General features: G+C 38.2%; 1 protein-coding gene across 1 annotated transcript; it reads left to right on the top strand.

Annotated features, from left to right (window-relative positions):
• The first annotated feature begins 24151 nt into the window (after positions 1-24151).
• Positions 24152-47962, top strand: PI15 (peptidase inhibitor 15). Its single transcript, XM_066204964.1, has 6 exons — positions 24152-24276; positions 24825-25166; positions 40539-40657; positions 40876-41008; positions 41172-41287; positions 45044-47962. The coding sequence occupies exons 2-6, from the start codon at positions 24894-24896 to the stop codon at positions 45177-45179; spliced, it is 777 nt and encodes a 258-aa protein (XP_066061061.1). The 5' UTR covers positions 24152-24276; positions 24825-24893; the 3' UTR covers positions 45180-47962.
• The last annotated feature ends 24127 nt before the right edge of the window (positions 47963-72089 follow it).

Raw genomic sequence — 72089 nt, 5'->3', positions numbered from 1 at the left:
TTTTTACTGTCAAGAGCATAACTGAATCAAGTCTTGTACCAACAGCAAACTTTGGGAAAGTTTATACTCATTCTGAATCATCTATTACACATATTTTCAGTACTTTAAGATATTTTCACCATTTTCTATGCTTGATCTTCCTTTTAGTCAAAATTCTTTCCTTCTCTAGTTATTCAGCAAATTCATTTCGGCTCATGATCTCCCATAAGATAGTATATCATTTTTTCTGCAAGCATAGTTTTGCATGAACTACAGTTTCATTAAGAATACAATTTACACCAGCAAGGAAATTCCCACACTGCCCACTAATTATCTGAAAATTTTGAAATGTGTGATCATCCAATTATCTAATCACAACTACATTAAGAAGCCTGATTTCTAAGTCAAGTTCCATTCTGATATTTTTAACTTCATTTCTGTTATTCAGTTTGCCTCTGCCATTTCATACTGAAATAATTTGTCTTATTGAAAGCTGAGGAAAATTATTCATTTCATATGGGGGCCATATATAGATTATCTTAAATATCATCCTCAGCCTTCATGTTCCCTTTTTATTTATATAAAAGTGCCTTTCTTTCCTATTTATTTTAATATTCTTTAAAGGTCTAACTCAGGTTGACCTTTTGTTATTCTCATTTTATCCCAACACTTCTTGACCTCAAAAGATGATTTGTTGGCTGTTCAGTCCTTTTTTCCATTCCTTATAGCTCTCTGCTTACTCCTAATATCCTTTTTGTTTATTCATTTAACTAGATCTGATGCTCTTCCTTGCACGTTTTTCTTTTCAAATGGAAGCATGTTCTCGATAGTTTATGAAACTTTGCCTAAGGCTTTCCTCTATATACAAGTCTTGTGTTTAGGCCAGATGACTTAATTAACTAGAATTTCCCTTTTTATAATAGAGGAAGTGGGTTTTTTTTCTGTTTTAAACTGAACCTGTCAAAGAACACACTTTGGTAAGGTTATTTTCCCATTCCGCTATTTAATAAATGTCTTCAGGCCAGGTGTGTAGTATGATTCTTAGTTGTCTCAGTAATTCTGTGGAAACTTTCTCATTTTTAAGGCCTCTTTATGAGTAATAGCATTTGTTTTCCAATCTATAACTATGAAAGCAAAGTCTCCCTCACTGTTAGAGTTTATAGAGCCATTGGTGTGAAATAATACTGTAATGATTCCTCTTCATAGCCTCCCTCAGTGCTGGCTTCTAAAATTTTATGAGCTTGAGATCAGCAAAATTCCATTTGCTTTCCCTTTTCTTTTTTTCCTCTTATCAATCAGTAAATCTTAGTGAAGCTTCATCTCTTTTGTTTGTATTATCTTTTCTGAGCGACTTAGCTATATTCCATGTATGACTCTATGTTTCTGTGTCTTTCCAATCCCATTCCATAACTCTGCTCCCTTCATTTTGTTTCCCCAATTGCTTGAATGTGTATGTGAAATGTTCATTTCTTTTCATTGCTCCATACCACTAACCAGAACAAGTTTCCTACACAGACAATGCTCAGTCATTTCTTTGCAAATTAGACAATTTCAACTACTGTCAATGTGAATATTTTCTTTCGTTGGTTTCATAAATTTCTCAATACATATCTCTTCATCATAAAGATCTTTTGGTTTCACCAACTTAATTTTGAAAAAAGCTCTATCCATACAACCTCAGAAAAGTCCTTTTCCTGTCTGTTATATCCCTGCTTATTGGTTTTCTGACCCAAATTTTTTACCCTGCAAATCCTTCACTCCCTTTCTCAGACATATGGGAATGATTATGTTTTGCAGTAGACTCATTCCAAGTTTACCCACCTTAAACTCCCAAGCTTTCTTTACTGTCTCTCTGACTAAAACTCTGGTTCTTTGGCCCAAGTGTAGTAGCTAATGTCTTTTGGCAGCAACCCTGACTTTTATCATGCTAATGTCCCTGTTGTAGGTCCTGGCATTAGTAACACAGATCTGGGCTTAAGACATCCTCCAAGGTGTTTAAGCAGGCAGATGTAATATAAAATTCATAGACCAAATAATAGTACACTCAGCTACTCATTTGGCTTTCCAGGGTTAAAAGGCAGGATGAACAGCTTTTTCCTAATGACCTTTTCCTTCCAAGGCAATGACTGAATAATCAGAATAAGAGAGGAGAGCTAGGAGAGGTGTTCAGGTTCTCTGATCATCTTTGTGGCCTCCTCTGGACTTGCTCCAATAGCTCCGTGTCTTCCTTGTTCTGAGGATCCCAGAGCTGGACGCAGTACTCCAGGTGGGGTCTCATGAGACAATTCTGAGGGAGTCAAAATGTTCAAACCTCTTGAATAATCATGATCTGCCAGAAGACATATGCTGATGAGTCAGAAAGTACAAGGTCCCTGTGCTACCTCACTGCAACATTTCACCAAAAGATAAAAGTGATGAGGTAGGTAAAGTGTGCATATGTGGTGTTTACAGACACTGTCCACCTTCAGCTAAGCAGCAATTAAAAATTGCAGCACCTAGTAGCTGCACCAGCAGTCTGTGAAGTACCAGTAAAAACCCTCAAGTCACATTTTGTGCCTTTGGCCTGACTTTCCAGGTGTTTTTCTGAAGAGCCCATTTAACTCCATCACAAAAATTGGCACGTAAAATATGCCCTGAGTTGCAGGAACTGTCTCAAATAATCCTTGTTTGTTTAGGGAGGATTCCTTCTCAAAAAATATTTCTTCCACAAAGGGGGGTGATGTGTATTTTTCTAAACTTTAACCAAAAGATATGCTCTGAAAATACATTTTCAACAAAAATAGTTTATTTTGGACTGATTCAGCAGTCATGTTTCTTAGCACATTAACAAAATGATCTAGTATTTCTGAGTCCTTTAGCATCCATCTGTTGTTATGTTTTTTCCATTGCAGAGAACATACTCAGTCAGTAAAGACCACTAAAAAAGGCATTTAAGGGACCTGAATGTGAGAAGATTTCAGCTGCATACCCTTATTTTCACTCCCAACACCTATTTCCTTCTCCTGTCCAAAGGAGACAGGACTCGACTCTATGTGATGGACAATCCACTGGCCCTCTGAATCTTGTTTCCTTACTCACCCCCTGATGGTCCACTTCAGGTCCTAAGCCAAAAGTCTAAGTCTGGCAATGGCCATTTTCCTTCAGGACCTGGAGAAGAGTTAGTTCCATATACTGCACCAAGTATAGACTCATAGAATGGTTTGGGTCGGGACGAATCTTCAAAGATCATCTAGTGCAAACTCCCTGCAATGATCAGGGCATCTTCAATTAGATCAAGTTGCTCAGAATCCCTTCCATGGGATGAGGCACCTACCATCCCCCTTGGGAAACCTGTTTACCACCCTTACTTGAAAAATCTTTCTTGTATCTATCTGTTAACTGTCCTCCAATTACCCCTAGTCCTGTTGGAAAAGGTTCTGTTAAAAGGTTTGTCCCTATTTTTCTTATAGCCCCCTTCAAGTCCCTGAAAGGCTGCTGTAAAGTCCTCCCAGAGCCTTCTCTTCTCCAGACTGAATAACCCCAGCTTTCTGAGCCTTTCTCCATAAGAGAGGTGCTCCATCCCTCTAATCTCCATAGACCTGCTCTGGATCTGCTCAAACAGGTCTATGTCCTTCCTGGGCTGTATCAGCAATGGAGAACATTTGAGACCTTATCCAACAGAAAATTTTCTGCTGCTGCTCCAATGTACACCCAGGGACAGGAGATGTGTTCCTTTCTTCCCTTGAGGCAAGTGTACATAGCCAGAGAACCTCTGGTCTGGAACCTCAGCTACACCAAATGCTCTGGAACAGGAATACTAATTGCACTGTAAGGAAGTGATAATTTGATTGGAATAGCAAATAAATATATACAGAAAACATGATTATTTAGTGTTGTATTGTAATGGAATTTATTTTCTTCCAAAGCATTTCCTGAAAATAAAATTAGGCTCTGTTGCAACCAGCATATTTCTATAATCTATTTTTATCACTGTAGACCCTGGGGAAACAGTAAAATTCTTTAACATTCCCTGTTCTATTGATTTAGCCTGAGCCTTCGGGAATCATTTTATAGACTCATGCAATGGGTGATACTTGTTGCTGAACAACAGGTCAGGTTGTTTTCTCTGTAACTGAGGCATGAACAGTCTCTTATCTGGAGGACATTATATTTTTGGCATATAAGTATGAACTTACTTATAGTAAGACTTAGTTTATTAAGTTTATAGTAAGACTAAGTTATAGACTTAGTTTAGTCTCCCTTCCTGCAAGGTAAAAAGAGATTTAATAGATTAATTCTTGGGACTGCTGTATGGCTTAATAAAGCAAGCATTTCAAAATTGACACATAAGAAGATTCATGCATATGTTAATTTTTTTTATAGAGCAGCAATAATTAGCTACAGAATTGTACCAGTAACATTTCAGCACTGATTACTCCTACAATTTATCAGTTTCTTAACTGGGATTTAGCAGCAATAAAGAGAACATGGAAGCCAATGTTTGTTAACATATATTCTATGTAGTATTTTGGCACATACAACCAGCCTACTTCATCATATAAAAGTAGTTGAAAAGCATAAAAGTAGTTAATTAGAGTGTTTATTCGGCCACACTTTTTTTCCTGGACTTTTTAATTTTGAGAAATAGCATATTTGATTCTCTTTCATTTTCTTTGCTTTCAAAAAGCACATGAACAAAATGGCAGTGTGAGCTGATTCAGCCAGGCTTTGTTTCATCAAACTAAGTCATATATGTGAACTCAAAGAAAGAAGGTGGCTTCTCCCTTTCCCAGTATTGTTACATGCTTTCACAAGCAAAACTTTGGGAGATGTAACAAAATAAACAGATTGTTTTTAAACAGATGTTCTTGTGCTGGTCTGCATGGGAACATTTGATATATGAGGGAATAGTCTAAGACCCATTACAAAAATAATATTTAAATTGGAACAAGTGCTCTTGTGATTTACACCTAATGTTGTTCTCACTCTGACAGACAGCCAAATGTTACAGAGAAAACATCCAATGCCTGTTCTCATTTTGAAGCAGCACAGAAGATATGTAGAGAGAAATGTATGAAGGGTGCATGAAACCTTCCAGAGTTAGTTTTAAGATGCAGTTCAACGAGTTGTATGTAATGGGCTTGATTTCAGCTACTCTCACTTTTTAAAAACCATATATGTTTTTAGTAACTATCTTGGCTTTAAGACTAGGTATTTCATGGGTGTCTAGGACAGCTAAATATTAAATTTCTTTTGACTCCTGAGCTACTATTCAAAAAACCTGATCCCACAGGGCCCCTGGGAGCTTAGAGCACAGAGCACATTGCTGTATCAAATTTTATGTCAGCTTCAAAATGTCTTCCATACTATGTTAACTGCTAAAGCTGCATTCCAATGAGAGATCACCCATCTATTATTGAAAACACTCTCTGAGTGCTCAAAGAGGAGAATGAGAATATTCCAGATGGAAAATCAGTGTGGGGGATATCCCACAGAGTGGTGAATCTCTGATAGGGAACACCATGAGCATGAGAAAAGCTTGTCTCCCAGAGGACGGAAGTGCAGGTGAGTGCAGGATGTGTATGGAATTTTAGAGGGAAATTAGGATAGCTGTTCCTGTGGACCTTCTGCTAAACTGGAGGAATAAAACATGCCAGAGCCATGCTAAATGGAGGGACATATCAGTTCCCCACTGTCTCCAGTTTGTAAGGATGTGAGGCTGTCAGTCAGCATGAAAACTTTATTCTTGGCAGAAAGTGTGATGCTTAGATTTAGGATAGGTTATTTAGATTGGTCCACAGTTCAGGGGAGTAGTAGAGAAGAGCTAAATTCCCCTAAAAAGTGTTTCAGTAAGGGGTGATTTATAAAATCCCATCTCACAGTTCATTAGAGAACTAGTAAATACAGGTGTAAGCATATAAATATCTGCAATCTTTTATTTAATTTCAAAATCCCATGCCATGTGGTATACATGCTCTGATCATACATGCACTCATAGTTTGATGTCATGGGTAGTAGTATAAGAGCCTAGGGAAAAAAAAAGATGAAAAAAATCTAGAAATGGCTTGGCTTCAAAAAGAATTTCTCAGATATATTTTATGAACTAGACATTTCTTAGAGCTCTGCAAGGAGCTTTGGTAGAAGTTGACTTAGAAATCAGGTCTGGTGGCGGGTCCTAGCTGCTGCCAAATACCTCAGTGGGTCATATGGTACAGTGATGGCTTGATTGAAGATTTTTGATAATGTCTCTGGAGTGTCTAGTGCAAACCATGATGAAAAAGCCTGTGCCCATGCCAGTATGGAGCTAAACCAAATATACATAAGCCTGGGATAGCCTAGAGTTTGATCTTATGACCAAATTTCCAAATAAAACTCAAAACACAACAACTTTCTTTTCATTTTCTTAAAAACAAACAAACAAACAAACTCGACAGAACTTTTTAGAAAAGTGAGGAGAAAATTATAACTGGAGATAAAATGTTGCATGGTCCCTTAGCTAGATGTCTGGAATTCAGTCAGCCCCTGAGACAATCCTGGACATGAGATCTGATTCCTTTATTTTCTTTATCCACAAGTCTAGTTCATACTATAAATACAAATCAAAACTCAAACTCTATCTTTGAAGACACAGAAGTATATTCCAAATATTTTCAGTTGCCTTTCTCGTTTGGCAAGAGATGACAACCCTGGATGAAATTGTCTTTCCAGTCTGCTCTAATCTGAAGTTTGCAACAAAATGGATCTTTTCTGTTTCGTTTTTCTTTTTAAAGCAGGGATTTTTCAGGAACATTGGTGACTTAAATGGCAAAACATTTCAGCCCATTTTGTTTTCTGCTTTTCCGTCCTAAATATATAATTCCATAAGATTGCCACCAGATGGCACATGCAAGTGCTCTTCATACACATTTGTCGAAAGCCCCCTCAATAAAAAGAGAAGGTAGAATTTGCCATTTGATCTCGGTGTCATTGGCTTTCTCATAACCTAGGGGACAATACAGGAGGCTTTTCATACTTCTTGCACTTAGGATTTAAATAATTATTCCATCCATGAACAGTGAGGGTAAAAATATTAATGAAGAACTGTAAGTCTTTCATATGTACATAATTTTTCCACATTAACTAGTGGATAAAAAATGCTACCAAATTCTTATAATTGTTCACAATTTTTTTCTCTGGCTTAATTTTGTTGATTTTCATCTCATGTCCACTAATTTTATGTTATTTAATATGTTAAATGCCAAAGAGATATTAAATAACAGCAATACTTCAATGTGAAAATAGTTAAACCTACGTTCTCTAACAAAAGTGTAACATTCTTTAGCTATAGTCATGAAATACAAAAGAAAGACTGTTTGAAGCTAGATTTCTTTTTTGCTTATGCAAATTCCTCATCTTTTAGTGCTGGCAAAAATAGTAACAATGTAGTAAGAACCATTCTTGAAAAAGGCCCTTTTGGATTAATATTTAATAAAAAAATGTAGAAGAAGAAATGTACCAATGAAAGAAGTCTTGGCAGAAATCTCTAATATTTTGATTGTCTTCAGTTGGTGCTGTGACCAGAGCAAAGAGTGTAATTGTATGACACAATTCACCCCGCGGTCCAGCTCCTGAATCACCCCACTGGGGACTTGGACCTCCAAATCACTTGCCTGGTGGTCTTGTGGAAACAGAAAAGCAAAGGATGGGGCTGGGGAGGGCTGGTGGGCTTCTGAGTCTCATCCTCTTCAGGGGTCAGCAGAAGAACAGAAGAATATGACTGCTGGGTCACCTGTATTATCACTGGGTGAAAAGCCCATTAGGCGAAGTTTAAAAAATCCAGGTTTCTTTACTGAATATGCTGGGAGATTCAGGACACCAAGAAGAAGGCTAATTTTTCATAGGTTCCCTCTCGTTTCTCATAGGTTCCCTTTCCCTTTCTGAAAGGCTACAAAATCACTGTCCCTCCATTTACTAGGAAGGGGAGGAAAGACAAAGACCTCACCAGACTGACACCTTGCGTGAATCTTTTTCTAAGCCCCATTATAAAATAAGCACTGAAATTGGGTCATATAACCATTGCATGTGGACATACTGATATGTTGATATGTGATATCCTTTCTCATTCATCCCTCCCTCATGGTAAAATTGTATCTAGACCTCTATGTTTTTAAGGTCAAAGAGATGGGTCTTGCTCTCCAGACGGAATTTAGTGGGGCAAGAAAAAGACAGTGATGATAAGGTTAGTTAGTTAGTTAGTTAGTTAGTTATGTGTAGTTAGTTCTCAGGGGTTTTCACTCCCATTTTTTTTATTCCACGGGAAAATGTTGCATCCGGAGCAGATGAAAAATAGCAATAAAGTTTCAATTGTAATAATATCTTTCTTTGAATTTAAAAATGGTGCCTTAGTCATAGGTCTGATTCCTGTGTTTGCATTCTGAATCATTTCTGCTTGGTTTATTGACAACAATAACATTTTGCTACATTTTATTTTCTCAGAAAAATATGAAAGATAGAACTGCATACCCAGTTCTATCTTTTCTTTTCTAAATTTGAGATTGCGAGGAACCTATTTTGTGTCATTATAGTAAGCAGCAGTTCTGGCATTATTTAAGGAAAATATAAGACTTTTCTCTGCTTTATTAAAATAGCAGCAAAATTTACCTGAGATGCAGACTTTAACAGTAACAGTGTTATCCAGTATTTTCTTCCATATGGAACTAACATTATGTTAGGACGTGGAAAATTTGGGAAGGAATTCATGGTAGTAAATGAAAAACAAAAAAAGATGGACCAGTTAAATACACTCAGATATGGATAAGAAATGTTCTACTACAATTCCCCAGGGTTCAGTAGCTAATTTTAAATAAGGAACTTCAGACTTCTTTTGCCACTCAGTTTCTCTGTGGGGATGGAGTTTGAACATATCAAACCTCCTTCCAGTTTCACTTCGCAATGTAAGTGTGGTACCATCATTTCCAAATTATTTACTCTTCTTAATGCTGGTTTCATTTACATCTGAATATGGCCCTTGGTATTAGTTCAGGATAATTAGAGGTTTTTTCAGATTTTAACACACACATGTGCTAACTTCATTAGTGAGTTTAACTTGTCAAGTAATTTTCAGCTTTGGAAGCAGCAAAGTTGCAACCAAGTACAAAAACAAAAACAAAAAAAGACCTCTTTCTTACTAATCCTACACAGGCGTGTGAGCAACAGCACTTTCTTCAAAATGGTAAACTGATGAGTTTGCTGAAAGACTCAGGTTACCTTCAGTTCAAAGAGAGATGAAAACATGAAAGAACAGAAGAAATCATTTTGAATGTGAAATTTGCTGTGACATAAACTACACCTATTTCTTTTTTCAGGTTGATAATACTCTTTTATTATTTTGAATTACTTATTTAGAAACATTTTAGAATTAAATTACAGGGGTATTTCCAGTTAATCTTAGTAGGAGGCTGGTGTTTCTCCTTAAGACAATTCATGCATCACACTGCATTCATTTGTCCAACTGCTAATATAAATGATGATCTGTTGAAGTGATCTCTCTTGACAAGATATAAAACTGGAAAGGATTTATGGAGAGTTGAGTACATTTACTTTATTAACAAGTACACTGTTCTGTGTACCAGCACTCACTCCATTGCATTAAACAGTCCTGTGAACATAATACGACTTTCTGAGAGTTTTAACTAACAAATCTTCTGCTGAGAGGATATAAGACCTACAGTGACTAGGGCTTCTGTTTTGTAAGGGTTGATAAGTTTCTTTAAAAATTCTGAGAGAGTGAAATCCAGCTAATTTGACGATGAAGAAGGGAATGAATGTCCTTCATCTCATTTGCCCTGTACAATATCTAAACTTAGTGTAATCACCTGGAATGCAATTATGATGACATTTAAAGAACTGACGTGGTTTGACTTCTGTGTATCCCAGATGACATCAGTAACATATGGTCTTCTCTGTTGTTAGGGTAAAATTCTACCAGCACTGGTTATCAACTCACTGGTTAAGGTCATAACTACTTTCAGGTTAATGTCTTGAAAATATGGGTGGGTGACAACTGCAGCATTTTTTTGTGAAAAATCTTCTAGAATTGCTAATTTACTCTGATAATTAGCCCCACAAGGTGGAGGTGGATGCAAGATCAGATCCTGACTGACAAAGACTGAGGCCTGTATTAGGAAGAGATTATCTGTTTGTGGGTTGGTGTACCTTCTTTTACATTGTCCTTTTAATCTTTGTGTTGACTGAATACTATTCTAAGAAAATTGGACCTTTTTCAAGTCTTGGAAAGTAAAATGTTACAACACATAAGCAGAAAAAAAAAAAGCAAAAACTACCTTTTTCTGCATCTGTATTGAAGCATTTTTATTTTTTTAGCTCTAAAGAAACATGCTGAAAATATAGGAATGCTTTTCTGAATCTGTACATAACTTCAAATGATGTTTTGGAATGGAAAAGCTTGTAAGAAAAATACTCATAAAATTTGACTTTGTATATCATTATATTTATGACACCACCATTCACTGATGGCACAGTACAGCGATTATAAACAGAACAGTCAGAGTTTAATCATTCCCATCAGCAGTGATTTCCCTCATCCTCAGGTGTCCTTAAATGTACCATCTTTAAGCTGACACAGCACAATCTGCCAGTATTGTCCCTATTTGAGAAATGAGGTCCTTGACTCTAAATTAGGCTGCTCAGCAACCTGCAACTCTGAATTTAAAATAACTGTAAGAACCTGCATGGTCACCATATAACTCACAGTATAATGCTTTTCTCTGCTAGAGTAAGTGCACAGGCATGAAAAAAGGTTCAAAGTAAGATTAAATGGAACAGGAAACGGTTGTTTAATCAGTTACATTTGTTCTTGCAAGTCAGTAAGTATCACTGACCCAGCATCATTTTGGAGGATCAGATTTTACTATAAAATTTGAAACTGAGTACTTGACTAAGTATTGTCAGTAAAGATCACACTGAACTCTGCAGGGGAGTGGAGCTATTTTCCTGAATGTTTTAGCTGTATCCTAACTTGGATGGTTGTGTTGAGCCTTCTTACGTTTCCACTGATAATTGACAGGAAATGCTCTAGTTTTTAATCTATTGGTTTAGGATTTTTCTGTTTTGGCTTCGTTTAGTTTAGGGTTTTTTGTTGTGCTGCTTCATTTTTTTCTGCACTGTGATCTGCTAGAAGTAGTTTGTAGTGCTGGTACAGCCGGATTTGGCACATATTGATGAAAAATCAGTTCAAGATAATGGTGTTGGATTGTCAGGTTTATATTTGAGTTTAGTAGATATGAAAATTAGATGCTGATCTTCCTATTTGTATCTGGAGTTTGCACCTGCAAGTAACTGCTGGCCAGCAGCTGACTATCTGGCAGATCCGGTTGCTGTCACTTACTCCTGGTATCTGACTTAGGAATTTTAGTTTCCCTAATTTTTAGTGTGGCTCAGGTGATGTGAAAATCTGTGGTGTTCAGTCAACTGAAACTGCAAACAAAATTGCAGGTGAAATAATTTGTCTGAAGACTTAAAATATTTGGAACACATCCTTTGAGAAAACTCTTAAAAGACTGAACAAGATCTCAGTGCTGAGAGATACTATTTGTGTATATGGCTCATGGAACACTGGATAATCTTTCTAGTTCAGGGTCATTATGCAGTATAAAATGGTTATTAGCAAATTAATGAAAAGAATACACACAGCAACAATCCAAGCACAGAGTCCAGATGAAACCCCAGTGTAATCTGTGGACCTTAATTGATTTCATATGAGCTGTTTCTATCTCCACTTAGTAATTTGTGTGAGCGCTTAAAATAATTTTGTGAAATCACTCTGATGAGCACTATAACAAAATGTCTGATAAAACAATGACTTTGTTTCACTAAATTAAAAGGATTTTAACATCAGAATTTATTATATTTTGTGAACTTAGACTTTGATGAAAAAAGGAATGTGGTTTTCTTACCAAAACATCAGAATTGTGGTATACAGCTGTAGAAAACCCTTGTAAGGGTATCAAAGAATATTATTGTGCTCTGTCTTTTGTTAATACAGAATGTGGAATTCCAATTTGCATTTGCATCACTTGGCAAACCTGCTGTAAAAACAAACTCAACACCACCATTCCTCTTTTTTAAAATATTTTGTCTAGTTGTATTATCAGAGATCTTTGTCAGAGATCTTTGCTTGAGGTCAAAGAGGCCATTGTACTGCCTGTATTCATAAAAGCGTAAATAATCTAACAGAAGACACAGAAGACTGACATGAGTTGAAGGTGTCTCCTTTAGTCTTTGCTAGTTCTTTCCAAATTGAATGCAGATGTATTTAGGGGAAAACTACTGATGACAGGAATGATCTCAAAATGAAGACGTACAAGAGTAGCCCTTCCAGTGACAACAATTTTAATCCAGGTGATATAAATAATTGAAAGAATTTTCTCTTAAATTCTTTTAGCCTCAAGATATACGTCCACAAAATGAGTTGAAACAAATTAACAATAAAATATTTTTGCCCGAGTCCAAGGCTTTAACTAAAGATCAAGCTTTATAATACCATTACCACCATTCTGTTCAGCCCTAAGAAATGCCTTTTACCCATCCTATCTGCCTCCTAAGATAAGGTTTCCCCAGAATTCTTTCAGTCAGTGTTTCACTGACAAATAGTGCCATTTATCCTTCTTACCTGATGAATCTTCATACCAAGTCATTGCAAAGTTCTTAAAAGCCCGTGACTCCCTCACATTTTGCCTGAAATGGAGAGAGTTCATTGGAGTTTTTTAAGTAGGTCACAGGACTGAGCTACATTTCTTTTATCAATTTTAAAAATAACCCAAAGGAACATATATGGAAGTTCTTTAAAGTGGAAGAACTCTTACTTCAAGTGCAGCACTACGTGTTGTTTGCTCTCTATATGGTGCACTTTCCACCTCTGTGTTAAAAGTAAGGCTTTTATATATTGTTTAAGAAAATATTTTGTGAATCACATTTGGTCCAGGGGCTGCATTTTTCAATTTATAGAAAACACAAAACAAATGGAAAAAATTGATCTACCCAGGATCCAAAGTGAATGGCATATCTGCACCTAAACTGCCAACACTCAAGAACAAACTTATGTGAGGCAAAGATTCCAGAGGTAATCAATATAAAAAAATTGTCTGATGGCAGAGGCTTTCTCTTTGTCTCTATGTCATTAGGGTTAGACTAGCTTGAAATTCTCATAACAGCACTTCCTAACAGAAGACAATATCAAACCATGAGTAGCAAAAGGAAAATAGGAGTCTCATTTCTTCAGATGTAAATCTGACACCATGCTGAATATTGTTATATTTTTCACATCACAGTGGCTGTTGAACCATGGGAAGCAGATGAAATGAAGGGGGAAAAGTACCTGTAGGACAAGCTGCAGACAGCTATCCTTCACAGGGGAGTTTCTCATCTGAAAGGCCTATGATTGCCTATCTTATCCTCATGTGAGAATGACTAAAGCATGGACAATATCACTGCAGAACTGGACAAAAAAAAATCAAAAACTTTTTTTGATTCTTAATCTCTCTTTGGAATGAGGGACAGTGAAGAAAAAAATACCCAATTTACATGAATCTGCTCTTTATCAAAGGGCACAGAGTATCCTGTAAAAGTGTTCACATTTCTCACCATCTTTGTTTTAAGCACACCAGGTTAAATTAGAGTCACAGAAGTCAAACAAACATGCAGAGTTGCTTTTTCCTCTGTAAAAAGTCCCCTAGATGACAACTTCCCAGAATATAATTGTATCTGGATAAGTACTATCTATTTTCTCACTGACAACTAGCAAATGGGAGTGGTGTTTTAAATGTAGAGTAGTTCAAAACAATGTTTTTTAATGTCATTTGACTACTTTGCCTATAGAAAAAACTAAACTATAACACATTGTGAGCAAATAATTTTACCATCTGAAGCATAGCCCTGAAAACACAGCATAGCAGGCTCTTCAAAGGTTTTGGGAACCAAAACATGAAATCATGTCAGAAATCAGAGTAACTTGACCTAAGTATGGAGAGAGTTAAGGAGTTCTTCCTAAAATGGGAAGAAGTCTTCTGTAGATAGAGGGATCTTTCCCCTGGGTTCCACTGTCATAGGGTTGAGATGAAGTTCAAAGTCAGACAAAGTCAGTATTTTTGACCTTCTCTTAGCAAAACAAACACTAATGGTGAGTGTCAGTAACAGTTCAATAGCAATGAATGTTTTTCTTAAAGGACAGGGTAGAGTCAGGGACTTTGCTCTCCCTTTCCAAGGGTAAGCTTGTTCCACTGCTGGAAGACTGCACTCTAAGTCAGCTCAGAAACTGAATAATGCAAATGTATTAATGTGGCAGGAGAAGCTCCATGGACATGGAAAATGAAGAAGGAATGATTTGGATCTTCTCAGTCTTGTGGTTACTGAATACAAAAGTCAAGTTCTTCCCTTATGTCTGTATATCATGAAAGAGGAAAATCTTTTGAGAAGTTATCCTTCCATACTGATTCCCCATCTGCTTTTGTCTAAACAAGTATTTCTTCATGGTGATTTCTTCTGAGTACAAAGGTTGGTATAAAGGTTTGACATTGACATTTTTGTAGAATTTCTTCTACGCCATCTGACATTTTTGCTTTTCACTTGCTACCTTTAATTAATTTTACTTGCCTTTAATCATACTTTTTGTCCCTATCACCTTGATTTTTACTATAAACCTTTCACGCAGATCTTCTGAAACAATTATAAGCCTTGCCTCTCTAAGATTTTGATTTACCTTTACATTCAGTAAGTAGGAATCATCTTTCTCACTAAATTTTAACTGCATTCTGGAATTTCGGGATTTTTAAAGCTGCCTTTTTTTTTTTCCCCTGCAGTTAATCTATAGTGATAATCTGTGCCAGTGCATCTCACTTATAAAGGGTTCATCAAATGGTTGTTCCAATCTCAGGAAGCAACTATCTCTACAATAATTCTCAACAAATGCAGACCAAATGACAGCGGTTGCTGCTGCATTCAGTTCTGTCTGGTAGAGCAAATGCTGTCTTCAGGTTTAGAGTATTTCTAATCTTATTTCTTTACAATTGCAGTCTAGACTTTTTTTAAAAAAAAAAAAAAAAAAAAGCCTGTCCAACAGCAGGACACAGTTTAGGGCTGTACTTGCTTTCATACTACATGGAACCTTTGTTTTTTGAAAATAAGAGCTTTTTCCTACTTCATTTTTTTTTTGTCTTACAGTCTCTTTGAAACTGTCACTTTTTTGACTTCATGTTGCATATTCCTGTGAGGCTATGCTTTACAAGTTCACTGCTCTAGTGGTATTGTCTTGTTTTCCTTCCAAGAAATTGATCTGGCTTTGCACTGCTATCATAGAATAACTGAGGCTGGAAGTCTCAAAGCAGGGTCAGTTCTAAGCTCAGACGAGGCTGCTTGGGGATTTGGCCAGTTGGGTCTTAGAAGCTTCTAAGCACACAGATAATCCAAACTCTCTGGGCAACCTGTTTTGCTGCTGTTCTGCCCACATAAAGGAAAAGTTTATTATGGCTGAACTTCTTGTTTCAATTTATATCCATTTTCTTTTGTTCTGCTGAGCACTGCTGAAGATACTGGCTCCATCTGCTCAGTTATCTTCACACAGCTTCTGCCAGACTTGTCTCAGGTCTTCCTCAAATCCATCTCTCCGTTAGGCTAAATAAGGCCTATTCTTTTCCTCTTGTCAGGACAAACGCTCCACCCCCTGATCATCTTGACGGCCCTTCTGCTGAAGTCATTCCATCTTACTGGTGTCTTTCTTCTATTGGGTAGGGTGTGTCTGAGGAAACTGGATGCACTACAGTTTTCTAATGTGGCCTAAAAACTGTCAAGTAAAAGTGAATAATTGCTTCTGCTAATACATCCCAGGAACATGTCAGCCTTTGATGTGAGGACATGCTACTAGCTGATATTCATTTGGTCTACCAAGGCCTCAGGTCCTTTTCTAAAGAGCTGCCCCCTGCCAGTGTCCTAGTAGGCCCATCTTGTACCAAAGGTTTATTCCAGTTGAAGGATTTGGCATCACTCCTTGCTGAAATCCCACTGGCACATTTCTCCACCTGTCTGTAATTTTTTCCCCACTTTTCCCAGCTTCTTCACTTCCAATCAAACACCATAGGGCTCCCCCACCTTCTGTGCAGTTGGGGTTTCATCCTCTCTGCTGAGTCTCTGTCATCTTCCCAGACACAGGATTCCTGATCTTTGTTCCACATCTCCTTAAGGGGCCAACCTGGCTCCTCAACAAACGCACAGATGGTCCAAGCAAGGACATGGTCTCTCACAATGTCAGCCTTTAGGCTCTCTCCCCAGCCCTTCTGGGGACAACCCTCCTCTTTCCCAGATGCAGCTGCTTGACATTCCCAAATCAGAAGGCAGACAAGGTAAAAGATGCATACGCATTTTGGCATAAACAGCTGAATAAGCATTTAGCAGCTGACAGATTTGGTTGAAGAAAAATTGTGGAATAGTTACCCTTTTCCAGCAACAGTCACTCTAAAGTTACTAGAAGACTGTCTACAGGTCCCCGAAGACCTTAGAAGAAGGTCTCAGAAGATACAGAAGAGCCCGGAAACTACTCTGCAAACTATCGTGTCTCTTAGCTTCAGTTTTGCATATTTTAACAATTCTTGTTTACGTTAAAGTCACATTCTCCTAGCAATCTCATTCTCCATTTTGGGTCTCTGATTCTTACTACAATTCAGGCTTGAATTAGGGTTTCCATAAAACATCAAAATGACATATGTAACTTGAAAGTCTCAAATCTGTTGTAAATGCTTGAAAAGTTTGAAAGCTTGAAAAGAATGCTTTAAGTTTTCATAAGAAACTGATATCTTTTAAAAGACTCTTTCTCTCTAGGAGTTCTGTTTTCCTAAAATATCTGTAGTACAGGCTGAAAACTGCTTTATGCCATTTCACTTTTCTGCAATAATAAATGTTCCTCATACCTCTGGCCCAAGAGTACATTTATAAAAAGGAAAATATCTTCTACTTATTTTTTTTGAAGTTGATTTATTCATCCATATGAAATCCATGCTCAACTTTTCTGCTGTATTTCTGAGGAATTTTTACTGCATTTTATTATTTTGTTTATTAGCTACTAGCCATTTAATAACTCACCACTTCAACTTTCACGTTTTAAGAAACTGTTCCTCCATTTCTTTACACAGTGGTCTGTGGGAGACTTGTGTCAGATCATGTGACAACATAATGCCAAGCAAGTTAGCAACACAAAAACAAAGATGTGAAGATGAGAAATAGATATCTAAGCAGACCTCTTACAAGAAAAAAAAATTGCAATACTCGGGCAGTACTTTGTTCTACTCCAGGCCTAAAAATGTTATCAGTTTAGTGCAAATTGATGAGATAGAAAAAGACACAGAGGGGCATTTAAAGACATACATTTAGACTCTTGCCTGAAGTTATGAGCAATAAACTACATGGCCCAGACTCACAAAGAAGGCAGATCTGATCAGAAAACTGATCCAGAAACTGATGTCACATTTTCTGATTTGAATACAGTGAACTGGTCACTAAACCCTATATTCTTTGAATATTTAGAAAGTTGTTCAGTTTTAAAGTTAGTTTCTTTAAGCAAAGTTCATTTGGGCATATTCAGATCAAACATAATTTAGAAGGTTGTTTTGCTTACAGAATTTGCGTATGAAGGAAGAAGGTGAACAGCTTTCCAGATTCTTGGAGTATGTGTAACATACGTTCTTGACACAGCTGGTGATAGCGTCAAGCAGGGAGGGCTCCCCACTGGACCTGCTGTTTTTGAACAGAGAAGGATTGGTGGGTGATGTTGTGGTCAGAGGCCATCTTGGGCACAGCAATTGTAAAATGAGAGTTTTAAGTTCTCAGTGAAATAAGAAGGGGGATCAGCAGCCCTGCCACATAGGAGTCCCACAGGGCAGACTTTGGCCTGTTTAGGAGACTTGTTCACAGAGTCCCTTGTGAGGCAGTCCTGAAGGACTAAGGAGTCCAGGAAAACTGGACATTCTTCAAGAAGGAAATACTAAAATACAGAAACAGGCCATCCTCATGTGCTGAGTGATGAGATAGAGGGGAAGATGACTGGCCTGACTGACCAGAGAGCTTTGGCTGGAACTCAGGAAAATAAGGAGAGGTTGTGACCTTTGAAAGAAGGGGCTGGCAACTCAGAAGGTCTACAAAGACACTGTGAGGTTAAGCAGACAGAAAATCAGAAGGGCCAAAGCTCAGCTAGAACTTAATCTGGTCAGTGTCATAAAAGACAAAAAAAAAAAAAAAGTTTCTATAAATCCCCTTGCGATGCCTTCTTTGCCTCAGTCTTTAATAGCAAGGCAGTTGATTTCTGGGTACCCAGACCCCTGAGCTGGGAGACAGAGATGAGGAACAGAATGAAGGCCCCATAAACCAAGACAAAACTGTGCTATACCATTTAGACAGACACAAGTCCATGGGGCAGATGGGATCCACCCAAAGGTGCTGAGGGAATTGGGGGAAGTGCTCTCTGAACCACTTACCATTTACCAGCAGCCCTCACTAACTGGGGAGGTCCCAGCTAACTGGAAGTTGACAAATGGGACAGGATGTAGTCTATCTAGATATCAGTAGACGTTTTGACACCATTTCCCACAGCATTCTCCTGGAGAAATTGGTGGCTCATGGCTTGAATGGGTAAAAAAACCTGTCTGGATGGCTGGGCCTAGAAAGTACTGGTGAATGAAGTTATAACCAGTTGGTGTCTGGTCACAACTGGTGTTCCCATGGCTCAGTGCTCAGGCCAGATTTGTCTAATATCTTTATTGATGATTATCTAATATCTTATCTAATTTGGATTGGATATTAGGATTTTTTTTTCCCCTGAAAGGATTGTCAAGCACTGGAACAGGCTTCTCAGGGAAATGGTGGAGTCACCATCCCTGGAGATATTTAAAAGATGTGTAGATGTGGCACTTACAGACCTGGTTTGGTGGTGGACTTGACAGTGCTGATTTAACAGTTGGATTTGATGATCTTAGAGGTCTTTTCCAACCTAAATGATTCTATGATCCTATGCTCCTAAAATGAACACTCTAAAGGTCAGGAGAAATACTGCAGAATATACACACACCCATTCTCCAAAATGAGTGCCAAGTTGCTACGTATCTTTGCTTTATATAGAAAAAGAAATATTAGAAGTGTTGAAAGTGACATAATGCTAGAGTAAGAGCCTGATTGGCAGATGACAAATGCTGAACACCCACTAAAATATTATTCTTTTTCATTTCAGTACTTTTCAAAGTTCTAAAAAGGATGCTTCAATCCAGCAGAAACGAAACATGAACTTCTGCACTTGGACTGACAAATGCTGCTTTTTTTAGTATTGGTATAAACTGGATTTTTCATCTCCATTTTAAATTATAGAGATGCTTAAAACACCATATAAAGACACTATATCATCAAGGAACTATGAACAAAAAAATACTTATGTCTGGTTATGATGATCGCACAAGACAAGCACTGAAGACTACTCCTATGCCTAAGGAGATTTTGTTTCATAATTTATCTATCAAAAGAAATTAAGTACTGATGCATTCATCTCTTTTCATTATGCTGGTTATGATAAGATTCCTAAGCAATACCCAGAGTAGTGAAATGTGACACAATAACCAAAGGAAACTCTGGAAAATGTATGCTTGAAATGACAAGTACACTTAGCCTAGTAAATTCTTAACCCTTCTGCTTCCCTTCTCTGTGACCAGTGGTTTCTGCTGATGCATCAGTGAGAGGAACACTGATTTTGTCAGTGCCTCAAAGTTTGCTAATTATCTCATTTCTAAGAAATGTTATATTATGACTGGCAACAGCTCTTTAGCATCCACTGTTCTCGGTAGGAATTTCTTGGCAGAACAGAGTTCTTGATACATGTAATTAGCATTTCCTCTTATTATAAATAATTGTTCCTCATTTTCTACTAATTCTTTTCTAGGCTATAGATATATTTCCAGTAACAACAGACAAACCTGAGAAAACTGGGAGCATCTTTCTTATGAGGAGAGATTGTGGAATCTGGACCTGTTTAGTCCAGAAAAGAAGACTGAGAGGGGACCCCATTAATGAATATAAATATCACAAAGGTGGGTGCCAAGAAGACGGTGTCAGACTGTTTTCAATGCTGCCTAGTGACAAGATAAGGAGCAATGGCCATAAACTAAAACACAAGCAGTTCCACCTCAACATGAGGAAGAACTTAACACTGAGGGTGCCTGGGCACTGGAGCAGGTTGCCCAGGGAGGTTGTGAAGTCTCCCACTCTGGAGACATTCAAAACTCACCTGGAGTGTTTCTGTGTCATCTGCTTTACATGACCCTGCCTTGTCAGGGAGGGTGGACTAGATGAACTCCAGAGGTCCTTTCCAACCCTAACAATTCTGAGAAATTGTTTCGTAAGGCTTCCATGTGCCAATTTTGTTATTGTTTGCACCCAAACCTGTGCCATTGGCTACACAGTATATTAAGGACATTAATGTTTGGGTTTGGTGAAAGTTATATTTTCAACTTGCTTGGAAAAAATGTATAATTCTGAGAATATGATTGTCCATATCATACTTATTCTATCTTCTTTGTTTGAAGCTTTTATCTTTAGTACAATTTGAAATATTGGATAGGATTCAGTTCAAGATGAAGACACCAAAATTACTGTCTATATGTCAGATGAGTGCTTAAAACTCCAGTGTAATTAAGAAAGATATAGTCAATACAGTCAATGATGTTCAGAGATATTCAAGCAGCCTTCCAGGGTGTGTGTCTGATGTGATTTGAGAAATATGAATATGTGAGGTTTTTTTAACTTTACTGTGCTTGGAGATACAGGAGAGGAAAAAACCCAAAAAATCCAATGCATTTTAGCTTTCAACTGTATGAATTATTCTCTGCCACTACAGACAAAATATCAAAAGTATCTCAAATCCCAGGCAGATATTGTCAAGTTATTCAGAAGCAAAATAAATTATAATAAATATTTCAAGCTTAACTGCCTAATATTAGCAATCAGCATAGAAATATTTTGCTATAAATTTGCAATTCTTAAATTACAACAATTCAGCTTTTATAAATTCTTAGTTCATTTACTAAAATAAATATCACTCAACATGATGAAGTTCATCCCACTTTGTTGAGCAATAGGTAATCACCCATTACTCAGAAATTCAAAATTTATAGTCTTAATGAAAGGTATACACTGCAGAAGAACCATGACTATTGTGACTCATCATTTTTTTTTTTTTTGTGTAGTGAAGGTAAAGATGCTACATTTAATAAACTTATATCCTGTTCTTTTTAATCCATGCCTTCGTATGGCCTAAGGCCCAGATAAAATCTAGATCTTGCGCTAATATGTTATATTTCCATTTCTCCTTTTTTTTCCTATGCATGAACACTCGTTCTATGAAAATGTAGATAATTTCTAGTGAAACCTTGAAATCTAGTCCATTTCCTAGAAATGAGTCTTTCAGAAGATAAACTGAGATGTTTTTCTTTCTTAGTTTCTTCTACATTCTTTCTCATTCTTCATTGTATAACTTTTCTCACTGGTAACATTTGCTGACATTAAATACAAGAATTACTGTCCTTTTTTTTTTTTTTCCCCAGGCTTCTCAGTAACCACGTTATGGCCATCTTGGCTGGCACATTCTGTTCTTAATTAGGATTAAAGATATTTTGACTCATTCAAAATCTCACTAATGCTCTGTCTCTGGCCTGTAATGGTCTTTTATCACAGGTCTGATTGTTTGCTTTGTCTTTTTGGAGAAGGCTGAAGAGTAAGGAAATAGTTCTTTTTGTGTATGTTGCACATGGTTCCATCCACTTCTTATTCTTCTCCTTGCAGACATCTTTGATGTGTTTTTTTTCTTCATTCCTCTTCATTTTAGACATTTCTCTTCTTGGCACAGACCTTCATGGGAACTTTAATGTGGCTTCATCTGTCTTGCTTGCTAAATTTCATTGCATATCTGGTGACTGACTCTTTCAAAAGAAAACCGAACATACATGTGCGTGTGATTGTCTTCGTTATCTTACTTGTCAAGCCTGAGAGTTACTATCACACTTTCACTATTGGCAACTCCTTCTTGACAACTGACCAGTACGACACACTTGGGTTGAGATACTCTTATGCTCTAAGGCCTTTCACATTCACAATACACTTTCTGCAATAATGCTTCTTAGCATTACTCACAATGGTGGGGGTTTTTTTTGTTGTTGTGGGTTTGTTTTTTTTTTTTTTTTTTTTTTTTTTTACATTTAGGTGAGTAGTTGCACTGCCTGCCTGTTGGCATGGAAACAAATAATTAGATGGTAAAAGAAATAAAAGAATTTTCTCATAAACTGGTCTGTTTGTAGGGAAGTACAGCTCAGTTTTACAGATGGGAAAGCTATGCCTATTTCACACTTGCTTGTATATCCTTGCCATTCTGTATAGTGCCCTGTACCGTAAGAGCCTCCAAGTACTGCCATGAGGTACTAGGAAGTAATTGTAGCACCCTAAAATGTGACTAACTAGTAAAATCTACCCTCTGAACTTGCTGACATGGTAAGCTGGTGTCATCCCTTTGATAACTTATTGCAGCTCAGATGAAATCAAGAACCTGTGGCAACTCAAAGGAGCTGAGAATTCTTACTATATTCAAACAATGGGAAGACAGTTCCTGACATTAACACGAACAAATATGAGCTTCATTTCAGAAGAAAGAAAACTGAATTGAACGAATCATCCAATATCTAGTCTTGAAAGGACAAATTATGTCTTCAAGTTTCTTGTATAATCATGCAAAGGAATATCTGCAGCTTAAATAGCAGTTTTGGACAGGCTGGGTATACAATAGTAATGTAACTAATTATGACACTTTACTTAACACCTTTCATCACAAAGTACACTATCATACACTAGTCATTTGATTCTTACGACATGTCTGTAGAAGACTATTATACTGTTGTAGAGATTGCACACAGAGATTAAATGGTTTGGGTTAGGCCACACAGCAAGTGAGCAGCAGAGCCAAAAGGAGAGCGTGAGTGTTGGCTTCCAGCCCTGTGCTCCAACTACCGGACTGCACTTCCTTAATACCTAAATCCCTTATTGCCTCTCTAACAGAGCTACTGAAACTTTTGAGCACTCGTAAATTTTGGTGTAATAGCAAACCTGTTGCGTTTCTCCCTCCTAGCTCCTTTACGATGGCACAAAATACTATAATTACACTTTCAAGGGTCTCATTTCACAGGCTGCCCCAGGTCGCGCAGCCCTGGTGGGGGGTCAGTCTGACATTGCGTAGCTCCCATACGCTGTCCCCAGCACACATTTGCTGGCTGCTGCTGCTTCTCTGCTCGCTTTCGTCACGGCCTTAGCTCTGCTGTGTGAGTGACTGGACCATTCTGTGCTTAAATAATTCCAGCTATAGGCTAGCTAATGGGGAACAGATGTCTCCCTGGCACTGGCGGGAGCTTTCGGTCCTGCCGCTCCCGTAGCTTCTCACTCACTGGCAGTCGTTCAGGTAACTGCTTTGGGACAGCCTCGGCCGCCCGGAGCTCTGCCTGTGCCGCGGGGCGCGGAGGGCGAGGGAGCAGGAGAAGGGGGCGAGCGGAGGGCGGAGTAGCACTGGGGCAGCTGCCCTGCCGGCGATGGATGGAGCGGGGCCGCTGGCCCGGGCTGCCCGCCGGGGCCCGGGGACACCGCGCTGCTGGCACGGGTCGGGCTGGCCCGGGCCGAGGGCACGGCGCTGCACGGGCTCCGTGTCCTGGGACCCGGACTACAAATTCAGGTTCGCAAACTCTGTGCTTCACGCTGCGCCGTGGGGGCTCGCGGAGCTGCGTGAAACAGCGCTTCTCAAGCCAGCATGATGCTCGGGAAATGAGGGAAAAAAACAGCCACGCAGGGGGGGGAAAGAAAAAAAAAAAAAAAAAAAAAAAAAGGTAGGAAACGCCGAACAGAGGGTCTTGCACGCTGCCTCTTTGTGCTGCATCAGGCGGGGGTGTGCCTGAGTCCCCAAAGCACCCACCCTCCGGGGTGCCACCCAATGGCTGCCGTGCGCTCGGCACAGCCCCTCCCGCCCGCCTCGGCTGAGCGGGACCCGCCGGGACACTGCCCGGACCGGCTCACACAGGCTCTAACATATAAAGGCTGTCAGCAGTTCCTCTGGCCAGAGGCTTCACAACCAGCACGGTTTTGTTCTTTGGGAGGTTGTAATAAGAGACACTTTCTTCACAAAGGTTCATATCATCACATACGAGAGTGCTATATATACTGGGAGAACAATAGACTGTGTTCTTTTTTTCTTGGTATTATCCAGAGGTAAGCCGTTCGGTTCCATAAGTTTGCTTTGCATGCAGTTTTATCAATGCTCATCACATTTGGTGAACTTAAGATTTGAATGCTATTTCTAAGCTGTCCTGCTTTCATGCTGTATGTTTTCTTTTGCCTGCTGGTTTATCTCTGCCACATCGTGTCAAAACAGTCCATGCCTATGGGATAGGCATAGCCTAGGATGTCTTTTTAATTTTCAGTGGAAAACATGATGTGAGGTTTCTTGCAGTCTCCCCATTTAAGATTTACAGTGTGGTTTATGGACTGATTGGGTGTGATGGCACTGTCACTATTTCAGGAATACTACTAGCTCTGACCATGTAATCAGTGGTATAATGATACTTCACTTGGTGTGTTGTAGTAAGACCATCATCACTTAATGCAGTTATTGAAAATTGCTCAGCAACACGTGTTCTGCCTGGATTATTTTATGATTGAGCTGACAGAATGATTTTTTCTGATCACAGCCTGCTAGTTCACTTTGTCTTGCTACCCAGATGTACAGAATCACATCTTTGGTATCTTCTCTTCTACAGATTTGCTTTCTGCTGCCCTGACTTAAAGCTGAGTACCTCTGTAGCCTATCAGTCTCCTTTGGCCCCAAAATGACACTAATTGCTGCAATCAGTTGCACTCTCTTATTTTCCGTTCTCTGTGAAACAAGTGCATTAGTGTTACCCAACTCCACTGACCTATTCCTGTCAGACAATAATTTCACTGACATCAAGACAGCTTTGGCAGCTCATCTGGACTCTGCAAATATTCCCAAAGCCAGGCGGAAGCGCTACATTTCTCAGAATGACATGATTGCCATTCTTGATTATCATAATCAAGTCAGAGGCAAAGTCTTCCCACCTGCTTCCAACATGGAATATATGGTAAGTGAACTGTTTATTTCAGAGTAAAACAAACTGTAAATCAGTGATCTGATTTTCTTAAACAAATTGTAATAGTTAACTAAATAATTTTTTTATCTATTATTGCTTACCAAAATGTCTGTCCTTACGTTTTTCAAGCTGCATTAGCTTCAACAAGCAAAAGCTAAATACTAAACTCTGAACCTCTTGTCCTGTTCAATTTTCATGTCCATGTGTAGTCCCAATGAAGTAAGTGAAGTCATGAGTTAACTGCTTGTTGGCCTGAGGAATAGTATGTGATCACATGCAAACCAAAGTGTTTAAAGTGCTGATCATTAGCCCCATAGTTTTTGTAGAGTACACTGAAAGTCATCACCCTGATGTGGACAAAAATGTACCCAATGACCATTTCTAATTTATTTCACACATAATATGTACGGAAGAAATATGATAACACTGTATTTGCAAAGTAATTCATCTGATGCACTGTTTGTCTCTTCTTCATGTGTTTTACTTACAATATACGTATTGTTTGTGTGCACCTAATACCTTTATCTTTTCATCAAATACAATGCTGCTTTTTAATGTTTCTCTAGTATGTAGGATTTCAATGTGCTCAAAAGTAGCATGTGGCAGGCGCGTTTTCCCCTTATTGGAAAACACTTACAGGAAATATGTGTTCCTGCAGGTATGATAGAAGTTACACGTTCACTGTGATCTCATACTTAGCCCTACTGGATAAAGCAGTGTTTGCTACTTCATGTTTCAACTTTGCATGCACGCATAATATGGGCCTCTAATATTAAACATAGGTTGGCCAGCAGTTTTTTTTTTTTTTTTTTTTTTTTTTTTTTTTTTTTTACATTGTAATTGAGGTATTCACACTGTTTCAAAAGTTCAGGCAAGTTGTGTCAGCCCCATAATGAATGCTTATAGTCACAGAGATTCTCATATGACAGCAGACAGTTAATAGGTTTGAGAAACAGGACACCATCAGCTGGACATAAAAAGGGGATATCAGTAATAACAGCTCCTCCTTTGTAATGACTAACAATTTGGACATGTTTCTATCACAGATGTTACCTAGATCTGGATTTCATCGTATAATCTGTTCAGCACATCCCAGCAGCACCTCAGAATGCTGAGTGCTCTCAGAATATTGCAGGATGAAGACCGTAGGCTGAGTTTGAAGTCTGGTTAAGTGGAAAGGTCAGAGACAGAAAAACCAGAGTGGTCAGAAGTCAAGCTCAGTCATCATTTTCATTGCTGTGCTCTCCACTGGTGTTTCCTTTGATTCTGCATAAATAAACTTTGTTGTAATGTCTGAGGGAATGGCAACCTACCATACCCTTCCTTGGCTTGTGTGTTTTAGAAATGTGCTCCTGCAGTTTGCTTAAGTGAAGCCAGCACCCTGTCATATTCCCAAGAGTTTTGTAAGTGCAGTGTTCTTAGCCTGTTCAGTAAAAAACCCTTGTAAATAGAAAGCAAGCTTCCTGGATTAATTCTATTTTAATGAACTTTAATACGTAAACTGCCAAGATTTTTATCTATATTGGTGGATGTTCTGCTGCAGCTTTGCTGCAACACAGATACAAAATCAAGGTTGAAATCATGCTCCTTACAGCTGGCATGCTGTTCTTTTCCTTGCCTTTCTTCCTATTGCTTTTGCCAGTAGCGACCAGCCATTGAATATACCTGTGTTCTTGGCAGCATCAGCCCCATCAGCAGGCTCAAGTGCAAGGACTGAAGGCTTTCTTTTACATTTGGTTTTCCAGTCTGAAAGTACTTTGTGACTTCATGCTGCAGAATTCAGATCAGCACCTCAAGTTATGTAGGTAATGATCCAGAGTGCAACTTGAGCTTGAATCCCCAAGTGGCAGTCACTCCTCTGCCACCAATTCTCTTTTAAATATGTGTAAGTCTGTGTGTGTTCCATGTAACTACACAGCAAAAAATTCTCAGTGAGCAATATCACACATGGCATGCTCTGCCATCTGCATTGTGGTCATGGCACCATCTATGGAGCTTCTTACCTCTCTGACTACAGAAGGATTTTGGTAGGGAGGCCTTGAGCATGACATGGTGCTGTAAGTCATACCAAGACTGGAAACACCTTTATCAGTAACTAAGTTTGCTTTGTCCATTCTTTGGTGTCTGAATGATTTCAGTGTGTGGCGCAGATCTGTTGTATCTTACAGGGACATGAGGTTACTGCTCCTATATAAAAAAATATGTTATATTTCTCATGGTTATTTTTGTAAATAAGACAATGAACACATTGTCATTACCAATGAACAATGAGCACTTGTACTTGAAAGAACCTTACAGTGTGTGTGTTCCCTTCCTGAATACTATGGAAAAGTGCTGGGGTAGTGAAGAAAATGGCCTATCCCATTTTCCCTAACAATGACTAAAACGGATGTCACATGTTTGAGAGCTGGAATTGCTTACAGATGCAGTGGATTGTGGAAATCTTTTGTAAGTGTGTTGAAATAGAGAAAAACTAAGCAGCTTTGAAGCTCTAGAAAAAGGTATTTTTTCATCTTTTCTCTGTTCACTGTCACAGTAAATTGTGTTTTTTTTTTTTTTCCTAATTCTGTTAGGAGCTGTTTTTCTCATTAATTATTGTATCACATTCTCACTTCTGTGCAGTTCCATTTGCTTTTATTTCCACCTCCCTGGTGGAAATAAAACCCCTACAGAGTTTGGCTGCATGGTTTGGTTCTTGTGATTCCGGTTCTCCACACCCAAGCTTTTTTAGGGCTTTTCTACTTGACACATTCTGTTCCTCTCCCTGATACAGTCTGATTCTCACATGTTCAGTGCAGTTAGAGATAATTTACACTCCTTAAGTGTTATTCTCTCTGCTCTTATTGTCTAGAAGGTTTATGTACTGTAGGACTTTGGATGAGAGGTCTGGAAGAACAGCTTTGAATGCACATGGGTTAGGCAGGGGAAGAAGTTCAGATAAATAGAACTGGGAAGTTTTTAAATTCTCTTTGGGAGAGGTGGGTCTGAGTGCTGTCCCAGCCTGTTGTTGTACGCAGCCTCCCATGAAAGCAGACTGCTGGGGAGTCAGACATGGTGGGAAGCATTGTATCAGTCCCCAGTGATAGAAACTGATGTGTCTTATGCCAGTTTCACTTTGTTAAGTCTTTCTGTTGGTTCATTGGTACCCAGTGTGTTAGACTTTAAAGTAGTCCTCCTTTTGGTTCTGGTTCTGGAGTTGCTGATGCCTTCAACTGGAAGATTTTCTACAGGTACAAATCTAGTCAGTGTGTATGTGAAGGAAAATGAAAGAAAACAAGAACCTCCAGGCCTATAATGCAGAATTAATCAGTCCTTATTTTAATTTGGGCTTTCTTCTTCCTTATTCTAAGGAAGTGTTTGCTTGTGCTTCAAAAGCTGAGGGCATACCTGCAGAAAGAAAGATGACACCATCTTTTGGCCTGACAGAGGGTGAAAATCGTCTACTTGTCTTTGCATATTTTTTGTGGAGAAAGCAGAAAGATTCCATAAAACTTATGATTCAGAAAAAGTGAGGTGTAGAGTTGCCAGCAGCTGTCTAGTGTGAAGAGTATGTACATCTGTAGATCCAAGTGGAAGCATGTGAACAAAGAAATCCCTTTTTCTGAATGCTAATTCTGTACTACAGAGACCTGTGTTGCCTTTCTGGAACATCTCAGATACTTGGTAGGCCAGTAAATATTTGTGAGATGTTGCCAACTGAAATTTGAGTCTCATAAAATGTCTTTTAGTGTGCATGGGTACTGTCTTTAGGCTTCTAAAACATTCATTCATGAAATATCTGTTCCTATGAGGATCAGAAATCATTTTTACCTTTCCTACAGTCATTCCCACTTGAGGCCAGTTTCTTCAAAGTCTGTATGGTCTTTGTTGAATCCCACATCACTGTGTTTGTGCGAAAGCTGGTCGAGCAGGTACTTACATGCAGACATGGTCTTTACAGCTTTCCATGCAGATGGCAGTAACTGATATAAGTGGGCCTCGATGAGCACTCAACACCATCCTCCATGGCATTCCCATGCAAAATGGGAAAATCTGGGTTTTTTAAGATTTCTTTAAGGTGATCTGAATAACTTGTTGAAGAGCCATAGCAAAAGACAAGCCTTGAGTAGTTTTACTGCTGGCTCTGCAAGGATGAGTCCTGAGCCCAGTATGGATCAACATAGTTATTAGTGGACTGGCAATAGCATGTCTGAAGTATAATAGAGTGGGCAGGATTGCATACTCAAAAACATGTTTGTGGAATGCTGTCTGAAGATTTTTAAGTGCAAAAAGTGCTCTAGATAAACTTGAGCCTGCTAATGTCCCAAAGATGTTCAGACACAGTTTCCGTTCTTTTTTGGTCAGTGATATGTAACTGCACATTTATTTTAGTTGGGAAAATCTGCCCCTGGTTGAACTTTGTCACTTTGACTCACTTTGTAGAACTCAAGGAGTAAAAGATTTCTAGACTAGCCTGAAATGAGTTAGTTTAGCTACCCAGGAGTTATTTCATGTTTCTCGTGAGCTGATGGCAGAGCAACTGGAAGACAATGGATAATTTCAGCATATTAATTTCTAGTTAATCCACATAAAAAACCATAATAGACTAAACAAAGAAAACGACCTATTGTTGTAGAAGAAAAGTAATTGTATTCCAAAAGAAGCTTCTGTAGTCCTGTGAAGGAGTCCATATATGTCATGCTGGAAATATGTGCACTCTGTGTGGCCCAGGAATGACTCTCTTTGCTGAGGCAATGTAATTGGATACTTCCTGTCCCAGAAGATTTGCAGGTAACTTCCAAAGTCAGGTCAGAGACGCAAGGTATACCCCAGTTAGTGCTCGCAAATGCAAATAACTGCCTGGTTATTTCACTTCTAAGTTTGAAAGTCTTGATAAAACTATTTTGCTGTCAAGGTGATCTTAAAAATATTCTGTGAATATGCAGTAAGTGATAGGAAAGACAAAGTCAAAAAGCCCCAGCAAACCTACTTCAAGTTTTCCGAAGTTCCTTTTGTATGGACATGAAAAAAGTGAGTTAGGTTTTCTCTCCAATTCAATAGCATTTCTGATAATAAACTTCTCAACCTGTTTACTTACTTTTTGTTTTCTTTTTTTTTTTACTGTTTTCAGTGTGTTTTTTTATAGACCATTCTAAATCTTTTAAGGACATTTTGTTCTTGAGTAATTTGCCCTGGCTTATTTACATGGTCCCACTGAAATCATACATGTCTGTGAGTAAGGATTGCAGGGCTAGTTCCTTCATGATTTATGTCCAACGAGTTGGATAGAGTCTCTTAATTCATGTACTTTATCCCTGGCGTGTTGCAGGACTTCCTTCTGCATTACATACATATGGTTTGCATCTTGTCTGCTCTTGAACACATATAGTGATGCTGTCTTGGTCACATCTCTTGGCAAATACTTTACCTTAGGAATAGAAATTATTTCCAAATGTCTAACATAAATATTTCCCTCTAAACCTCAAATAATTAATCTTTATATGAATTTTTAAACTGCCAGTAGAATTTCTATACTTTTTCATTTCAAAATTTACCCTTTACACATTTACTGACAGTTTTCTTGACATTAGGATGCAAATTATCTTTCCTTAATTTGCATGAGCATGTCATAACAATACTTCTGCATATTGGATCAAATTACAGTTGCATTTCATTTACAGTTCCTTTGTTAAATTAGTGAACAAGTCCCTTAGATGTTAAAGAAGATTAGGCCCATCATTTTAACTGTGCATGTCTGAAGACCCAAGTGCCATAATGCAATGAAGAATTTACTGTAGAAGTTACGGGCAGCCAACTTCGCCCATTCAGTAGCCTTGTTCCCTTAAATCCTGTATACATGGTAAAGTTTGAAATAAAGTAACCAGATGATGAGTCAGGGTGCAAAGTTCTGCTTTTCATCATGCCAGAGCACAAAATAAACGTAGGTATAGTCTACCCCAATCTTCTGGTAGATGAGAACTCAAGATGTTTGGAGGTTCCTCAGTGTGGGCCTCCTATCTCAGTCGGCCATGACTTTTAGCTTGCTCTATGCTGGGAATTCAGAAGTGAGGTAAGAACAAATGAGAAGGGTTATAATGGTGGAATGTGTTCACTGGTTCCAATTTCTGCCTCCTACCCCTTGTTTTTCTGTTTAGCCAATTGAGTGTGTCCCTTCTGCCTAATGCCATAACCCAGCACCAGGAGTGTCTGAAGATCATGGGCAAATGAATTCCGGTATAGTCATCCTCTCAGAAAATTAGAATAATGTGGAAGGAGCTGATGCGGTTCACATGGTTACAGTTGATGCCATCTGTCTGCATCACAGCATGCAGAGGAAGCAATTGTTTCACAGCATACTCAGCCTTTTTCTGCAGTGGAGGCACAACATCGCAACTGACAGTGAGCTGAGAGAAAGCAGGAGTAAATGAGGCTTACTTTCTGCTGATTTTGGCATAATAGAGTTACCTAGCTCTCTTTTGCCTCACAGGTGAATTTATCATCACTTACATATTTCCTATTGCACCGCTGTCAATAATGCAGCACTGCACTTCTTAGCTATCACTGATATGTAGGGTGTTGCCCTTTTTTCCAGCAGTTTCATTGACAGGAAGCTAGGAAAGCCTGCTCAGTCTCAGTAACTGGTGTTCATCTAAGGTCAACTCCAAGTGGATGTTACTGATAAGAAGTACAAATGCCGTCTGTTACGTTCAGAGTGAATGATAGAAGACCTGTTCAAGAGTTGAATGGAAAAGACCCTTCCTGGAAAGCACTCCTTGAAAAATCTGAAAAACTTCCCCAAAAATGCTGTTGTTGATGAATTTTGTGGAAAAGAATTACTGTGTTAAACTTGCTTTGGTACTAGAGCTCTGTTCCAACGTTTTATGCATAACAGTTTTAAAACATCCATCTTGATTGTGTTTTAGAAAAGAATATTTACATTATTTAAATTTAGTATTAGGAGAAAGCCTTCTAGGAGTTTAAACAAACAAAAAACAACTTAGTAAAGTCTCAGATAGAAAAGCAGCCTGCCCAGAGGCCTTGGAATTAGACATTCCTTTATTATTAAATATGGCACCTCTTGAACTTCTTGGCTATAAACAGAGACAGGGCATTTTTCACAAGAATCTTGGTCCAAAGTACATAGTACTTTGTTTCATACATGAATGGAGATGATAGTAACCTTAAACTTCTCAACATTTTTGTCCTTTTCTATACTTGAAAAGATAAATAGTCTGTCACAGGTCTGTGAAAATGTGTATCCTAGAGGCAGCAGAAGATGGAAGCCTCAGGATAGCCCCTTGCTTATTTTCTGTGCACAGAATCCTGTCTTCAGCTCACGTGTTTCCATGTATGAATGCATTGCAGGTGCCCTGGGATGGGGTTTGAGGTCTATGTTAATGAAAGTGAGAATGAACTGTTTTTGCACATCTTCCTATCTGTCAGTGACATCTGTTTATCTGTAGCAAGAGAAAGAATCTTAAATTGAGCATTCTTCTTCTGAGAATAAAGAACTTTTGTTCTTATTTATTTATTATTCTGCAGAAAGAAGGAGCTTCTATGTGTTTTATGTCATGCTGCCACATCTTTCTGCTAGAGCTACTTAGCAAATAGTATGTATTTTCTTTGAAAACTTCTAAAGAAATTAAGAACATCTTTTCTTTTGATGGAAAGCTTCAGTGGTTAGTAACAAAGAAGAGCAAAATGTAGATTTTTTTCTATATATAAGGAATGAAATACCACAAAACAAATACATTCACATTTTGTGTTTCTAAGAAAATACAATTTGTTCTGATCATATTTAAAATGATAGAGGTCAGATACGCTCCTTTTCACACTTCTGACCAATTGTCAGGGTGACATGGAGCTAGAGTTTGGTCCTTTTTGTTACCACTTCTAAGATAAGCTGTTGCCAATTAAAACATGTCTTATAGTAGGTTAGAAAAGCACTGAATATTTCAAGATATATAGCTGTGATATTTAACTTTTCCAAAAGCTAAACAAATAGTAGCATATCAGAGAAGCTTATTGTTATTAAATCTGACAGCATACCAATTTTCTTTATTTCTTGTTGTCTAAAAGCCTGATGCCAAACATGAAAGGAAGTACAGACAACCTTTAGAAGAAAAAAATTGACTACTAATGGTGGCAAAGGTTCAAATGATAGCACTTTGTGTTTGCACTACATAGACATCCAGGAATATAAACTCCTAAGTAAAACACAGACTTGAATTTTCATAAGAAAAGTATTTCTGGCAATGAGGTTTCTTGGGAGTATGTCTGGTGATGCCTGGATTAAGCCAGACCTTCTAATACTGAGCTCTTCAGAAGTGTGACTCACATGTTTGGAGGTTTGGATATATGAGAGTAAATTTACTATGAAACATTGCACAGTTTTACTTTGAGTTGCAGTGGGTTGTTGGACAAGCAGCTTGATGTATTCATCCTCCGTTTATTTACAAAAGAATGACATACAGAACTGTGAATCCCATTAAGGTATTTTTCTCTAGAGCTAGACTGGCAATTTTCTGTGTAAACTTTCTAATTATTACCTACTGCATGTGAGAAAGTACCTGCATGTGTGGTAGGCACCAATTACAATTTACACACAGAAATTTCTCACAGGTGGCTGTTGAGATTAAATATATATATATATATATATTCTTAAAGAGAGAGAATGTCTAGAGTCCAAATGATTTCAGAGCCTAAATAAATATATAAAGTTTGCCATATCTCCTTGTAAGTTCCAATGAGCTCATATGTTTTCATCACACAGTATGTAGTGAAAAAAATGGGAGCAAAAAGACGAGGCTCTTTCAGTCATTCTGCTGTAAAAACATGCAGGCAGAAGGGCTGTTGGGTTGTTTTATTAAGCTTTCTGCCAGATTTGGGGCAGTGGACGTGGTGGGGGGTCCTACAGAAAGTTTCTAAACCTGAAAATGCTATAGGTCCAACTACATGAAAGGGAAGGGGAGAAAAGGACTCCTGTGTGCCCTGCAGGCTACTGTGGGATTTGAGACAGGCACTGCACACGCGGTGGTGTGAGCGGAGCAAGGCTGGGTGACCCGTGAGGACGAGACCTGTGTGTTGGAGGGTAGCAGCCTACATCTGCTAATCCGCTCTGGGACTTGCACGAGCAGCTGTGGAATGCAGCTGCACAGATGGACTGGACATGTTGGATTTCATCCCTTGGCTTCACAGTGTTTTTATCGGAGGAAAAAATTGCTTGAGTCAAGGTTTTCTTCTTTCTCACTTGCTGCCATTCTGGAAGTAAAAGCTTTTCATCTTCAGCTAGGCAAAGAAAGAGAAGCAGGGACCTACTGGAGAGTAAAATAATATGTTTGACGTGGAAAGGCTCATTTTTTAACTGGTCATTGCTGAAAGAAGGTCATACTGGCCATATTTCTGAGAAGCCTAAGAATTGCTGTAGATTTGTTTGTGTGAAACAATCAGAATATCACAAATATGAATCCACAGTAAACATATAAATGAAAAATAAGATGCCAAGACTGGAAAACAAATTATCACTTTTTATTGCTTCAAAATGGAGCTGTGTTGCCATCCAACTCTCTTCAAATTGGGTATCCCAGTATTTCATTTGCCATCTCTTCATGTAACTGCACTTGTGAAAAGAAGCTGTTGCAGAAGGGAGTGGTTAAAACAGTGAACTTCACCTGTTTGTACTGGACTTGTGTTCACATCTCTAGCCTGTGTTTGTCACTTCAGCTGTACAGTTGGTGGCAGCCAGCTGCAGGTCTGGTCACACCACAGCTGTCCTGCTATTATGGGCAGCAGCCCTGACTCAGGGAATTCCCAGAAAGGTAATGAGTGACCAGGGTGTGTATGTTTTGCTTAAGGTACTTTTTTAACCATTGAGAAATATGCATAGTAGTAGCTTAGCTGATATGTCATTACAAAAAAACAAACCTGCAACAAACAGACCAAACACAAACAGTGAGGTACTGAGGGATGCTGCTGGTATTTAGTACCCAGAGCAATGCACAGCTGAGGTTCTCTTGTGCTCTTTTGCAAGTTAGAAAAGCTTCCCTGTTACTGTCAATAAAAATGAGCTGGGAAAGATTAAAGATCATGATGGCAAAAGAAGAATGAAAACACAGGTTTGGATTGCTTGAGTGTTTTACAATGATCATTAGCACAGTCCTTAGGCTACCAGGTAAAAAACCCATATCTTTATGGACTCCACAATTAGCTCACATCTTCTATCTCATAATCTGTCTGCTGGCGCTGTCAGGGAAGGAGCACTCCTACTTAACCAGATCTTTTTTCATATTTTCTTTGTAACAGTGAGGGCTGTAAATGTAAGTGCTTCTAAAAACATTCAGTTTACCCACAGATTTCCACACAGAATGGGAAAATAATTAATACAGTGTATGACTCTGTATTCTGTTTTCTTTGTATTTAAATCACAAATTCTTGCTATCTGTTGCCATTAATAATAATTTCAGAGTACTTGCAGAGACGAGGTCATTGGCATTTGAGTGATTAGGTTTGTCTTCTAAGACATTTGTTGAGCAGACTGTCAAGAAAAAACTACTCCATTTAAATGATTAAGGTCTACAATTTTGCCTGCTATGAAAATGAGAACCATGTTTCTAAGTTCAAGATATAGTTAAAAATTTTCATGTACACAATTCCTCAAATTAAAACATAGGTATCAAAGTAGGAAGGGAAAAGCCAATTATTTTTCAACAAATGTTGTTAACAGGTCTTTGTAATATTGTAGTTGTTTCTTTTCTTTTTCATGATCAGAATGTTTATTCAGCTTCACCACGGTTTTAATACCTAAAAGCATAATTGTGACCAGGACCCCCTGTTCCAACCAAGCACAAAAGGACAACTTCATCCTTTTTACATGGAAATTATCTAAGAACAACTGAGAGACAGCTATAGAAACAGCTATAAAAAGGGAATGTGTGAGAGAACTGTGACCCACATTAAAAGCTTTTCCTTGGTGAAGGAAGCCCCCTTTTTGGGCTTCAAGAAATTTCATTCAACATGAAAGAAATTTTGTTTTACACTCTATTGCTTATTACACATTTTGGGGAATAAATATTTTACTTTTTGTTTACAAAGAGAAACAAACAAATCTAGGATGAGATTCTGGCTCACTGGCAAAATTCCTGCTGACTTTATTAATGCTAAGATTTTACTCCTAACTTTCAGCAAGCACATGCTGTGTGAGTGCAGTGAACACCCCAGGGCTGCCTCATGAAGTGCTCTCAGGTGTTGAATCTCCCCATGTAGAAACACTGTCCTGTCCCTTGTGTTCAGTCCTCTTGATAATTCTCAAGTGAGATGTAGTTTGGAAGTGTTGTTTTGCAGGGAACAGTACAGAGAGCACAGTCAGAGAGCTTTCTAGGAAAATAATCTTTGGCTCAAGAAAGAAAAGTAAATTGGCCAAAGGATGTTAATTTTGAGTTGTCAGTTGAAGTGTGGTGACACACTTTAACTCTATTGTGGCTCAGTTAGACCCAGCTGAGAAGTGGAGTGGTTTCCATGCTGGACAAAATCAGTGATCTGGAGTTTGGGGGGGATCTTTACACTGGATAGAAGGTGACTTCTTCCTCAACTACTCACAACCCAGCAAATGAAGGTTACCTGTCCCGGGGAGTGGATGATCATAGTTTGGCACTGGGAGTTTGCAGGATTAGCATTTCAGGATGAGTCACCTTCTTAGATCTTAACCCACTGAGAATGGAAATCTTTCTTCTTTTTCTCTTTTACAATTCTGTGTTCATGTCAGGGAGCTTTATCGGATGTATGTAATAGGAACACTGGGTTGCCCATATTTCAGAGTTTGTAATTTTGTTTATCCCTCTGTTTCTTTTAAGTTCTTTGCTAATTAGCTTGAGCTTTTTAATTTCTCCTTGTAGAGAAACTGTCCCTTTCCCTTTCAAGTTAGTTCAGTTTCTATTTTTAGGATATATTTGCATTTCTTGGTATGCTGTTTATCTATATACAAGAATGAAGCCACATAGCTTCAAAATCCAAATGTCTTTGCTCTGTTCTTTTACATGCCCAAAACAGGGGACTGAACTGCGATAAAAATTGGTACAACTGTGGACTCAGGATCAGACTTTTTTTGAAAAGGTGTATTAATGGCACAGTCTCTTGCAATAATTTGGGTCATTATGAAATAATATTTTTCACCTTCAGCCTGTATTATTTGTTTGCCTTTTTATAGAATCGTAGAATGGTTTGGGTTGAAAGGGATCTTAAAGATCATCCGGTTCCAACCCTCCTGCCATTGGCAGGAGCACCTTCCACTAGACCAAGTTGCTCAGAGCTCCATCCAGCCTGGCCTTGAACACTTCCAGGGATGGGGCATCCACGACTTCTCTGGGCAACCTCTTTTGGTGCCTCACCACCCTCGCACTAAAGAATTTCTTCCTATTATCTAATCTAAACTAAGCCTCCTTCAGCTTCAAGCCATTTCCTCCTGTTCTATCACTTGATCTCAGTTCAAAAAGTCTCGTTCCAACTACTTTGTAGGCTCACTTCAGGTGCTAAAAGACTCTATAAGATCTCTCTAATGCATTCTCTTCTTCTGGTGATCATTTAGAGCTAGTCCTAGAAGGACTGAGACCACCTATTCATCTGAAAAGATGAAGTAAATAAAATAAGGACGGCAAGGCAATCAACTTCTCCCATGAAAAACAAATGATTTACATAGCAGTAAGGGGACTCTATTGAGGCTTTTCACCAGCTTGCTACTGAAAGAACAGAAGAAATTTAAAGATGCTGCATATGCTCCCCTCCCCCTTATTCCTTAGTTATTTTCCTTCTCTTTGTTTCTAAATTTTTACATTTGCCAAAAATTTAACCTGTCCAGAGAGGGATCAAGAGTAAATAGATAATGGAAAGCAGAGTGTACTATACATGACAAACTCACAATATTTTAACTGAGTTTGAAACAACACCCCAAAACTTTACCAATCCAATGCTACAGATGATTCCTGATAACCAGAAATGAAGCTGAGGAGAAGAAAAAGTGAACTAGAAATGCCCTTGCTGTCCAAGGCAGGGGCTGTGCCTTGTTTAGAGAGTGTTAATAGTGAAAACCTAGTCCATTCTTCACATTTCTTTCAAACACCCAACATGCTATTTTGCGAGGCAGTTCAGTACACAAAAATGTGCTGGGTGGAAATCAGGATGTTGGCGCCGTTTGTGCGAATACAGTGCACATTTAGATTACTGTGGGAGTGCAGACAGGTCACTTGGGAGCAAGCACGCAAACCTCATGTTCAGCCTCCTGGCAGGAGCACTCGTGCCAGAAGCGTGATTAATCCCAGCAAAGGAGGGTGTTTATGGGGTGTCACAGTCCTGGCAGAGCAGCCCCTTATGGATGCACACCAGGCAGCTGTGTTTGGACCCACGTGCTGGATCCGAGAGCTCCTCTGCTCCCCTGGGCCTGGGCAGGCTCCAAAAGCTGGCTGTGGCTCCAGCCTCTCAGACACACTCCCCAGGCACTCTTTTATGTTTGTACCTACTCTTTAAGCCCTCGTTTTGGGCAGTACCACTGCTGTACCACAGGGATTATAAAGGGATTTTTTACACTGGCCACATGCAGCTAGTAAACTTAATGGCAGAGATACAAAGCAGAAGAAATGTTTATGCAGTTTTCTTCGCCTTAAGCCCTAAAGCATATCCTGGGTTTTGGATTTTTTATCTCTAACTCCTCCAAGAAACTACCATAATTTTTCAGAGCTGAAGTCTCTGAAAGTCTCTTCAAGCCAGTACTTTCTGGCTTGAAGAGTATTCCTTTGCAGCATGCTTCTTCTTAGGACGTCTGTCTTTTGTCCTTGTACTAGCAATTTGCTTTGACTTTGTTCTGGAAAATTTTCTGAACAGGTGTAAAATAAATCTTCTCTTCTTTAAGCACCACCCATTTTACCACCCCTAAGGTAGTTCCACTTGAGTGGAAGATGATTTGTGTTGAGGAGTCTTACTGGTCTCTATTGTGGTTCTTCACCTTTGATGGAGGAGGTACCTTTTCCACTCTGTATTCGCAAAAGCTTGGTTCAATGGTCTAGCAATTTCATAACATTTACTAAATTTTGTTCTTCTCACTAAGAGAAATTTCACAAAGTACTAGAGTTAGGACATGATTTATTGTCCTGGTCAATGATTAGTCTTTTCACTCTTCAGATTTGTGAAATTAAAACTGAATTCAGTGTTAGAAATCATTAGATCGTAGTACAAAAAATATTTGTGATGTGGGCCACTTTATCCTTTGACAAGTTTATTTCTGACTTTGCCTCTTATTTCATGCCTCAGAGAGCACACTCTTTATTTCACAGTCACTCAAGAGTTATTGGTTTGTGTTTGTGTTCATAAAGCACTGATGGTCTACATAAGCAATTTTACCACATTCTGTTCTGCCTTTCTACTTGCAATTCACTACAACTATTCTACACCTAAACACTCAGGGTGGTCCAAATATACATGTAATTCCAGAATCTTCAGCCTACTTGGGTATCCCTTAAACAGTAAGTTATACTAGGATTTGTGCGCACTTGTAATGTAACAGTGCATTCTTTATCAGGAGGTCCAGTGGTGCAGTAGGTTCTGCTGCCAATATCTCCATTATTTCTGAGACAAACCTGTTTTTCTATGGAGAAAACAGCAGAGTTACAAATCAGGCATGTAATTGAGCAGGCAAAGCATATAAAGGAGACAGTGTTTAAGTTCACTTGTCATGTTCCAAACATTGGGGAACTTAAGAAGTCAAATTGTCTGTTCTTACAGAGCGGTTATCTTTTTATATCAGGCAGTGAGCGGTGCCAGTTCCTGTGCAGAAGAAAGTAGTGAAATCCATACTGCACCTGGAAACTACCCATAGTCTTTGCGTTTTTGGAATCCGTTTCTTGACCTTGTGACCTCAAATACGGAGAGCTGCCGCACACATTGTCCCTGGCTATAGATATTCCTGAGGTCCTATTTCAAATGTGTTGGGGTTTTGTGGGGTATGTAATACCTGTGCTGAATTGTTCTTTGCTGTGTTCCTCTCCTTCACTTTCTATCTGAGTCCCAGCCAACATTTCACTCCTCTCCACACATGGATCTCATCAACACAGAAGGGAAAATGATAGGAGAATGCCTAGTTGGTGAAGGGCTTTTCCAGAAAAAAAGGGAGAGATTGGAATACCTGGCTTCCTCAAATGATGTGGGCAGAAATTCTGTTCAGCAATAGAGCAAATCCCGCTGGATTCTGTACATGCTGCTCCACAGTTCTCTTCTTATTTCCAGATCGGATGTGTTATGATAGCATATTTGTGGGTTAAGGTACTTGCTTCTTTTGTTCTAGCACTATGATCATTATTTGTTTTTTTCTATTCTACTCCTAACAATACTTTATTTTGTCAGGTTTGGGATGAAACTCTTGCCAAATCTGCTGAGGCTTGGGCTGCTACATGCATTTGGGACCATGGACCTTCCTATCTTTTGAGATTTTTGGGCCAGAACCTGTCTGTAAGAACTGGAAGGTAAGAGGATACCCTACAAAACAATTATTTTGTCAGCCTTTGAACAACCTTTGAGATCCAGATATTGGACTGATGCAAGTGTCATCCAGTATTATATGTTTTGTATCTGTCAGTGTTCATTTGGCTTAAGAATATTATTGCTGAATACTCTGCCCCTAGTGATGTGAGGAGAAATCTAAAATGACATGTTTTTCTTTCTGTATTTTCAACAAACCCAGGTATCGATCTATTCTCCAGCTGGTAAAGCCATGGTATGATGAGGTGAAGGATTATGCTTTCCCTTATCCTCAAGACTGCAACCCTAGGTGCCCGATGCGATGTTATGGACCCATGTGCACCCATTACACACAGGTTATATAAATTATTTTCCTCTATTCAAAATCTCATGTCCAAAGCTGGACTTTCCAATGATGCATTTATACTCCTCTCTCTCTAATAAATGCATGTGTATATCTATATGTACATGGATATTCCTTTTCAATTTGGACTTCACCAATAATAAATATTTATTCAGATGGTTTGGGCCACTTCCAATCGTATGGGCTGCGCAATCCACACGTGCCACAATATGAACGTCTGGGGATCTGTTTGGCGGCGAGCTGTTTACTTGGTATGCAACTATGCCCCAAAGTGAGTCGCTCTCTTTTATTTTTCTTTATTTTTATCCTTTGTGCATGTTTTGGTCCTCTCATAGGACTGCTTACTCCTTTTTCTGCAGCATGACCTCTTTTTGTGCTTTTTTCTGTGGGCTGCTCCTTTGTTCAGGCTTTCCATCTGAACATACAGAAATGTATGACTGGTATACAAGGAAGAAAAGCAGTCAACTTGAGTGTGTGGAACAAAACAAAAAACTTGTTTTCTTTTATTGCTGTTATTATTATTACTATTTCTTCCTTCTTTTGCTCACTTCACTTTACTGTGAATTCCTTATGTCTTCACTCTTTTGTACTTAGGTGTGGTGAGCTAGAATTCCTCAGGTAAGCAATCCCACTGTAGATCAGGCTCTTGATTTACTGACAGGTAGGCCTATATAAACCTTAAAAAATTCAGTATGGCCAAAAATACCTGGATTGGGTTAATCCAAGCACAGGTACAGGCTGGATAGAGAATAAATTGATAACAGCTCTGAGGAGAAGGACTTGTGGGTGTTTGTAGATGAAAAGCTCAATTTGACTTATCAGGGCACGCTTGCAGCTCAGAAAGCCAAACATATCCTGGGCTGCATCAAAAGAGATGCACCCAGCACGTGATTCTTCTCCTCTGCTTTGCTCTCCACCTGGAGAACTGCATCCGGTTCTGTGGTCCTTAGCACAAGAAAGGACATGGACCTGTTAGAGCAGGTCCAGAGGAGAGCCACTAAATTGATCAGGGCTAGAATACCTCTCTTAGGAAGGCAGGCTGAGAGAGTTGGGGCTCTTTGGCCTGGAAAAGAGAAGGCTCAAGAGAGACTTTGAATCAACCTACCCGTACCTAAAGGGGTCTTACAAGAAAGCTGGAGAGCAACTTTTCACAAGGGCATGTAGTGATAGGACAAAAGGGAATGGCTTTAGCTTAAGGTGGGTAGGTTTAGAATCGACATTAGGAAGTTCTTTGCTGTGCAGGTGGTGAGACACTGGAACAGTCCACCCACAGAGGTTGTGGACTCCTGGAGGTATTCAAGACCAAATAGGATGGGGTTCTGATCAGCCTTGTCAAGTGAGAAGTTCCCTGCCTGTGGCAATGGGGTTGGAACTAGGTTGTCCTTAAGATTCCTTCCTACCCAAACCATTCTGTGATTCATTCTATGATACATGTCGTTACCTTTGCTTATGACCATGCCACATAATCCAAAGCATTGCTTCTACATAAAGTCCATCAGTCTAACCTCCATGTATACAAGTCTATTGCCTTCCTTATCAGGGTCTGTCAAGACACAGTCCATAGACACCCATAGTTGGCCCTATATCCCATAACTTCTAGAGGTCCATGTTAGGCTGAAGTGCAGAAATTAATTTTCTGCCAGCATTTCCTAGACATCATCCCAAGCTCACATTTGGCTGCAGAGTGAATCAGCATAGTGTGGCTCTGGGAGAGCCTCAATTTGCGGTCTGGTTTGCACCACTGTTGCAAAAGCCGCACAGACAGCGTAAGTAGCTGCTTTCTCTGACTGTGTGTTAGGCAAAGACATAGTTCTGTATAGGGGCCTGAGTATAATTCATTGGGCATGGTTTCCATAAACTCTTGGTGGCACAGGTCCATTTGTGGTAAAGAATATGCAAGAATATGTCATTAGTCTAGCTGTTACATGAGTAAAAGAATTTTTAAAGGTTTTGCAACTGAAAGAAAGATAGGATTTCGTAAAAAAATTTACTTGGGGGAAAAAACCACTTTTGGAAATCAAGGAGATTTCTCTGTCCTTTTGTCTTTAATATTTACTGGAAAAGGATGGTAGAGAAATGAATGTGAGGGAGCAAAGATTAAGCAGGAAAATCTGTATCTGACTTATAGCTCCACAACATGGATAATATGAAATCATAGTTTCTAAGAGAATTTTTTAATGGATCTTAATTTGAAAAAAAAAGTTTAAAATTATAAACTTCCTGGAATTCTTATTTTGATATATCAGAATAAAATGGATTTATGAATTAGGCATTTTTGGAAACTGATTTAGTGTTTGTGTATCAGTTAGCAATAAATTAATGATATTTTATATTTTCTGAGTCTAAAAGTCCCTCAAGCTTCTCGAACAGCAAACCAAAGCCTGAAGTTGCAAGCTCTTTCTCCGTGTGAGATTTTGATTAGACCTTTAGTCACCGGAACTGGGATCATGATTTTCACATCTACTTCTTGTAGGGTCACAAAAATTATACTGGGTGGTCTTCCCTGGATTAAGTTTGTATTTCTAGATTTAATTGAGTTAAGGACTCTGGGCTTAGAGTCTTTGGGCACACATGCAGAGGTCTCTTTGTCCCTCAGTAAAGTCTGTGTCCTTCTGAGTAACCAGCACATGAGAAACTCCTCTAAAGAGGAAGGAAGTGTATTTTGCCGCCCCAATCTGAGTTATTAAGGTGTGAATTTGGCAAAGATTTAGGATTTAGAACTCCAGTAATTTTCACTGATGCCATGCTGTAACACTGGAAAATATTTATGCTTCTGACGTGAGTGAAAACCTCTAAAGTTAAGGAGGATAATTGCAGTTTAGAAAGGCCCCAGATTATCGAGCAGTCTCACACAAATCCACCATGTGTTGCATAGAAAATGAAGCAGAAAGCAGTTTTCAGCAAATTCTGAATATCCTTATCTGTTATCAGGTTAAATTTATTTCTTTAGCACTTAGTCTGCTGTACCCATTTGGAAGAGAAGTAGGAATGAGCAAATTATTTGAGATTCCTACTTTCTTCCAAGGCACAGCCCAGACCAGGGTTTTTGATCCAGTGTTACTGGCTGGGAGGTGGGGGCTGACACAATGTTTCATAAATAATTGCATTACTCACTGCTATTCCACGTCACATGCAAACTAAAGGAAAGTTGTCTGTTCTGTAAGACATAACATTTAAATAAAAATCTAATTTTAACTTTCTGCCTACATCATGAGTGTTACATGATTCTCTAAAAGTCTGTGGTTTATATAAACCCCTAAAAGTCTGAATGTGTTTTTCAGATGTTCCTACGTGTTTCAGAGTTACCTTTTTTCATATGTTCACCCTCCAAACTTTGTACCCCTTTTCCCGTAGGGTCTGTTGCACACCTCTGTTCACCAGATAGGAGCTCTCCTTCTCCTCTCATTTCCATCTGTGAAACCTCTGGAAATGCCCCAGAGTCCAGGTCCTTTTAATATCTTAGTGGTGAAAATAGTTTTTATCTTCCCTTTTCTTTAAGCATGAATTCAGCCTCAGAGCTCCACACTGTGAACCTGGGGTAGTGCAACCCAAGAGTAAGGTTTTACTCAGGTTTTTTTTCCATCTTCCAAGCACAAGCTTTTGAGATAACTGCCAGACAGAAATGTGCTCAAGGAAAACCTTGCACCAATGCTTATTTTGCTATTTTTTTTTTTTAATAATAGACCTCCAGTAAAAAATAATCTGTCATGGATCAGAGAATCAAAAATCACTTGTTTGTAGCAAAAGCAAGAAGACTGGGACTTCACCACTGAGACTAAAGGATGTGGAATGGATACTACTGGCCTGAATTCACATGGTCATTTTCCTGCTCTTTTTTGGGAATTGCTAGATCAGTGTTTATCAGTAAACTACAGAAATAAACTAATGTCATGTTTTTAGTGACAGAGCATTAATGGAATATCAAGGGTGACATTCACTTTAACCACTCAAAACAAGTATGGTTAATGATTTTTTTTTCCTTCCACTCTGAAATTATTAAGCACTCTTTTTCACTTTTTATTTTCAGGGGGAATTGGATTGGAGAAGCACCATATAAAGTAGGAGTCCCGTGTTCAGCTTGTCCTCCAAGCTATGGAGGTTCTTGTATCGACAATCTTTGTTTCCCAGGAGTAACATCAAACTACTTATACTGGTTTAAATAAGTTAAGGTTAACATTATTTTAAAGAAAACCCACAAATGAGTAATAAGAACCTTGTGTATTGGATTTTGCACATACTATATATAGAGAGATATTGTAATAATACTCTGATATTTTCTTTTTGTATGCTTTTGTATAATTAGCTTTCAAAGTACGGTATAATTTGGTTTTAACTCTTTGGGATTTAAGACTCACATTATCCCTTTTAGATGAACATTTTGTTAAAGGAGAGGAAACTCATTTTGATCTTAGTAAGTGTAGCTTCCTGAAGATTAGAATATATTAAAAGCATATCAGAAGATAAAATATTACTTTCTTTTAAAAACAGTAGCTCTAGAAAGAGAAGGGTCATTGTTTAATACTGTGCTTTAAAAATGGAGTGTGACATGCAAAGCAACAAATTGTACTCACATTCCCAATGGTTCCTCCTGTTTACACCTGTGCTATCACCTGCAATGTCAATGGGACACTGAGCAGAGGAAAACATATGTGCTAGAGAAACTGCAGGATATTACCTACCTCATGCACAGCATCAATTCATTCGTGGTGTTTCAAGAGTTCAGCTCATGGCTGCTGCTATCACATGTCTGTGTGCAGACAGGAATATTAAAGAGAATGAGGAACCACACTGACTAAGATCAAGTGGCTGTTAACTCACGTGCCTAAAGTCCTTATCTAGATGCAAAGCTACATCACTTCGAAAATACTGGTATAACAGCACAGCTTGACTCTACCTTCCTGTATTTCTGAACACAACATAGTTCTGTAATGGTGCTTTGCAGGAGTATATTTATTCTTTTACAGGAAGAAATATGTTGCTATAAAGCAATATATGTCAATACATGACATCCATAGTGATTTTTATACTGTAAGTTTACCAGTATATATGTTATCCCTCTGACTGAAATTCAGTTGAGAATCAGGAGAGATCAGACCTTAAAATAGGTAAGAAGATTTCTAAATAAAAGACATTAAGGAGCTTTAAAATCCATATAGATTTGTTGCAAAAGAATTCCAAATTTCTGAAACAATTGCCAGTGCCCATTAAAAATATATTGCACTGTTTCCTGAAAGTACCTGTGTGCATTATTAAAAAACAAGTCTGCCAAAAACTTTCTGTCAAAACCGGAATGCCTTATGGGGGTCTAATAGAGACATTAAAGCCAAAATATTATAGAGGTACTTTTCCTGAAAAACTTATTATTAAAAGGAAGAAATCAAATGCCTGCCACTGTTACTAGGTCATTGAAAGAGCCTCAGACTTTGGCTTTATGTTACAGGGCAGAATGTACTCTACTTTAAATATAAGTGTTTAGTCTGCTTGCACTGCTACATTTAGACCTCTGAAATTTATGAACTTTGAAAAGCAATACTGAGTGAGCAAGTGGAACAACAGAGGATAATTTCGCTAAAGCTACATATGTATGTATCTTTAAGTCACTAATTTGGTCTTTTTAGGGTATTGGAGACAGTCTGTCACCAGAACATGAAGTAACATGCTGGTGATATTAAAAAAAAAAAAAAAAGAAAAAAAAAAAAGAAAAAAAAAAAGAATTTGAATTCTTCACATTAGTTATTCTTTTTCTTCAGCAAGATATCTGTAACAGGCTGTATAATGTATGAAACGTAGCAGCCCCTCTCTACCTATCCATCCTCTGATCCCTCAGAGAATGTAAACAGGCTCTTCAGATATTTCTGGTTAGTGACACTTCTGTATGTGACAGGACAAGAACTAGACGGGCATATTGCCTTTACATGTGTCCATGTTGTAAAAGGATAACTCTTTGTAATATTCTACTAATTTTTATCCTAACAGGTACAATATAAACATTTTTCCTTTTGTTTTCAAAGGAGTTTGGACTTGAACAGTACTCAATAAATCAATTACTTTGGTGAGGTAAAAGCCAGTCCTGTTTTGGGAGTGAAAGACAACCTCTTTGCATTATCTATGTACACACTGAAATAAATGAGTGAGACAAAACTACTTGGTGGGTCACTAGCCCTTCAGCCAGCACAGTTTTTGACAAAGATGCAGTTGAAAAATGCATTTTTGTTCTGCATAAGAAATCTTCTATAGAGGTAAAGACAGCACAGTTAAAGCAGTGCATCTAGCCATTTTCAGTATTTTTATTTTTAAAATACAAATAGGAAGCAGAGTATAAGAAAAAGTTCAGGTTAAACCATGGAGCCTACAACAGTAGGTCTAACAATAAATGACTATGCACTTTGAAACTTGCAACTTGTATGTTGTAGGGTACACTTTCCAAACAGGACTAGACATTGTAAATTAATTTATAATTCTGTAATTCAGCTGAAATTAATATCACGGGTATATATGTTATTGTATCTGTTACTTTTTAAATTGCTACAAATACCTTGATTTTGTGGAATATTTTGTTTTCTGTGAATATAGGAAACTTTGCTTTTAACAAACAGTTATGCAGGTTTTTTTCACAACATCCCATAATGGTGCTAGGGATTAACTATTGTAATCACACTGTAATTGACAGCAGCAAAATATGATCTGGAAATAAGCTACTTCATACGAGCAGCTCCTGATAAAACCAGCCACAAGCACTCAAGCAGTAGCTAAATATTTTTCATTTAACAGAGAGGATTACAGATTATCAGATGTTTGATTGCCGCATGAAATTTCCACTTTAAAGTAGAATGCCTTTCTGTATTACCTATTTGAATTGCCCCGATTTCTATTATCATTTTGCTCTTGGGCCAGGTAATGACAATGCCAGTAAAGCTCTATTTTGTTTGCCAGTGCCAGTGCTTTCTGACTGACTACCTGACACGAAGTGCTGCTACAAAAAAAACACTGAAATAGTGCAGAAGACTTCAGATGTCTTTGGCAGCTCTAATACATGCTAAGCTTGATGAGTTCAAGGCCATGCTGAGGTAAACTACCTCCAGTTGCTATTCTGATGGCCTTGAAGTACTAATTTCTTCTCAGCAGATGGGTGTGCCTTTAAAGACAGAGAAATTAGCTCAGACTTCTGTTCTAAATATAAAACTGTAAAAGTATGCACAAGCTAAAATAAGGCAAAAATTATTTTTGGTCAAAATACTGTGAGAGGCATAAGAGTAAAACATTTTATAAAAAAATGTTATAATTATTTTTGAGTGCAGCTGTTCATAATAATATCTGCTTGTGACTTTTTGCCTCATTTAAATATCTAAGGTGATGGGTAGCAGTTAATACCTTTTGGTGCTAACCTTTGTGTTCTGGTGCTGAAGTTACAGATTATTTCTTGTGAAAATATTACCACGTACACTCCAATGTTTGTGAGATCTTTTTCAGCTAAACATATAACTTATCACTAGGTCAGACTGGCTTTCAGAGTTCCTTTTTATGGTTGTTTCAGGCTCTAACAGGAGTTTTATGTGCATTAGAGAGGAAAATGTATTCCAGTTCAAAACCAAAACAAACAGGCACATCACAACAGGCAAGTGCCTGTGGAACAAATTATGGGGAGAGTAAGACCTCTGAGAGTCATGACTTCAGATTGATGTTGCCCAAGTTTTAGTAATTTCAGATCGTCTCTCTGAAAAATAAATGACTTCAGAAAATCTGGGCTTGATCTTGCACCCTTATCTTTGTCATCTACTCTTTGAGATCAGTTTGTTTCCCTCTGAATTTGAGGTGAGTTTGATCAAGCCTCAGTGAAAACTGGAGGAGTTTTAATGTAATCTATGCAGGAATGAAAAACTGGATTCCATGAGAATTTTGTGAATAGCAAAATTAGACTTCATATGTCACCCCCTATTAATAGTGGGAGATACCATGGGGCTTTGAAAGAGGAATCTTCCCAGAGCAAAAGCACTGTGATTGCAGGGAAAGAAATATATCTGTGTCTGTATCCATATCTGTATCTGTAGGTAGGTGGGTAGGTAAGTAGATATATGGATGCCCTCTTGTGGTTGAGAATGCCAGTACTCATTACATAGGAATCCAAGAAGTTTTAGGATTTTTTGAAAACAAATGCAAATCTGAAGTTTTCAGCCTTGATTTTAGAGACACATGACTTTTTCTGTTTCCTTGGAGAAAAGAGGGGCAGTGCACAACTCTTCCATTGCTTAATTTTACATGATTTTTAAGTACAGAACTCAATTGCAGTTTTATTTGCTGGTGACTGCCTAACATGCAGAGTTTTATGAGTATGAGGTAAAACAGAGTTATTCAGATGTCAGAAAATTTTTAGAAGTGTTAAGTCAGATATAGTTCTTAAAAACCAGGGTGTGGGAAGCCTTATTACTCAGATACTAAATTATGAGGATCCTTAATAAATTTTTTAAGGCCCAGATTACTGTTGCAATCTGCCCATTGGTGCTAAGCTTTCAAGACAAAACTCTTACTTTCCTATTCTAGAATGAAATGATCTTTGAATCCAAGTGCACAATTTTTTGTGGTGCTTTTTAAAACTGCAGAGTTGAAAATTTGTATGCTCTAGTTCTCAGATCATACTTAATTGGTCAGATGGTCTCAAAGTGCACAAACCTTCTTGTTTAAATTTGTAAGAAGAATGTTGAAATTCTATCAATAGAAGCCCGAAATAGCAATAACCTTCTCAAACTACTTTCTTTCAGTAGAAAATAGTTGAAAAAATAGCAATTACCCATCTGATTAATTCAACAGATGGGCAACAGCCTATCTGGTTAATTCAAGAAATGATAAACAAAATTGATTGCTGTCGCTAATTTCAGTACTTTATTTTTTTGCTTAGCCTTCATTTCCCAACTTTCTCTCAGGGTAGAATTATTTTCTATTAGAAAATAATTACAAGGCGATGCATTTTTAAATTCACACAAGTCAATGGATCAGACAGAAAGTTCTGATTGTTATCCACATTCTGCAGAATTCCCCTGAGTGTTATCTGTGAAAACTCCAGACTGAAATGGTTGCAATTCTTTATCTCCTTCTGCCGAAAGACAAAATTCGGAGTGGAAGAAGATTTTGGTATGTTATCATTGGGTAAAAAGATTGTAAATTCTTTAAAATCCCTCATACTGAAATTGCATATAAACTGTACTTATAAATTGTTTTGGCCAGCAGGAAAGAGGGGGAATGTCTCTCAGGTTATATGTTTAGCTCACAACAGCAATTGTCATTCAAATCACTGGCTGTTCATCATGCTGCTAACTCACTACAGCTTCAATAGACCATCCTGTAAGTCAGGAAGTATCTTAGATGTGACGTTTAAAGTATTAAAATTCTTCCTTAAAGAGTGAATGGTAATATTGGAATCAATAGCTCTTAGGAGTTAAACAGCTTTGGTTCATGTAGGGCGCTCTAATGTAATTGAAATGGTGCTTAAAGGCAGGGTTCATTTAAGAAGCAAACCATCTACAGATGCTTTTTTTCCATATGCAACAATGAAAGTTTTTTCTGAGGCTTAAAGATGTTGGGGATTGGAAAATAAGTGTATTTCTATGATTTTTTATCTGAACCCATGTTAAAAAAAAAATAATTCAGTGTTTATAGAGTGAAATGCTCTTCCCTCCCTCTCATTCCATATTTTCATTTTTCTTGTTTGGGTTTTTGATAATTGTGTGGGTGGGGTTGTATCTGGTTTTTTGGAGAAGAAAGCTTGTTTAGCACGTGTTGCAGTGAACTTACCAATGTATCATTTCTTTCATGTTGTCATATGATGCTATATATATATATGTTATACCTGAGATATAAATTTGTATCCCTGTTTCAACTTTTAATGGTAAGAAACTGTACATCATTTTGATCTATTTTGTAACATCTATGCATTTCAATAAATAAGTAAAATTATCAATATTTACAACTCATGTTCTTTTGAGACATCTTTTGTTGTTTCTTTTTTACATTTGTACCCTGAAGAAGACAAGTTTTCAGGGAGACAGTAGAGGACAGATCTAAACTGAATTTTAATTCAGTTTGAATATATTTATATAAGTGCATATGCTTTACATCAGAGCTCCATTATGAACTTGAAATCTGCCTTGATGTATCCACCCATATGGATAAGAGCTTGTCTTTTGGTGTTGAGAGAAGGAACACTCCAACAGAATTAGTGTTCAGGGTATCTTTTCTTATGTGCCTCTGGCCAAGAAGAAAAATATGAACTGTGACCAAAAGAGATATCCACAGGAAATCGCAGAGGAATGATGGTCAATTGGCTAAGTTTTTTTTTTCCATGGAAGGAACCATGGTACAGTCAGAAAAAGAGTAGTTCTTTGTCCCTGAATGATTCTTCTTCCTCCCAAGGCTGTAGAAAAGCTGTAAAAGCTACATTTGAAAGAAAAACCCAGAAATTTTTAAAATAAAAAGGAACCTATGTCATGAAGACAAGGGAGAACAGAGAGAGGAAGAAAAGGCATTTTTAAAATGCTAATACTTAACATCACAAAAGCTATTCAAACTCAGTGTGTAAGATTTTGGTAGTCTTTGGTTCGTCCATCACAAGCTGGACAGGAAAAAACCTCTTTTCCTTAAAATTCAGTTTGACACTAAGTTATTTTACGTATCATTTAGACATTCAGCTAGGAGGACTCAATCTTACAGATTATAGGAAAGAATAGAAGAGCACATTCTTTCAGAACACCACCATGCATTTTCCCTAGTATACTATTCTTTTGTGTAATGATATTTTGTGATTTTCATCACACCTGTTTCTGATGTAGAAGTTGAAAGAAATTTGGGATTAATATTATGAACAACTGAATAAATATGGCACAAGCTGTTGGCAGTGTCTGGGCAATTGTAATGGGATTATGTCAAATGTCAGTATCTGAGCAACAATATTCAGTGTTGTTGCTAGTCTCTCCCTCATCTGAGCCCAGTATTGTTTGGACCATGATGAAAAGAATGTGATTTTGCCTAATTTCTTATTTCTCAACAGACTTGTTTCTTTCTCTCTCTTTTTATTTTGCTTCTCTCCTTTCTTTCTCATGATCTGTGAATTAGTCTGCAGTTATTGGAAAGACAATGCTAAAACACATCAGTCACGTAGAGTAATTTTCATTTCCTCTGTGTCGTCCTTTTATCTGGATCAGAGAATGAAACAGAACTGTTAACTGAAAATTTCCAGATAGTGCCATGTCTCAGTCTTCCAGTTTTCTAATCATGGCTTCCATCTGGCTTTCACACCTTGATTTTTCTCCAAGAGGAACCAAAACATGGAGACGCTGATGTATATGTAGCTCACACATCAATATGGAGAATAGATGAAGATAAATTGTGGGAGTTTGAAAGCAGTTGTGGAATCCACAGTTCAGATGTAATGAAGTGCTCTAAGCTGTGATTACAGCAGGAAAAATTACATCACTCTTGATGCCAGGAGGCATCAAGTCTACATTTCATGGTTTGGTGTACATTTATGTCATTGCACAATGGTTATGGCCAGGCTTAGAACCTCTCATGTAAACTAGGAAATTGTGTTTTCCTTTTTTTTTGGAAAAGTGTCTATCATGCCAACAGAGTATGTGTCCACAGGATAATAGCCACGTATATCTACAGATAGTCAATGTGGCATCATAGCAATGTCTGCCTAGGAGAGAGGCAGGCAACTTCCTTCTCGTGCAATCATGCAGTGCCTGAGAGCCCAGTTAAAACAAGTTTTGCCTTAATCTCTAATTCTCCAAATCCCCAATGAAATTTGATATCAGAGATGTTAATTTATTATAATTTGGTGCTTTTATTCTGTTAAGGAGTTTTTTTTGGTTTTTTTGTTTTTTGTTGTGGTGGTGGTGGTTTTGTTTGTTTTTTTTTTTTCTTTTTTTTGTATTAGTAACAATTACCTGAAAATTATTTTTTCATCCAGATGAACTTTTACTGTGTCTTTAACATATTGCCTTGTGTTTCACTGGGGGACCATTGTAGTAGTTGCTTTCCTTACACATATGACAGGCCTTTACAGAAACATCATGAAAACATGTAATGGAAAACAACATAAAGAGTTCTTAACAGATAACAGCAATTGAGAGTGTGTTTTCTCAACTTGGCAGTTCTTATGGATTTTTTTATTTTCTGTGGGATTTCATCCTGAGCTCTAACTCCATCATTTTGAATCCTCTTTTCATCTGAGGCAGGACAGGTTTATTTGATTTTGTCTGTGAAATCTAGCACTGGACTTGCTCCACTGCACTTTTTTGTCAAAAAAGTTTGAAAATATGTCTTTAAGCCCAAAACTCTCTGAGGTTTTGGCCGCTTTGCAGTCCATACATCTGCAGCTACAGCCTTGGAGTGCTGTTTTACAGCATTTTGTAGACATTGGCAACCCTGAGGTGATGGTATTTTCAGCCAAAAAGGACCTTGAATAATGATGGGAGATTTTTTCACCCAGGTAACATCCGAAGTCTCCTCTTTAAGTGAATGCATTGAAATTCACTTTCATTAGCAGCCATGGCAGCTGAGTCTATACTTGTTCATACTGTTGTACTAGAACATAGAACAGAACAAAGGGAGACATGTGCCAATATACATGTAGAAGGTGAATTAATAATTTGGATTATTTAAGTAAAATTCTGTGTTCAGTAAACTTTTAATATCTCCATGTCTGTTTAGGCACTCTAGGACCCTTGGCTGGCTGCTTTAAGTTGGATTTTATTTTGGCCCCATTTTTTTCTGCATCATTCTCCAAAGAGTCTATGTATTTCCTCTTTGTTTGCAGGATCAGATGTGTTGATAAGTTCTTCATACTTACTGTGATCTACCTGCAGATCTTGCTATTTAAACTTCTCCCCATATTTGCTATTTTCATTACATAGAAGTGGTTTTTTACTTTTTTAGCTTTACCCAAAATCTCCAGATTTTCCCATAGCTGCATGATCTTGTAGTCATTCTCATCTCATTCTCCTCCCAGTAAAAAGTGTACAGTTTAGTATGCTGCATACCACCAACATTTTCTATTTTCCAATGAAAAATATATGTGCCAAACATAACTGCAATGGCAGTCTGTGAGAAAACAGTGTCTTCATGTGAGTGTGCTGAATGTGCACAGACATGTGGGGTTTGTTCCTATGGGCAATGCCAGAATCCTGCTGATATATCAGACATGGAAAAATGTTTGTCATTAGCCATCTCCTGCAGGATTTTTTGCCTCACAGGAAGTGGAAAATATTCCTCTTCTACATATCTGTTTGATTATTTTGGGTATGTCCAAAAGCAAAAATAAGCACACTGATTTTAAGTGAGCGTATCTGTTTTGTCTATTATTCTAACCCCAGTGTAGTCACCTGGAGCTGTATACCAAAATCTAATGGCTGGGAATAGCATAGATCAGTGAGATGAGGGCAAGGAATGCTCCAAGAGTGGCGCAGGAACAGAAGACATCTTTGGCAGTCCTAGAATACTTTTATTTCCTTGCTAAACAAGTCTACATGGGCCCCACAGCTGGACTTCGTGATGACATTGTGACATTTCCATTTCCATCTCAGGAGTCTGTTTCACTGCCTTCCATAAGCCATATCATGGAACCATCACACTGGAGGAGCTTTGTTTTTATGACAAAGCTCCAGCTAAAGGTCTAAATGTAATTCCTATGGCAACTCAGGAGTCGTTGGTGGGAAGCATCTTTTTAATGCTGGAACAGCCTGACTGGAGAATGCACAGCAGTGAAAGATCCTGCCCTCTTTGAAAGTGTCAAATTCCTTAGCTTCTTAGCTTCTTTTCTTTCTAAAGCATAAACTTTCTTCGTAAGACCAATAGGATGACATACTTCTAATGAAAATAAGAAAAGACATTCTTTACTCAGCTTTAATTGAAATTTCTATAATTGCTATCATATAATTCCATGTAATTAGTCTACTCTTTTGTGGGAATAAACTCAACCTGAATTGTATCCACTCATCTTCTATTACTTGCAGGTCCTCTGAGAAAAATGTGAGAATGTTTCAGGAAAAAAAGGAAGCTAAATTTTTAAAATTATCTTTCCTTCTATTTTTATCTGTTTATTATCTTTGCATGACCAAAAAATGTTTTAACTATGGTCTGCAATCATTGATATATGCATAAGTTTTCAACTTTGGCTCTTTTTGGCTTTTTATTCCTCCATAAAATGTATTTTAATTTCTTTTTATCTTTATGCCACTCTCTTCTTCAGGTGTTTTCAAGAGGTTTGTGGTGGCCAGTACAGCTTTCCCACTTTCACAACTGGGTTACCAATTTGCCCTCAAACATCATCTCTCTTTTTTGTGTCATCTTTACAACTTGTTACTCATGCTCTGTGGATGCCAATATTATTGAACCTTGCTGATATTATTGCATCACTTTCTCCCTGCTTCTTACAGGAGATCATGTTATCTGGTTTGTTTTTTTTTTTTTTCTCTTTTTCTCTTTTTCTTCTCCTAAGCTAGTATCCTAGTATCTATGGATGCTAATAACTTTGTCACAGAGACCCATGTAGTGATACCTTCTAAGGAGCTGTCCTGTGAAATAATGCCATTTAGGTGCATGTACTGCTATGTATCTGCTATAAAGATATGTGGCTATCAAACTCAAACATCAATCTTTTGAAGTCAAGAGTCACAGGATAGGCAGGGTTGGAAGGGACCACACTGGGCCATGTGGTCTGACCTCCCTGCTCTAGCACAATCATCCCAGAGCACATGGCACAGGATTTTGTCCAGATGGTTCTTGCATATCTCCGGTGAGGGAGACTCCACAATCATCCAGGAAAGCAGAGCTCCATTTTGCGTAACAGTGACTTGGGAAGACAAATACCATCACTCCCAGCACCTGCCCTTCCTCCTTCTTCTGCCAGCTGTAAGTGCTCAGCACAACACCAAACAGTATAGAATATTCCTTTGGCCAGTTGTGGTCAGCTCCCAGCTGTGCTCCCTTCCAGCTCCTTGTGCACCCCCATCTGCTTGCTGGAGCAGTGGGGTGAGAAGCAGAGAAAGCCTTGATGCTGATCAGTAATAAAAACAACCATATATTATCAGCACTGTTTCCAGCACAAATACAAAACATAGCCCCATAATCTGAAGTAATTAACACTATCACAGCCAAAATCAGCACACAAACCATTTTAAGAATTACCACTTTCCCTCAGCAAGTGAAGGAATTTTAAAAGTACGTACAAGCTTTATCCTTCTCTCCAAAAGGTGCATGAGGATATAGCAAAGAGGGCAGGGTTAGAAAAAGGAGAAAATCCATCAGAAGGAGTAAAATCCCAGTTGAATGAAACTATGCAAATGGAAAAGGTAATTTTAACTTAGAGTCTTTGAAAATTTCTATTTAGCACATGCCGATTTTGTGCATTGAAGATGACATACTGTGGAACTCACTTTGAGTGTAAATACTTTTATATCTAACAGCTGCATTTACAGAAGAAACAGAACCAATAAAGGTCCTTAAACAGAAAAGGATGATATAGATATAACATCTGATTTGGGTAAAAAATTAACTTCTTTTAGGGCCTTATTTTCTTAAGGTAAACAATGATGTTTATTTACTGTAAACCCAGTGACATCAGAAATTAGATTCTATTCTAAATTCCTACAATTGTATTGTATTTATTCAACAAATTTTCTCCAAATACATTTTAGCTATGACTTTAAAATATTTTTGTCTGCTTTAACTAGTGTTATGGAATGTCCTTTTAGATGTTAAAACAGTCTTTGGAGTTTTCCAATCAGAAAATACTGGTTCTTAAAACTGCAGTACATATTTCTACTCTATTTTAATATAAATTATGTGCTTTCAAGACAGTATGTATTAAATTAGTTTTAACTAGTAGCTCAGAATGCTGTTTGCATTTTTTTTTTTTCAAAATTTCTCTCCATTATATTAGTTAAAATCTCGTACTTCCTCACAAAGAGTGAAAGATACTGAAACAATAGCCCATGCACCACGTGGTACAAGAGCTGGGTAAAAAAAGGCAAAAATTCCAGAAAGTAACTTGTTTATTTAAAGAGCTACTTAGACAGAATATAAGTATCTATATCTAAGAAGGTGACTGACAATTCTTTCTTTCTATCAACAATGTCCTAATATAGATGACATTTCATAGAAGCAGAGGATGTTCACCTCTTTTCAATGGTAAAAGGAAAACTGAATTTTGACATCCCAAGTATTGAGCCTTCTTCCTAGGAAGAAACAGAGGGCTCAGAAAAGCATGGAGTTTGTTCCTTTTGCTGTCTAGGAAGAAAAGAGGCTGAAGTTTTGGCAGAAAGTGCTGCTTATATAAATGTTTAGGTTTTTTACATACTGTCTATTATTTTTTAGATAACCCTTATGAAAAGTAGGTATCTCAGAGTTACTTTCATTCTTGTCCAGAGGAGATTCAAGCCCTTTATCACACTTTGTGTAGACTCCCAAATAAAGCTGTCTATATATGTAGAAGAACATTGTCAAAAACCGTTGGCAAGGATCTATATCTGCACAGCCAGGTGTACAAGAGTCATGTCGGAGGCCCAAAGGAAAACAAAAGTGGTGGTTTGGATACCTAACTAGAAGAGTTAGAAACGTCAGCCCCTGCTCTCAGAACTGTAGCTGCTGTAGATGGTGATTTTGACACGCAAAATGTCTAACACTACGCAGTGCAAAATGACTAACATTATGCATTTATTTTTAAAGACAGAATGTAAAATGCATCATTTTTAGGAGCACAGACTGGAATCCACCACCTGCTATGGAACAGTATACATTTTACTTGAGAGTAGGGGTATCACTTCATCTCTAAACTTTGCATAGGCTGGGCAAGTCCCCAGTGCCAGTAGGTAGAAGCCAACTCTGAAGTGTGTGTTATTTCATGCAGAAAAATTTGAAAAAGGAAGTAGACATAAATATGAATGATTTTTAAACATCATGAGTGTGCTCTCTTGGATGTTTTCTAAATTAAAAGTGAAGGAGAGCCTCATCTGATAATCATGGATCTACATGATAGGGTGGAAGAGGGAGGGATGTGAGCTCTGTAGTGGTAGGGTCACAGAAGGCCAGATTTTGCTACTTTTATTCCAGCTGTGTGGTTGAAAGGGTTACTGACTTTATGTAGTGGAATTATGGTAAAGTAAGATAATACAATGGTAAAGTCATGGTAGAAAACCAAAGACTATGCTATTTATCTGTGCCTGTAAAAGTACATTCGGATCTGCATATATTCCTAAGCTTTTACATTCCTCATCCATGAAAAGTTTGGCAAACCTTAACATTACTACAAGGAGTATATATTAATCCACAGAATTTACTTCATAACTTTTTCCCCCTGCACCTTAGCCAAGCTTCACTATGTGAGTGCATAAGAAACCCTTGACAAAAGCCAGCTGAGGGCTGAAATGTTGGGAATTTGCCCTCTTCACCCTTATGAATAAATCTTTCTTTAAAAGCAAGGAAAAAAAATCTTCTTGGCTTGGAATATCTCAGCATGCTGACTGTGCACAAACCAAGGCTGGAATAATTGCGCATTACCGTGATTTGTTTTTGTATTGCCTCCTTGTCATGTTTTAAAAAAAGAAAAGTATTATACTTTCTTTTGCTGTGCACCAGGTGCTTGCCAGATAGCTAAGGAGGGCCAGCTGTTAGCTTTCAGGAGATGCCAGTGGAAGGACTGATAAACTTTTTTAAACCAATACATTCAGAAACCTGTAACATTCCAGCAAGTAGTACAGCATTTTCTTGCCTTGAGAAGGAGTGCTAGCAAAGCACTGAATCCAGCTTTAGCTGTATTTTTAGAAAGGAGAAGGAAGGAAAAGAAAGGCAGCAAAATGTGTGTTCTGTGATGAGTTAATTCTTTGTGGACCACCAGTGAGTGTTCTGCAAGCAACACTTCGAGAACTGTTTCTGCAAATGATGCCAAATGAAAGCATGGTCTGATAAACCCAAAGAAAATAGTTCTGTCTGTCTCTACCTACCCATAAGCTGTACAATGAAAACACTGAGGCTTCTTCCACTGCTACTCTTGACACCTAGGTTTAAGAAAGCTGTAGATACATGAAGAGAGTTTATATAGAAATGTGCCGTCAGAAAATGTAAGTGCAAGTGCTACCAATGCCATTCTTAAAACAACTATTGCAACAGGAAGATTTTGGTTTTCCTGCAGTTAAAACACAAATTTTCATTATTTGCCACTTGATTTATAGCACCAGCTGAGTTTTTTTTCTGTTTGTGCCAATGCTTTAATAACCAGAGGTGTTCTTTCTTGTTCTATGCCATCCTTTTAATTAAATGACTTACAATTGAGCTCAGCTCCATAGATCTGATCTGGCACTATCCCAGGTAGCAAAGTTTGCCAGTGACTCCAGTAGAAGTTGGTTCACCTCTGCCCAACAGTGTGTGTTGTGGAAGAAGCACTACGGATTTCTCCCTTTCCTGCCATGTCATGCCACTGTGGCTGTGGTCTGTGAAAGCTGATGAGAAGACAGAACCTACATAAGAAGACAGAAGGCAAAAATTCCAGTACAGAAGCACTAATAACATCTGAGTATGTCCAGAGCAAGGCTACCATTTTGCTACTGTGTAGTCACAAAGTACCTTTTCCACAGTCTCTAACACTCTGACTCTTCTTCCCTGCTCTTATTCCATTTCTTTGTGCTTATAATAAGCAAACACTTATCTCAACCCATAGTCACTCCTTTTTGTCCCTCCTTTATTGGAAGGGGTGGGGGAAGGGGAGTGGCTGATTTGGAGTTTAATTTCCTTCAGGTATTAAAACTGGCACTCCTGACATTGTGAAGAAGATGGAAAATTTGCCAGTTTATCTCCAACAGCAAAACTAAACGCTGGCCACCAGAATTAACCATCAGGCAGAATCAAAATTTTTGGAAACTATATTGTACAAAAAGTCAGAGAGTTTATACCCTGAGGAAATTATTATGTTTAGTGGTAACGAAGAAAGAAACAGTTGCTCTCAACTGTGTGAGACAGAGAGAAAGGCATGCTAGAAGAGATGCATCCAAACCAAATTCTCTGTCTTGTGCTCCTGCTCTTCCCTCTAGTCATAACCATGGGATGGTAAATTTATTTGGCTTAAAAATCCATTTTGTATCAGTCATTTCACTTTGAATAAGGAGGTAAGCTGACTGTAGGTACACTGAATTACATAATGGCAGTATTAGCAGCTGAAATAGTTTGCAAAGAAGCATATTCATTGAGAAAGTGTCAGAAGAAAAAAACTTGATTAAATACAGTTGGATAAATACCCTACACAGATAAAGAGGTAAGAGATGACAGTTCCTAGCATCTCGCTGGTCTCATTCTTGACATGGTCCACTGAAAATGAAACTCAACTAAACAACCTTCAGATCAGTGACTGGTTTCCTGCTCCTTCATGAAGATGAAAATGTCTTTTTGAGTTGTGTATCTTTTGAGAAGAGAAACTAGCTCACTTAGTAGAAGTAATCCTAATGTTCATACTTCTATATCAGATTTGAGACTGCACTTCCTTCAGCAAGTAGCTTCCCTTTAGATTTCAGAAGATTAAGAACTGCATACATTTGAACTGTGCTCCTGGACTCTATATATTCTAAAAAAGGGAAAGTAAGATTCTACTGGGTTTTTTTCTGTGATTTCTCTCACCTAGCCCCTGAACCAGAAGATGATTTTATAGGCAAAAGATATAAATCTGACTGGATATAAGGATAAAAAAAAAATGTTTGGGAGCTGTTAGTACATAGATAAAATTGCTGATAGATTTTGTGTAAAAAATGAATCTGGTAGATCAGTAAGAGCAAGGAGAAGTAAGAATTAGGGATATGACTGCAGGATCTGATCAGCAAAGCAGGACGAGAATGAAGCAGGCACATAGCAGAAAGCCAAGAGAAGGCAGAAATAAGAGAAAGTGAGAGAAGGAGGAATTGTAGAAAAAGTAAGAGGCAGAATAAACACAAAGATGATAGAAACATGCACATTAGATTTAACTGGAGGGACAGTTAAAAGAAACCTCTAGCTTATATTATCTGCTGGCAAAGATAAACCATTTTTGGTAAAATCATTTTTAATCCCTGTAACTTGTAATTCTATGGCCCACTTTTGCATACCAAAATAAACTTTCTCCCACATTCTATATCACTCTGTCATTATGACTGTTATTTCAACTTTTCCTTTTGAAAAATATTCAGCCCTCTAATAGCCAGTCAGGGAGAGAAGATTTATTTTATCCTTAAAAAAAAAAAATATCATGGAAGCCAAACTGTACTGAAGAAAAGTGCAGCAGAGTAGTTCCAACACACAACACTTTTTCCAAATGCAGTGAAGGTACAAGACAAGGTGGTCACATGAAGAACATGACAGTACTGAACAAAAGAAAAAAGTTATAGAGTGTTTAGACTGGTCCTCCCTTTGCTGGGAGAGAGTTCTAACTTCTACTAGTTATACCTCTTCTAAGGGTGAGAAAACCTCTAAGGTAAAAATGAAGAAAAAGTAAGGCTGCAATGCATACTTACCCTGCCCCGCCAAGGGCAAAGGACATGGCATGGCTTCTGCTTCCTTCAACACGCATTTCAGACAACATGTATTAATTTTATCTTTAAGGAATCTCAAGGGTTTTTTTTCCAGGCAGTTGGCTTGCTTCTTTCCCCTAAAACCAGCTCCTGTTAAATGGAATGTAGGGGAATTTTGGCATTCTCATTTCACAGATTTCTCATCTTACACCATTTTTATACCACTAAGCATTACTCTGTTCCTTTCAGCTCAAAGGTCCCTGGTTTCCACACCTGTAGGAGAAGAAAATGAGCAGATCTAGATACTTTGTTTGCCTCTCTGCTTACTGATCTTTTTGCTGCAGAATTCAGTGTCAGCACATATTTCTGGGGCCTGAGGATATTCAGCATCTTGGTCAAGCCTCATGTACCCATTTTCTCCATGAATGAACAGTTCTCATTCATTCCCACAGCTGGAACATTGCCTCAAGTACCCATATGTCCTGCCCTTGGTCCTGACTGATTCTGTCCTGACTCACAGGCTTGGAGAATGCCTCTCTGTCCATACCCATTACTGAAAAATTGAATACCTTAAAATAACAAAGCCCAATTTTTTTCTTTTTCTAGTCTGGGATATCTTGCCCATCCCAGTACTTTTCATTACTATCTTCTTACTTTTTATATTTCTCACCTCCTTATCAGTACTGGAGTGGGCTTTGTCAATGTCCTTGGTAAGACAAAGAGTCTTTCTGTGGTCAATCTTCAAAAATTTGCAATGATAATTAGAAACAAGTTCAGACTTTTATTCAACATTTTCTATGAATTATAGAAATTTGCAGTCAAAAGAGTTTTATTGAGGAGGTGATAGATTCATTATGTGAAAAAGTATTTCAGTGAATCAATGAATCAATGAATCCTTATTTTATAAAGCAAAATATTTCAGGTGTTTAGCCTACCAAAGAAGATTTTCAGGGAAAGAGGAAAATTCATAATCCTTCAGCTTCACCATGTGATGTTCCTGTGCTTTGTTTGAAGCAGGGAGGAGAAGCTGACAGCTTTGTCATCAATAGTACCATGACATCCAGACATGGTCTGCTACACATCACCTTCCCTCCACTGTCTGCATTCATGTATAGTAAAGGGAAACCAGTAAGATCCATTTATTATAGACAGAAGAAGTTATATCTATAACAGGGAGAGTTAGTCCCTGTCAAGCCCTGTAATATGAATTCAGGTAATTCAATTAACTAAAAAAGACAGATTCAAGTTTTTGGGGGAACTATAGGAATGAGAAGGAGAGAGCCATAATATTGGAGAAGTGGACATGGACACATTTGAAAAAGGTATCATTAAAATCTGTGTGGTATACATTGATTTTTTTTTAATATACATATGTTACTTATAAACAAAAGAGCTATTTATAAGACAACTTAAGTTTAAAAGGTTTTTCAGTTTATTTTTATGTATTCTGGTCAGTTTCTCATGATGTATTACTAGGATGAGTCCATCTGTGAGAGCTTTAATGCTGCATCTTTAGTGAACAGTGTTTATCACAATCATATGAGTTGAAAATGTGAAGAAAATAATCCCAAAGTTTCTAAACTAAGGTTTCACCACATAATGAGCCTTCTTGTTCTCAATTTAATGAGGGGTGAGTATCTTGAAGATCATATGGAAACAGTATGACTAAACAAAGGTAATTTCACCACCTACCCTTCTTCCTTAAAACAAAGTGTTCTAGACAACTATGTGTAAATAGAGTACTACAGCTGTCATCACATCAAGTCAGACAATGTATTATCTTTTCAGAAGCTGTATTAGCCAAAATTGATACTATATTTTTTTTCTGTTGTTGCTGTGTAATTGTGCGATATTTGTTTTGGACTAACAAAAGGTTGAGATTATGCAACGTGTTTTACTTTGTGATACTCCTGCAGTGTTAATGATTGAGTATCTTCCAGCTATGTCATTGTAGTTTTGCAATTTTCAAATTTCACTAGTTTAAATTTCCTCTCATTATTTATTAACATACCTTATAATCAGGTATTGCAAAATCCTATAAAACAGAAGACTGTAAAACCTCTAATACTTATTCTGTAAGAAAATACAGTTTTTCATGAAATAAAACCAGCAATTCTGTTAACATGGTAGAAAAACAAAAGAGTTATGAGAGTCATTTTAGCAGTCTTGTTAGAAATTCCCTGTCAACACGTTACAGGAACAATTTGTCTGCCAGCCCTCTGTAAAGGCCCAAGTGATTCTTCTAAAAGATGCTGTCAAACAGCAATCTGTTGAAGTAAAAAATCATAGACTGAGTCAGTTTGAAAGGGACCACAGTGGGTCATCTGGTCCAACCTCCCTGCTCAAGCAGCATCATCCTAGAGTGCATGGCACAGGATTGGTATCCAGATGATTCTTGAATATCTCCAGTGAGGCATACTCTCCCACTTCTCTGGGCAATCTGTTCCAGTGCTCAGTCACCTGCACAGTAAAGAAGTACTTCCTCACATTCAGGTGGAATTTCCGGTGCATCAGGTTCTGCCCATTGACTCTTTTCCTATTGCTTGTCACCACTGAGCAGAGCCTGGGTCCAGCCTCTCGACACCATCCCTTCAGATATTCATAGACATTGATGGGGTCCTCTCTCAGCCATCTCTTCCCAAGGCTGAACAGGCCCAACCCTTTCAACTTTTCCTTATAAGAGAGAAGCTCCAGTTCCCGAGTCATCTTTGTTGTTCTTAGCGGAACCCACTCCAGAAGCTCCATCTCCCTCTTGTCCTGAGGAGCCCAGAACTGGACACAGCACTCCAGATGCAGCCTCATTAGGACATAGTAGAGGGGCAGGATCACCTCTTTTAACCTGCTGGGAATGCTCTTCCTAATGCTCCTCAGGATACCATTGTCTTTCTTGGCCCCAAGGACACATTGCTAGCTCATGGACAGGTTATGGTCCACCAGGACTCTTGGTCCCTGTCTGCAGAGCTGCTTTCTGGCAGATCAGCCCCCAGCCTGTGCTGGTGTGTGGGGTTATTCCTCACCAGGGGCAGGACCCTGCATTTGTCTCTGCTGAATTTGTGACAGTACTTCTCTGTCCTGCTCTCCAGTCTCTTGAGGTCCTTCTACCCTGCAAAAGAGAAAACAGCCACACTCTGTTAGCATGTGGGAACTTCTCCTTTCTCTGTCTGCCCTGCAGCTGTAACACTGCTAGTTGGCAGGCTTTCACCTGCTAAGGCCCATGTGTGAGTGAAAGATAGCTGTGCTATTCTCAAAAAGGACAGTGAGGCCTTCTTGAAGCAGCAGGACCCTGGCTCCAACTCCCTTCTGCAGCATGGAAGCACATTGAGGTTGGCAGTGAGGAAGTAGGAGGATCGTAACAGAGTGTAATGGTTGCTGCTGCCTACTACAAGACCTGTGTTGCCACCATGGGTTGGAATTTTCTGTTTGTTTCTCTTCTCACATAATTTTGGAATTGCTGCTGCAATACCTCACATCCTTGGACTCTTGACCCTGTGCTCCCATTTAATGAGCACCCACTGGAATAGCTGTGCTGTATTGAGTATGGGCACTGCAGCATTTTTAGCATCCTGCCTGAAGAACTTATGGCCTTGGTTTTCAGTTGAGGAGGCGCATGGAGAGTGTGAAACAGTTTGTGCTGGTTGAGCAACTGAAATGTCCATTGAGAAAATAATCATAGAATCACTAAGGCTGGAAAAGACCTCTAAGATCACTGTTGTCCCCAAACAACCATGTTACTGCTAAACAATGTCCCCCATAAGAGGTAAGAAGCCCATCCTAGAACATTAAGGAACAGAAGACCTTAATCAGGGTCCAAATTCCTTAAGAAGGCACAGTAAATGAAATTCTTACTGATCACATTCCATCTGATTAATTGCAAGACCTTTGTGAAAAAAGTGAAAGCAAGGATAATTTTTTCTTTGACATCACTGTTTTATGCTAAACTTCATCCTGAAAGTTTCCTCTTGTGGTTGCTTGTTACATGAGTGGCTTGTCGAAGCCACAAGGGACAGAATTAGGAAATCACTATAAGAGCATCATAGGGACATTGTGGCATCAGCTCAACTCTGTGAAGAGGTCATGGCATCTGAGCACATGTGGATTTGTGGGGAAAATGTGCTGAACCATGGCAGTTGCAGTAAGATTCTGAAACTGCATGTTTTTGGTGTAGCTCATAAAGTGCTCCATTTGTTGAGGATCAAGCTGTAGGCAGAGAAAGCTTGAACCTGAGGCACTCTGAAGGAATACTTTGAAAGCCACAAGTAAGTTCAAAGCAAATCTCCTACTGAGAAACGCAAAGAGATGTTTATTTTCAACAGAAAATAACAGTTGGTTTCAAAACAATCTTGTATTTCCAACCGAGTTATTTGCAGGAAAAAAGTATGAAAATATTGGAATGAAGTGCCATCACAAGAATGTAATGTGAAGTTAACAACTACAAGGTTGCCATAATGAAAAATTCTAGGATTCAGTCTCTCTTGCCAAAACATACATAAATATAAATAATGCTGTTAACGAGACACATATGTCTATCACCAGACAGTATAATTATGTCTGAGAATTAATATAAAAGCTAAATAGGTGTTAATTGAACACTTCCTTCTTTTTTTTTTTTTTTTCCTGGCCCCCTCCCCTTGTACCCAAGATTATTAGCTCCTTGGCAGTTGCCTTGTGCCCTCACCACAAGACTGGAGGGAACTCCAGGCAGTCAAGATATGGAAAAGGCCCAGCAGTTCCACCATGTAACTTCATTTATAGTGCTGAATAGGAGACAGCTTCTTTTGATATTACTCCAGCACCTCTGTTGGAGAACATGACATTAATCTTTAGCTGCTTCTTTCTCTGGGGCTGGAAGAAGGACATCATAAACATGATGCTCATTAAAAGGAAAAAAAACTTTGATCAACTGAAAAACTCTAAACCTTTTCGTAGGGACAGGAAACTACCAGTGATATCAAACCTTCCATGGCATTGAACTACTGTGTGTCATTGTAGAGGCATTAGTGAAGAATTTTTTAGTCACATTTTTGTGGTTTAACAGGTAGAAAAGCAGAATTTAGCACAATTAATGGTGTTTTAAAAATAGACAGTGGCCATTCCTGAGGGAGAAAGACTTTTGTTCTGAGATTTATGTTATTAATTTCTTTCAGAGGATACTGAATGTATTTGATAGGAAATTCCTGGAACTTCTCAGGTATCATTCAAAACTTCCGAAGGAATGTTTTTTGTTGTTATTTCCTCTGCTAACCTAGAATCAAAGTATGGTCCAAATTATTTCAGTATGAAAACTTACTTTCTACATAAAAATAATTCTGCCTTTGGCCCTCTTGTGTCCAACGTTTTACAGAACTATTTTGTTACAGTTTACACTCATTAAGGATATAACCCTATGTATATAGAATATTATTCCATATTTTTCAGTGGTTGATGTAGAGACTTTTGTTCAAAAACAAAATCCAAAATAAATTCATACATTGACTATTTTTATAAAGGTTCAAATCAGCAAAAAGAGCCTTTTTAAACTCCGTTAGCCAGAAAAAAATTGTTGTTACTGGAATAAATAACTTGACTCTAAATATAAATTGGAGGCAAAATTATAAATTCTCATGAATTTTCTGGCTGATATTTAATCTGCGTGGATAATGTGAACAGATCAGTCATTTCCAAAACAGCAGATCAGGATATGGTTTTTAGTAATAGAGATCTATGTCACTTCTCAGTATCCTTGTTTGGTGCATGATGACTGGATTCAAGGTCTAGTCCCTGCCCCTGCCTGAACAACGATTAAAACCTCAGCTCTAGGATGCCGTGGTAATACAAGAATTTAGTGCAAAACTCTGCTGTAGTGACACACAGATAACCCTGGAATATACCACAGCCTGGCTATTTATAGAGTGGGAAGAAACTTCTGGTGAAGGAGGGATGAAAAATGCTAAAATCACCCAGAACTTTAATGACTGGCCTGTTGAGTAAAACAGGAGTTACTCTTTCAGCTAGCTTGGGAATGTGAGGGAAGGGGGGACATGGGCAAGTGTTGATAAGTATGACCATCTACCAAATCAAAGTGTATTTTGGGAGAAGTGGAGGAATGTGCATTTTATGAGCCCTGAAGGAGTTCAGCCATGAGAGAGGAACTCAAGTCTACTGCTATCAGATTGCAGGCCAGATATGTACAAACCCAGTAAAAGGGTTTCAGTACCGTAGCAACATTAGCAATGGAAATACAGGCTCCAAGTGAGGTAAATTTTGGTAGTCCTAGGTTTGTGATTGCCAGAATTGACTTGAAATTAAGTTTTTCTTGAATTTAGATGCTTAAGTAGCCATTGAATGTGTAATGGTCAGACAATTTAACAGGCAGTCAAAAGACTGGGATGCATGAAGAAAAAAAAAATTAGAGTTGTTCTTATTTTTTAACAGTATTTCTTCTCCTGATCCAGAATGACAGGATTAATAGAGTTCTGATTTTATGCCCATGAAGATCTGGCTATTACTCATTGGTTTTTCACTGTTTTTCACTGAAATTACTTGAAATCTTTCTGAAAAAATTGTATCTAAGGAACACAGATGCCTCTTAACAAGACTGAACACAGAGCTAATTGAACAAGATGAACAAACTCATTCCAGATAGTTTGGGATTAGAGCTTTTAATGGTAAACACCAAAGGAAAATGTGAGTGCATTTTAAAATATTTTAAAATTTCCAGCCAGTCACATTTCTGCAATATCATGACATAATTTTTTTCTAGTCTTTCAGAGTTTCCACCAAATATGATTTGTTTTACACCTGCCTTCTCACTTCATATTTAATGTTGATGTTGAATGTTTGTAAATATTGTCTTTGGGTAACTTTATTGCAATAGTTCCACAAGTGAGCTGAGAAGGATCTTGATGAAGACTACCCAGATGAAGCATTTGGCTTTCTCCAGTTTTAATATCTCTTATGGAAACCTGTCAGGGGAGGAGTTCTTTGTTGGAGCTGATAATGTATGACATACTGAAAATTGTGCCTTTTCTCCCTCTTTAGGTGTTTTTTACTTCTTCTTCCGTCAGATAAGTTTCATGGTTTTAGCAGACTTGCTGCTTTGCCTTTTGAATCTTCAATTTTCTACAGTACACTCATTACTTTCCTGTTTATTTGGCTCTATCACAACACTCCACCTCCAGTTACAGAGACGGAAAACACTGAACCCCTATGAATTAGGCAGGGCTGAGAAGAGACACCAAAGGAGCCATTAGCCAAGAAGAATGATCATCTATTTCAAAAGGGACCAAGCATATCCCAAGGCTGCTGTCAAATATAGATCTGTGTGAGAAGCTTTTCTTTTGCTTAACCTTCTGGTACCTGTTAATGATGTGATCACTGAAGTACACATGTGCTGCAGTGAAAACATGATGCATCTCCTCATGTGTTTGTTCATCAGGCCTCTATTAGCGGATCTAGTAGAGTTGCTGTTTTAGCAACTCACTGGGTGGAGGTCTGTGGTTTTGGAAGCCACGTTTAAATCCCAGTGTTGTGTTTGTGGCTGGCTGATGATCCTGGGGTCAGTTTGGCTGCGGCCACAGATCATTACACCCCGTACACAGCAACTCTCATACTGTATCACCAAAAATTATACCCTGTGGACACAGTCATGTCTTCTGAACCATCTGAATACTTTAAATGACTAATTTTTTGAAGATTGTGTATACTATTTGCCTTGGTGTTTATGAATTTTAAATTTTGTCACGTTTTAAGAATTTTGTTCCTATGTATAGTAATTTTCTTGTTAATGAACACAAGAGAAATTATTTTACATTAGCACATCACAAATAAAGTAATTTGAGAGCATCTATTATGGAAAAAGAACACAATCCTTCCACTAACTTCAGTGGGTGTTGGATCAGTCTCTGAGTACAAGAATATGTCAAATTCAGATCAGACAAAGGCATAACGAACAGGCCAAATCTTGCTCTTTTTCCTTATATTATATATTGGAAAAATTAACTACATTCTTAAATGTACGTTATCAAATTATCTACATAAATGACTCCTATATCTTTACCTAAAAGAGACATGAAATCAAGTCATAGAGCTTCTGCTTTTGGAGCAAAACTAAGGAGCGCACACAGCAGTGCTGCAGTTGGCAAATATGAACTGGATGAACTTTGCAGTTCAAGCTGTAACTTGAAGTTAAAGCATCTGTAACTCCCAGATCTGAATAAATATTTGTTTGTTGGAGTCCATTTCTGCTTTACTAGAGGAGGCAGAGGCTTTCTTATGTGTCTCTGGATGTCCTGCAACTTTCTGTAATTGCTGACCACACATATACAAATGTTGGTTAAAAATGGCCTGACATATGTGAGAACATTAACCAGCTTCTTTCACGGATGAGGAAAGAAGACAGATTATGAGGGCCTTTTTTCCTTAGAGATTCTTCTAAAAATACTTTTCAATATGCAATTTTAACCACTAGATGCAAATATATGTGTTGGAGCTCAAAGCACTTTAACAGAGTTTGATTTTGCAAAACTCTTGGCTATCTGAGCTCCTGAAAAAGTAGAAGAAATGTGATGCACACCTATAAACTAGTTGATTTATTTCCCAATCTACCAGGATTTTACCTTCCTTTTAACATATGTTCTGGAAGAGATATCAATATCTCAAGCACTCAAAACCTATTTTATAATTCAATGTCACTCCCTCTAGCTATGATGTTTCAAGGTACATATATTGCACATGGTATGGATCCATTAATAAAGCAACTACAGTAAAACAACCAAGCAGCAAAACAAAAAGCCCAGGTACCTCAGTGTCAACATATTTTGGACTGTGTGTTTACAGACTACTATACACAATAAGAACATGTCTTAACTCCAAGACGACAAATCAGAACAGCTTTAATGAGTTTACTACTAAGTGACTTCCACGTATAAGATTTTTTTCAAACTTCACTGCTCTCTAGCAAACAATACAAATAGGCATCTGACATTGTTTTAAATAGAAGAAGCTCAAGTTTGCAGAAATTTTGTTCAATTTAAGGTTAAGAAGTTGTATTAGGAAATTGTGTCTGTAGCTCCTCTGTTTAGAAGCTTGACTTTTAGGCAGGAGCCATCATTTTAGCAGCACTGACTCCCATAGTGAAAAGAACCTTATTAGGATTTGCATACTTCAATATTTGAATGCAGGTGATTATCCCAGTTGTTTTTCTGCTGCCTATTGTGTTCATCACTTCCTATCTGACCCAAGGTACATTATTCAAGGAGTAAGGCAAGGGAATAAGGAAGGAAGTAAATCTCTCTTCAGTATTAGGAGGCCCTGTGTCTCTCCATCTGGATGTGTCTAAATCCGCACTTATTTCTAAATGTGCTTAACTGCTACCCCCCATTTCTTAGTGTTTAAATTGGTATTGTTCAGGCGCCTGCCTATCCTGAGAAATTCCAGGTGCTCCATTTCATCATGCAGCCTGGAGCAGTTCAAGAAGCTGTAGTTTGAAAATGGAGGCAAATAATTATGCCAGCACTCACAGAGTGTCCCCATATCTGAGTATGCCAGCTCTGAGTTGCTGGACTCAATTGCCCTGCTTGGAGCATGTTCAGTGTTGGAGCATGTTCAATGCCTTCTGGCGACTGGACAAAACACAGACATCCTTATACAGATATTACAGAGTGAGGCAGAAAAGGGAGGATTTATGGGTCTTATGCTGTCTAAAAGATAAGGAAGTGGACTGCAAGTTTATTTTAACATCAAATCATGAAAAAAATTAACCACTGTAATTATGATTTAAAGCCTCCATGCAATACCGGGCACCCTGTTCTGAAAGCATGGGCCCCCAGCCACAAAGTTCTTAATCAGAGCAGCCCAAAACTCTGATTTTGCAGATACAGGCATTGCTTTTCTTAATTTGGAGACAGGCAAACTATCACTGTGGTTGTCAGGAGTTTTTTCAAAAAAAATCTGAAAATGCTTCACTATGTTTGCAGGTATTTTGTGTGATGTTACACCACATAGTTTCCACAGATTTCTGTATGGGGGTTAAATATGGCAGAACTAATGCTTCACTTGTGCTCTGCTTTCTCTGTTGTCTTCTTCCTTGCTCTTTCTCAACATGTTAAAAAATGCTGCACTTGTCAAACTTCAATCTTTATTTCCTAGCATCCAGTCCCACCAGCCATTCTCCAGCACATTTTCTGCGTATTTATTATCTATCCATTCAACCATCTTAATCCATTGCAACGTCTCACCTCTTTGCTTTCTCTAGCCATCTCTGACTGACAGGACCATGAGGATCACAGAACCATTTAGGTTGGAGAAGATCCTTAAGATCATCCGGTGCCAACTGTCAACCCCACATTGCCAAGTGTGCCACTAAACCATGCCCCTAATCGTCAATATGTACTGTCTGAGAATAATAATGGCTACATTATCAGGTGTTGTGGGTTGGGGCTGGCCTGATGCCAGGAACCCACCAAAGCTGCTCGCTCACTCCTCTCTGCAATGGGAAAGAGGAGAGAGAATATAACAAAGTGCTCATGGTTTGAGATAAGGACCGGGAGAGAATGCTCATCAAATATCACCATGGGCGAA

This window comes from Chamaea fasciata, unplaced genomic scaffold, assembly GCF_029207755.1.
Source record: "Chamaea fasciata isolate MVZ Bird 193981 ecotype frontalis unplaced genomic scaffold, bChaFas1.0.hap1 SCAF_1, whole genome shotgun sequence".
NCBI classification, from domain to species: domain Eukaryota; kingdom Metazoa; phylum Chordata; class Aves; order Passeriformes; family Sylviidae; genus Chamaea; species Chamaea fasciata.
This window is presented reverse-complemented; position numbering and strand designations above follow the sequence as displayed.

Bases quoted from the DNA above. Each gene is read 5' to 3' on its own strand.
- PI15 (XM_066204964.1), top strand. From the start codon at position 24,894: ATGACACTAATTGCTGCAATCAGTTGCACTCTCTTATTTTCCGTTCTC. The intron at 40,658-40,875 runs GTAAGAGGATAC...CAACAAACCCAG, and splicing joins CTGTCTGTAAGAACTGGAAG to GTATCGATCTATTCTCCAGC. The intron at 41,288-45,043 runs GTGAGTCGCTCT...TTTTATTTTCAG, and splicing joins GTATGCAACTATGCCCCAAA to GGGGAATTGGATTGGAGAAG.